Here is a 72,089-nt window from a genome sequence, read left to right on the forward strand (position 1 = left end):
AAATTCACGCTAGTGTGGAGCTGGCCTATGGAATTGACACTTGAAACCCAAACCCAGGTTAATCCGGTCAAGTGTAACCGGAGTATTTTCTTAAAAAACAAAAACCTTTTTTGCGGATTTAATGTGGTGTTTGCCATTATCTTTTGACTCCATCACCACAACAAATTTTTTTTCCATTAGTTGACAACACCGAATACAAAACACGATTTCTCTCTTTTTAATCTACAGCAGTCATCTCTTTTTCTCTTATGGTAACAAGTGTGTGGAAAAGGCAATCAAAGAAGAAAATGTCAGTTTCAGTTTATATTCGGATTTAAGCGGATTCAGTTGTGGTGTTCGTGAGTTAAAAAGTGGAGAATTGGAAAAAATTCTTGTGGCCAAATAAAAATTAAAGAAGAATCCGACACACATATATCATCGTACATATACAGTGAACCTAATGTAATGTAGAGGAAAAGAAAGAAGAAAATCAGATTTTTTCCAAACGGCAAAAATGTTTTATGTTTTCTAAACAACAGCCAGCAACGACAAAAGCAATAATTGTTGGTTTTTGTAAAAAGTCTTAAATAGTAAACATAGTTTTAAGTGTGAGCACAAGAAAAAGTGAGTGGATGTGTGTGTAAATGAAGAAAATTGAATTAAATTTAAACGCAATTCAACATTTTTTCTACACTAACGAAGAAGAAAAAAAGAGGAGTGTGTGTACCGTGAAGAAGACTGCAGAGTCGTCCGTCATTTCGTGAAAATTGATGAAGTCAAAAACCTTGTGAATGGTAAAAGTCCAGCGCAGAGGCGGAAGAAGAAATAAAAATGTAAGGAAAAGTTTCACCATGATTGAAAAATCATGAAGTAATCACAAAAGATGCAAAGTAGTTAGTGGTGTGTTACAAAATAATTTGGCAAAAAAGAAAAACAAAATTGCCAAGGAAACAAAGTAAAAAAGGTGTAAATCAAGCTAAAACAAATAGGGTGTTGCATAATTTTCTAGGATTTTCATCAAAGTTTATACAGTGTTTACAAACATAATTTGAATTGAGGCAAAATATCTTCCCATTTTGTAAAATTATTAAGAATCAATTAATTGCAGAAAATTTTCACTTTGATTTTTTTCTTCTCAATAAACGGGATATGAAAATATACCTAAACCAAAAAATTGTCTCAATTTTTTCTTATCCTCTTTGTTATTTCTAGTCGTACTCTTCTATCGCGTTGAAACTATGCTTAAAATTTCAACTCTCCACAGTTTCTGTGCTACTCGAAAGAAAATGTCGCACATTATTTGTACTCTTCTGGCTAATGTTAAAAATAATATTTTGGTTATACCTCTCTCTCAAATCAATGGAAAGGAGAGCGCCTGCCAATGTAACATATGGTTATCTCCCTATTGAAAAAATATACAAAAAAGAAGAAAAAAAATACCGTATGTTTTTTGTTGGTATAAAAAAAATAACAAACCAAAACAATCGGGGTTTCTTGCCTCCTTTTCAGCAACTCCTTCGTCCGTTTTGTGTTTTGTGAGTGGTGATAAACACATGTTTTTGTGTGCTATGTTTTAATTCGTATTTCATGTTTATATCTATATTCGTCGTATATCTACTTTACTTTGTGTGATAAGTGTTGTAGTGTTGTTCCGGTCGGTACAAAAAGAAAACATATTGTTGTTTTGGGAAATTAATTCAGAGTTGTTGTGTTGTTTGCTTTGATTGATTCTCAAAGAAAACAAAATTCTTGACGAATCGGAGAGTATTGGATAGGCAAAATCTCAACCATATGTAATTCTCTGAACATCTTTTTGTGCTGCTATTTTTGTTTGTTTGCTATCACCGCCCGCATCCCCCCACCTGTGGCTGGCGTATGATAGATAACTTAGCGCGTGTTTTTATTGTTTTTGGTAGAGAATTTATGTGCATTTGTGTGAGTGGTGTATGTGCGCTTTTGGGGGACTGTTTTTGCCTCTTCACCGTTGCCGTCATCGTTCACAATTGTAAACTTTTTCCCGCGCAATATTTTTTTATTATTAAAAGATTGAGACAACAAATTGTTTTGCGCCAAAATTACCATCTTTTTTTTGTTGAGATTGCTCCATCAATAGAAAGAGGAATGTGATGATGAGTTAATGACAAATCTTTGCCCACGTAAGTCCAATGTTTTGACGAAAAAATTTAAAGAAAAGTTAATGACGTCGTTATTTTTGGTGAAACCTTTGAGTAGGTCAAAGATCACATTCAACAACAAATTGTTGTTGTTGTTGTAACAGTGTTTTTTTATTATGTTTGTATGTTCGTTCCTCTGTTCAATCTGGCTCTGCGTCTATATCCAGTTCCAGAAAAATGGCTTCTTCGATGGGATGTAGCCACAGATCCACTGGAGTTAGTAGATTGGTAGGTTTGGCGGGGCAGTAGAGAAGGTGTTCTGTGTCGTGCGGGCCCATGCCGCATACTGGGCAGATGTCTTTCACCGCGCGATTTTTTTCCGCCTAATAAGAGTTTAGGCGACTGCAATATCCTGAGCGTAGTAGAGCCAAAACTACTCTCGTTTGACGTGGCAGCTGACGCTCCTCGGCTGCGGTAGATGGGGGATGTATTTCGAGGACTTTATTCACACTATATTTGCTTATGGCCTTGGCAACTGCGTCCGTGTGAATGCTATTCAAACCTGTTTGATATGCTTGTTGATCTAGGGGTTCTCTCCTGCATCGTTAGACCTCTCCCTCTAAAGCATGGATATCTTTCCTGATCTGCCTGAATGTGTCAGGCCTACCCACAAGATGGAGATTGGGATGGCTCACACGGTAACATCCAAACAGGTACTGCAACGAAAGCATCTCATTGTGTTGCTTTACTGGAAGAATCTTTGCCTCCTGGTAGATGGTCCACTGAAGATTTGAGGAGGCACCCTGTTGCTGTTGCTCAGGGCGGCATTCTGGCAAGTTTGAATCTTTTTCCAATTCGTATCACATAATCTCGAAGACCAGATCGGGGCCGCATAGCTTACCACAGACCGACCTATGGCGTTATATGTGGTCAACAAAGTTTCTTTATCTGAACCCCAAGTGCTACCGGCTAGGGACTTGAGGACCTTGTTCCTACTTTTCAGTTTGTCGCAGATAGCTGTAGCGTGCGTACACGACTTGAAAGTAATGTCGAATGTGACCCCTAATTCTGCTACCATCGACCACGACATTCAATTCTCTCCCAAACTGCGCTGTCTATGTGGTGAACAGAGTGGCTGTGGATTTTGTGGCGGAAATCTATGCAGATTCCTCGAATGGAAAAAGGTGGTAAGATCGGTTAAATAGTTGTTCAGTCTCTCACAGATGTCATCAGGGTAGGTACCTGACGCCAGGATCGTACAATCATCCGCATACGTTACGATCTCAATGCCGTCTGGAGGGTGCGGAATACAGGAAAGGTAGAGGTTAAACAGTTCCGGATATATCACCTCACCTTGGGGGACTCCCTGTTTCATTCTACGGGGTTCGGACTTCTTGTTGCTGAATTCCACGTTCGTCCACCCATACAATTGATTATCCAACGTGTCAGACTTGGCCGGAGGATTGTCTGCTTAATGTCCTCAAACAGCGAGGAGTGCCTGACATCAAAGGCTTTTTATAAGTCAAGCGTCACCATCTATCACACGGCTTATCCTGGTTGAGTTGACATCAATGCTGATGATCGGCAACTGGATAACAATTTCTGAAGCTGGTGAGGACTAAGGCCTCAAGGGTCTTTGCTACGGGCGACAAACGCGAAATCGGCCTGTACGATTCACTTTTACTGGCATCCTTGCTTGGCTTCCGTAGCGGGACCACCCTGCCCATTTTCCAGACTTCGGGAACAACGAGGGTGGCTAGTGACAAGTTGAGAACTTTAGTGAGATACTCCAATCCCGGCGCATCCAGCTGCTTCAGCATTACTATGGAGATTCCATCAGGGCCCAACGCTTTGGATGATTTAGCGTTTCTGATGGCATTGGCAACATCATCCATTGTAAATTGTGGTGCTTCATCCTCGGCAGGAAGAGATGTGATGCGACGTAATACTCTTCTCTTCGCCCTGTCACTCTCGGGGTGCTCGACAAACTGTCGGTTGAAATAACTTGCGCACCTCTTCGGGTCAGTCAACGTAACGTCGCCAAACGTGACTGAGGTCTTATCTTCCTTTCTTCCAGGGTTCGAGAGTGAGTAACCCTTGCCCACAATTGGGGTTGGCACGACGAAGCTCATCACGCTCAAATGGTAATCCCGTCGCCTCTGCTGGAAAGTTTGGTCTTACTTCGGGTATTCGACCAGCAGGGATATGGCGAGCGGCTGCAGCAGTGATGATGTCTCGGAATGTCTTTTCCGCTACCCGAACTTCAGAAGGATTGGGCAGTTCTCTGAAGCGGTGATTGGTGAACTCTCTTAAACCCGGCCAATCAGCCTTCTTATGATTGACGAATGTGCGGCGTTCAGGATAATGAAATCGGGTGGTCTGCTAATGGAGACAATTGTGGGGAGATGGTCTGATCCAAGGGAAATGACGGGTTGCCAGGTAACGTCATTTGTCAGACCAGGTTACACGATGGTTATGTCTGGCGAACTGTGACACTCTCCTCTAATTCTGGTAGGGGCGTCCTCATTGACCGTGCAAAACGTAGAGCTATCAATCTGCTCAGTCAGCGCTGTACCTCTCTGGTCGTTTCTGAGGGCAGAATGCCACATCTCATGATGCACATCAAAGCCCCCCAGGACCAGACAATTATGACCTTCCAAGAGCGGGCTGATGTCAGGTCTATAATCTGAGATACAGCTATTTCTCGGCGGTATGTATACGTTCAGCAACTCTATCTCGGCAGTTCCACATCTGACTGCTACCCCCATACATTCCATGTACGGGTCATTAGAGACAGGCTCAAGCGAGATCGGTCTGTATTGGACAGACTGATGCAATAGGAAAGCTAATACCCCACCTCCACTTCTGGTGCGATCTTTCCTTAGCACATTGTAAACATCACAATGCTCTAAGCTGTGGTTGTTGTTGTTGTTGTTGTAGCAGCATATAATGCTGGGTTGTAAGCTGTGGTTGTCGTTCAGCTTGGTTTCTTGCACAACCGCGACCTTGATGTTCTTCCGACTCATGAAATCTACTATTTCCTCGATTTTACCTCGGAGTCCAATGCAATTAAATTGCAAAAAGGATACATTCTCTGGGATTGGGACAACAACGGCTAGTTTTAAAGGCTGCATGTGCGGTTGTTGTCGTGGGGACTGCGGGGGAGTTTCGTTGTCAGACGACGAGGCAGTTTTGTAATCCGACGACGACTCACTGGGGACTGTGTTCACGCAGCATGCAGCAACATAGTCCCTGTCGTAGTCCCTCAGGTGGACAAGTCCAGAGCAACCCCTTAGATGCACCCACTCCTGACATCTATTGCTTCTCACCGGCACGGACCAAAAGAATTCGGAGCAGGCATTCCGGGATATGCCGCTCCCAACACAGGAAAACGAAACAAATGCCAACAAATGTACACTGAGGTGGCAGCCGCTGGCCGGAACGATGGTTTTTTGTTGTTCCGGGTCAATCCGGTACGAAAGAACCCGCTGCCGTGGGATTGCCACAACAAAGTGTCGACTTGCAGTTTTTAGATATTATCAAGATGGTAATATGTATGTTAGATCTGAAGATGTGTTACAACTCGGTAAAAAGTTTATTAATGTTGCTGTAGAAGTATCACTGTTGTTACTGAATGGGCTGAGTTTTGGTAGTTGTTTTGCAGTTTTCCCCAGGATTGTTCCATATTCAACTTCCAACCGGCTTTCCTTAAAAATGTAAGCCATTTCACACGCATCCCAATAAGACATTTGAAATTCGATGAACTTTTACAATGCTGAGCATATACTAATGGCTGATCACATGCTTGATTTTCTATGGAGGTCGATTGTTCCATAAATACGACGCATATCTAACAAAAGGTGTTAGGGGCAAAATTCAATAGCCATTCCATTATAATGCATCCCCCCATATCAGATATCATCGACAAAGAATAATATAATTGGAGAGACTTCTCTCATATCTATGAGTGCACCCCGATTCATATTAGCTCAATGATATGGGACCTACTGTTTATCGCCGAGTACGAATGGCGTGTCTTAAGACACCACTTGTAGAGAAGTTTTACATGACTGAAATACCAGGAAATGTCGCCAACATTACTGAGGGGTATTTTGCAAATTTGAAGTTGCCTGGTCGGGGAATCATACCCATGACCTTCAGCGTGCAAAGCGGGTGTGCATTCCATTGCACCACGGTGGACAAGAATAGAGTAGAAAATATTCTCTTATATCCCTAGACACTTCCAGTAGCAGATCTTAAGTCCATTGCGTTCATTATGGTTATTAGATGGAAAATGGGTTTATACCCCAGTCGTAGATATCCATAGAATTCAGCAAATTTGGGAAAATGGATATGAAATGGGTGTGGGTATAAGTTTTATGAACTGTTGCTCCTATAAAGACGACAAACGGGTTTATACCCTACACCACCCTGTGGTAAGGGTATTATGTGTTAGTGCATTTGTTTGTAACATATCTAATATCCTTCTAGGGATATGCATAGAATCTCTTTCTGAGTCGATTTATGCATGTCCGTCCGTCCGTTCGCAACGTACAGGTCCCATTTATTGTTCGATTTGGCTGAAAATTGGGGAAGATCATTTTTTAAGCCGCCGGAGAAACGCTATTGCTTTTGGTGAAAATCGGTTCAGATTTGGATATAGCTCCCATATATATTTTCGGCCGATTTGAGGTATTTGATGCACCAAACAGGCTGTATCTGCCTAATTTTGATGAAATTTGGTAGCCTGTCCTTTAAATTGTGACAGGGATGCTCACTGCGATAACATCCAAGCAAGCATATACAACATTCTGTTGTGTTGATGCACCAGTAAAACATTCGCCTCCTCACGAAGATGATCCACTGGTGTCACGAGGAGGCACACTTTTGCAGTCCTCAGACCGGCATTCTGCCGGGTTTGAATATTCCACCAGTGTGTAGCGCTAACATTTGCATACCAGACTGGCACGGCCTAGTTTACCACAGATCGGCCTATTGCTTTGTAACTAGTCAAAAAGGTTTTTTTGTCAGCATGGGCCAGCGACTTGCGGGTCTTGTTCGTACTTCTGACCATATCGCCGCAAATAGCTGTGCCTTGCGCGGACGAATTAAACATGCATTCGAACGTTACTCCAAAAATTTAGGGGTAGTTCATGGTCGGAATCAGTGCACCATCGTACACTATGTTCAGTGGAAGCCTCATTTCAGCCATCCAAGTGGTGAACAGTCTGGCAGTTAACCTAGTGGCGGATATTTTCATATTCCTCAGATGGAAGCACTGTACTAGGTCAATCCATCACATATGTCATCGACGATAAGACCCATAGGGTGTGGGTGTATGCCATCTGGAGGTGCGGAATCTCAGAAAGGTAGAGGTTAAACCGTTCCGGAGATAGGTATCACCCCGCCTTATATATGTACCACCTATTTCCATTCGAGGAATATGCAGATTTCCGCCACAAAATCTACAGCCACTCTGTTCACCACATGGACAGCGCAGTTTGGACGTGAGTTGAATGTCGTGGTCGACGGTAGCAGAATTCCGAACACAAACTTCCCTAAAATTTTAGGGGTCACATTCGACACTACATTTACGTCGTGCGCACACGCCTCAGCTATCTGCGACAAGCTAAAAAGTAGGAACAAGGTTCTCAAGTCCCTAGCCGGCAGCACTTGGGGTGCAGATAAAGAAACCTTGTTGACCACACATAACACGATAGGTCGGTCTGTGGTAAGCTATGCGGCTCCAGTCTGGTCCCCGAGATTATGTGATACGAATTGGAAAAAGATTCAAACTTGCCAGAATGCCGCCCTGAGAACAGCAACAGGGTGCCTACTCAAATCTTAAGTGGACCATCTACATGAGGAGGCAAAGATTCTTCCAGTAAATCAACACAATTGGATGTTACCGTGTGAGCCATCCCAATCACCATTATGTGGGTAGGCCCGACACATTCAGGCAGATCAGAAAGGATATCCATGCTCTAGAGAGAGAGGTCCAACGATACAGGAGAGAACCCCTAGATCAACAAGCATATCAAGCAGGTTTGAATAGCATTCACACGGACGCAGTTGCCAAGGCCTTAAGCAATTATAGTGTGAATAAAGAACTCGGAGTACATCCCCCATCTATCACAACTGAGGAGCGTCAGCTGCCACGACAAACCAGAGTAGTTTTGGCTCAACTACGCTCGGGATATTGCAGTCGCCTAAATTCTTATTGGGCGGAAATCGATCTCACCGTGCAAGACATCTGTCCAGTATGCGGCATGGGCCCGCACGACACAGAACACCTTTTCAACTGCCCCGCCAAACATACCCATCTAACTCCAGTGGATCTGGGGCTACATCCCATCGAAGCAGCCATTTTCTGGAACTGGAGATAGACCCAGAGCCAGATTGAACAGAGGAACGAACATACATACAAACATAATAAAAACACTGTTACAACAACTTCGATTTCGTATATCTGAATTCCACAAACGACTGGATATGGCATGTAATGCTGTGTATTCTCCGGAATCCATGCTGTGTTTTCAAATAGAAAACAGTTTCTCATACTACTGGCGGCAAGAGGGTAATCGGCCTGTACGATCCACCTCTGCTGGCATATATACCTGGCTTCAGGTGCGGGACTGACCACCCTCACAACACTCCAGGCTTATGGTACAATACGGGTGGCTAACGATATACATAGATGGACCAATACGTCGACATCTTTCTTGTGCTAAATCTACCCGCGTTTGTCTTTGCACCTGGCATTGTTATGCTGCGATAGAGGAGTCCTGATCTAAGATTATGATTATAATATATCATTGTATTGCCTGGTCACCTGCATCACTGTTTTAGTTGCAAAGTATGCTTCGGTTAGGCATCTGTAGGTTATATTTTGTTTTTGTCAATGGATTATTCCATGTTTTATTTGAGATATCGATTCCATATTCGAACTCCTCAGGTTAGGTTGTGGCTGATTTGTTACTTTTTAAGTTGTCTATCAAGTTGGGCATGAAATTCACGATTTTCTCAGTGTTTCGTCTGTCACCTTATCACTTATCAATGCTGGCTCCTTGTGCTTGCGACTGATTTGTCCCCTTTGAAGTCTTCTATTCTGTAGCGGAAATTCTTTCGTTCGTCGGAAATTGGTCATAGTTCATCTCCAACGTTTTGCTAACGCATCCAAGACAGTAGCAAACTGGCATGCATTTGGGTCTCCCTTTAAATACATCTAGATGAGGTTGCTAAAATTGCTAATAAATGTTGGCCATAACTAGACAGCGGAATCCTATGCAAATGCATATATGGTTAGGATAGTCGTAGAGAAAATCTGATTAGACAGATACTCGTTTTATTACAAAATAAAACGAATTAGACCCAGAAATTTGTGCATATCGTGCATATTTTTACATATCTGCATAAAATGAGCATATGCAAAAATATCTTCAAGGATTTGTGGTCTAAATATCCCACCGAAATGGCTGAAATTTGGTATTAAGTCTTCGTTAGGGGTATGCAACTTTACAACTGAAAGCTATCCGCATAGGTTCAAGTTTTCATATAGACCCCATAGAACGGTACCTACCGATATTCGGTATTTTGAAAGTTGTAGCCTCAATATCCCACCGAAATGACTGAAAATTGGTATTTAGTCTTCGTTGGGGGTATAAAAAATTCCACCTGCAATTTGTCGGCATAGGTCCACGACTTCATGTAGTCCCCATAGAATGGTACCTACCGATTTTCGGTATTTTGAAGATTGCGGCCTCAATATCTCACCGAAATGACTGAAATTTGGCATTTTGTCTTCGTTGTGGGTATAAAACTTTCCACCTGAAATTTGTCGGTATAGGTCCACGTCTTCATATAGCCCCCATAGAACGGTACCTTCCGATTTTCGGTATTTTCAAGGTTGTGGCCTCAATATACCACCGAAATGATTCAAATTTGGCATTTTGTCTTCGTTGTGGGTATAAAACATTCCACCGGTATAGGTCCACGTCTTCATATAGCCCCCATAGATCGGTACCTCCGGATTTCTGGTATTTTAAAAATTGTGCCCTCAATATACATCCACAATGGCTGAAATTTGGTATTAAGTCTTCGTTGGGGCATAAAACTTTCCACCTGAAATTTATTGGTATAGGTCCACGTCTTCATGTAGCCCCCATAGAATGGTACCTCCTGATTTTCGGTATTTTGAAGGTTGTGCCCTCAATATCCCTCCGAAATGGCTGAAATTTGGTGTTGTCTTCCTTGGGGGTAACAAATTTTCCACCTAACATTTGTTGGTTTAGGTTCAGGCCTTCATATAGCCCCCATAGAACGATACCTCCCGATTTTCGGTATTTTGAAGGTTGTGGTTATTGAAATATTTGTTGCATATGCAAAAATTTATGCATTTTGCATAATTTTGCATATGTCATATGCTTCGATTGCAATGTAATCAGAAGCCAAAAATATGCTCAGTCCCAAAATTTGACATAAATCGGACCAAAAGTAGGGGTTGCATAAAATTCCGCTGCCTACATATCATTATAATGGAACGGCTATTGAATTTTGCTCCTAACACCTTCTGGTAGATATGCGTCGTATTTGTAGAACCATCGACCTCCATAGATTTCGACTCTCACATTGCTTTGCTGTTGTAGTTCCACATCTCATTATTTGTTGTTGCTCGTCTGTGCTGAGTTACCGAAACCTCCTGCATATCGGGTGAATCCGCTACATACAACCAGCTGTCAGGATAGCCTTTTCAAATTCGTTATATGGCTAGTTTTAATGATTTTAGCTGATATGGTTTTGAGTACCAATGCGTTCACATGTCATGCACTCTTCGAGTAAAAGCTTAAGACTGTACAAAAAGCGAAACCACTAGATGCCAGGTTGTCAACTAAACTATGAGTCAGTTACGAGCGAAAGTCGAGTTTATGGAGATATCTTTGTTATATTCCCCTTTTTTGAGTAGCCGGTTTTAAGTCGTGATTTAAGATTTAAAACTTTATTCGGAATGAAAACCTAGGCCAGACTCGAAAATAGTTCTTTCAAAAAGATCCCCAACAATGATCTTATCTATAAAAAATAAAAAAAACTCTCGAATCAACTGAGGCATTCATCACCTTGATGATTTATTTCATTGGTCATCATTTGATATATTTTTCAGATAAATACTTGTCAAAACAGAAAAAACTCAATATTAAAAAAGCAAACATATGATTTCATACAAAATACCAAAGAAGAATTTTTTGAAAATTGTAAAACTAAACTCAAGGAATTGAAAAAAGATACGATCAAATACAAGCAACACAACAGTAGTAAGAGGCCTTTTTATTCGAACATAGAACACAGTTACAGGACGGCGCAACTCACCTCAGAAACTGCTGAAAGTGAACATAAATGGTTTCTACTTTCATAGGACTTTTGGGTAAGGAAGAGATGATGAATACAATTTTATATATGAACAACCTAATTTATTAATCAATATTCACACTTTTTGCAGATATACAATCATGGTGGGAGATACCGTGCATTTCACATTTTTGTTCATTGTTTAGTTCAGCCTTTGATTTGCCAGACATTGATATTGAGGTGGGCTTTGTTGTTGTTTGTTTTTCTTATTAAGAACATACAAAAAAACTAAGAATTTGTTTTTCTTTTTTAGGATTTAGAATCCGCCTTATTATCCGATGGTACTACCACAGATGATGAACATCATATTGCTTTAGTGCCTGAATTAATTGTACGCCTATTAAAGGGTTGCGATGCCTTACGTTCGGTAGCAAAAGAAATAACCCACAGTAATTATCAAATGTTCTTGAGGCGTTTCCTGCGCCAACAGTGTCGTCTTCATAATACCGAAAATCATTTTGATACCGATATTGATTTTCAATCGTTACCCGTACGCAAACGTCTCTTGATTTTATACGATTTATGCCATTTTCGTTTGGACAGCGTCGATGTACAAGTAATTTTAAATAATCTCGAATCGGATAGTCTTCGTGTTGAACCATTGGGTTATGATTCAAAGAATTCGGGTTATTGGTATTTTTATGGTACCCGTTTATATCGCGAAGATAAACCGGCTGGTGCAAGTAGTTTAAAATCGACAAATTCGGTGTGGCAGGTCATATGTTTCACCGAAGAGGATTGGCAAAATCTTGCTGCGAAATTTAAAGCCTCCACAAATGCTAAGGAAAAGGAGCTATATCAAATATTAGATGAGAATTTTTTGCCAAAATTACCGCAATTGTTTAAGGAGCGTGAACGTTTAAGGCGTAGAAAGTAAGTATAAACTTGAATTTAATTTTTTTCTGAAATTTAAAGCATTTTCAATTTTTGATTTTGTAGTCCACCGACTTTTTTCGGTTCTGCAATGCACGAGCAACTTAAGTATATTTTAGTAATATTTTTTCAAATGAGAACTAGATAATGTGGCCACAATATTACCAGAAACGGTCAAATTGCCTTCTGTCACTTGATAAGGAAGCGTTTGTCGACCTTGGTGTCAGTCTCGACTGGCCACTGCGTGATTGACGTTAACGCCAAAAGAATGAGCATACCATTTAATGATTTCAGCGGAGACTTAGATATGAAGAGGATATTGAAAGCGTAGATCATCTGCTCATTTCCTGCTCCGCATATAGTGGTAGGAGTTTGCAAGAAGTATTGGGATCAGATTTCTTCGGAAAGCTGACAAAGTTAGGCAATGCCGACATTCACCGTTTTCATGATTTTAATCAAGCTATTTGGTTTCAATGAGGGACAACTGGGTCTGTGGTAACACTAGGAACTCCAGTGTGCCTTTTCCAAGTGACCTTTAAAGTCAGTGTTATCAGCACGAGTGTGTCATTTTTCTTACTACAATTTTCCTATAACCTTCTCATCAGGTTGTTGGTATTCTAGTCTGTTACAGAACTTATGTGAGCTTTTTTAATACACAAACCCTTTAGGCTATGATATGATCAAAAATGTGCTTATCAACAAAAGGTTTTGAACACCAAGTACGAAATTCGCTTCAAAAAATTTGGAGACGATCTAAACCTTTCCGTCAGTCTGCCTGTCTGGCTTGGCTGGTGCATACTCACGAGCGGATCAACCTTTTCGGTCCAAACTTTGCACCTCAATATACTTTTTCGAAAACCTCCCCCGAAGGGTGTATCCGATTTCGTCGTAATTTGGTTGGAATATCGACTATATCGGTCAATATTTCAAAAAATTTTGCACAAATGCAGATGAAGGATATGTCGTAAAGTTTCTTCCAGACATAAATTAAGCTCAGAGTAGGTAGGTCTATATCGAACAACACAAAAATCGGTGAACAACTAAAATGGCTGGTTGTTGTTGTTGTAACAGAGTTTTTTTTATTATGTTTGCATGTTCGTTCCTCTGTTCAATCTGGCACTGGGTCTATCTCCAGTTCCAGAAAAATGGCTTCGATGGGATGTAGCCACAGATCCACTGTAGTTAGATGGGTAGGCTTGGCGGGGCAGTTGAAAAGGTGTTCTGTGTCGTGCGGCCCATTTCGCATACTGGGTAGATGTCTTGCACGGCGCGTTCGATTTCCGCCCAATAAGAATTTAGGTGACTGCAATATCCCGAGCGTAGTTGAGCCAAAACTACTCTGGTTTGTCGTGGCAGCTGACGCTCCTCAGCTGCGATAGATGGGGGATGTACTCTGAGTACTTTATTCACACTATAATTGCATAAGGCCTTGGCAACTGCGTCCGTGTGAATGCTATTCAAACCTGCTTGATATGCTTGTTGATCTAGGGGTTCTCTCCTGAATCGTTGGACCTCTCCCTCTAGAGCATGGATATCCTTCCTGATCTGCCTGAATGTGTCGGGCCTACCCACAAGATAGTGATTGGGATGGCTCACACGGCAACATCCAATCAGGTACTGCAACGAAAGCATCTCATTGTGTTGCTTTACTGGAAGAATCTTTGCCTCCTCATGGAGATGGTCCACTGAAGATTTGAGGAGGCACCCTTTTGCTGTTCTCAGGGCGGCATTCTGGCAAGTTTGAATCTTTTTCCAATTCGTATCACATAACCTCGGGGACCAGACTGGTGCCGCATAGCTTACCACAGACCGACCTAACCCGTTATATGTGGTCAACAAGGTTTCTTTATCTGCAACCCAAGTGCTGCCGGCTAGGGACTTGAGGACCTTGTTTCTGCTTTTAAGCTTGTCGCAGATAGATGTGGCGTGTGCGCACGACGTGAATGTAGTGTCGAATGTGACCCCTAAAATTTTAGGGCAGTTTGTGGTCGGAATTCTGCTACCGTCGACCACGACATTCAACTCACGTCCAAACTGCGCTGTCCATGTGGTGAACAGAGTGGCTGTAATCTGTGGCGGAAATCTGCATATTCCTCGAATGGAAGAAGGTTAATCGGTTAAATAGTTGTTCAGACTCTCACAGATGTCATCATGATAGGTAACCGACGCCAGGATCGTGCAATCATCCGCATACGCTACGATATGTGTGGTAATGGCGTGCAGAGCAGTTGTCGTGCTGTTCTACTTACGGAATCCATGCTGATGATCGGCAGCTTGATAGCTATTTCTGATACTGGGGAGGACTAAGTCCTCAAGGGTCTTTGCTACGGGCGACAAAAGCGAAATAGGCCTGTACGATTTACTTTTGCTGGCATCCTTGCCGGGCTTCCGTAGTGGGACCACCCTGCCCATTTTCCAGACTTCGGGAACAATGATAGTGGCTAGCGACAAGTTGAGAACTTAAGTGAGATACTCCACTCCCGGCCCATCCAGCTGCTTCTGCATTACCATGGAGATTCCATAAGGGCCCAACGCTTTGGATGATTTAGCGTTTCTGATGGCATTGGCAACATCATCCATTGTAAATTGTGGTGGTTCATCCTCGGCAGGAGTGGCCCTATGTTCCACCTAGGAACCTGGATATTAATAATAATAATCCTCGGCAGGAAGTGATCTGATGCGACGTAATACTCTTCTCTTCGCCCTGTCACTCTCGGGGTGCTCGACAAACTGTCGATTGAAATAACTTGCGCACCTCTTCGGGTCAGTCAACGTAACTTCGCCAAACGTGACTGAGGTCCTATCTTCCCTTCTTCCAGGGTTCGAGATTGACTTTTGTTTTGTAGCTTTTGGAACCGCTCTTGGCTCTATGGGCTAGGTTCCCATTTATGAAAATAAATTGAATTGAAAAAAAATTGAACTTATTCGTTGCCCGCAATTCACCTATACCGGCTCCAATGTTGCAACTCTTCAGATGATTTAACCACTTGTTCCGCTTATGCTCGCCGACCAGCCTGTTAACTTCCAGTGTCAGCTCCCTGACTCTGGGGTCATTGGGTTTGGTTCGGCGAAGCTCATCACGCTCATTTGCTAATCCCGTCGCCTCTGCTGGGAAGTTTGGTCTTACTTCGGGTATTCGACAAGCAAGGATATGGCGAGCGGCTGCAGCGCTGATGATGTCTCGGAGCGTCCTTTCCGCTACCCGAACATCAGAAGGATTGGGTAGTTCTCTGAAGCGGTGATTGGTTAACTCTCTGAAACCCTCCCAATTAGCTTTCTTATGATTGAGGAATGTGCGGCGTTCAGAGGTAATGAAATCGGGTGGTCTGCTAATGGAGACAGTTATGGGGAGATGGCCTGATCCAAGGGAAATGACGGGTTGCCAGGTGGACTATGTCGGTTCATACCTTCGGGTATCTCTTCCACAAAAGACCAGCTTAAGGACACTTATTTTTGCCAAGGGAAGAAAATACTTCCTGAGAAATGTGCTCCTACATTTCCCAATATTTATTTATTTATTTTTATTTAAATTTATTCATTTCAAAGCCAAGCCAAATGGCCATACAGTCTGTCGCAAAAGTTAGTATACACCGTTGAAACCAAAATGTATTAGGGATAAATATCACTATAACTTATTGAAAACAACAAACAATTAGTTTTATTTGATAGACAAGAAGGTTGTCTTCCGTAATAACAATTAAAAGTGCGCAATATTTGCATACATTAGCAAATGTACGGTTCGAATCCCAAAAAGACCAAAATTTATGTCGCAAAAATTAGTATACAACGGAGAATCCTTGTGGAACTGTGTAAAAAATTCTTGATATTTTTGAACAAAATGAAACTAAATCTGTACTTAAGATCATGAGTATATTAATTGGCTTTAATGGCAGTTATAGTACTTATAGTGACAAGTCCAACGTACTCTGGATCGTAAAATCCACAAAAAATGGTCATCTACAAATACAACAACTGTAGCGACAAAATTCCGGATGTTATGTCCTGTTTATGAATTCTAAAGCCATGACATGCTCAGAGAAGCTCTATAGTTTCAATATGGGGTGATCTTGAACGAGTTTCGACTTGTCCTGTTTGAAGAACCGGGAATTTCTTGAAGGAAACCCATACTTTTGAGGCCATTGTCCTTTTGAAACATGTAATAATCCTTAATCCTTACACATAAAGACTTTCATTTTGAGTTAAATTTCTCACAAATTAAGTCTCTTTTCACATTCCCACCAAAAATAAATAGTAGGAGAACCTCAAATTCTAGTGTAACCCCGCAGAGATACTCCACCACCACAGAAGTATATGATAGCTAATTTAAAATTTTAATACAGAGCTTTCTCTGCTGTTATAACGCATGGATTGTGCAAAAACGTTCTGAAAAGCTGTGTTCGCTTCACTTAGGACCAAAATACAACTAAATGGATCAGTTAGAAGTAGTTCATTAGACATTAGTAGGACATTAGACACTTGGGACACGAGAAGCATGTCCGATACTGCTATAAGGCCGGTAGGACAGTATAACTGTAGCGCTTACAACGGACCTTGAGGTTCTCCTACTATTTACTTTTGGTGGGAATATGAAAGGGGGCAGCATTTGTGAGAAAATTAACTCAAAAGGAAAGTCCTTATGTGTAAGGATTAAGGATTGTTACATGTTTCAAAAGGACAATGGCCTCAAAAGTATGGGTTTACTTCAAGAAATTCCCGTTTTTTCAAACAGGACAAGTCGAAACTCGATCAAGATCACCACATATTGAAACTCTATAGCTTTTCTGAGCATTTCATGGGTTTAGAATTCATAAACAGGACATAACATCCGGAATTTTGTCGCTACAGTTGTTGTATTTGTAGATGACCAATTTCTGTGGATTTTACGATCCAGAGTACGTTGGACTTGTCACTATAAGTACTATAACTGCCATTAAAGCCAATTAAAAAACTCCTTATGATCTTAAATACAGATTTAGTTTCATTTTGTTCAAAAATATCAAGAATTTTTTACACAGTTCCACGAGGATTCTCCGCTGTATACTAACTTTTGCGACATAAATTTTGGTCTTTTTGGGATTCGAACCGTACATTTGCTAATGTATGCAAATATTGCGCACTTTTAATTGTTATTACGGAAGACAACCTTCTTGTCTATCAAATGAAACTAATTGTTTGTTGTTTTCAATAAGTTATAGTTATATTTATCCCTAATACATTTTGGTTTTAACGGTGTATACTAACTTTTGCGACAGACTGTATGTGGCTAGTATACTACAATCAATTTATTTACAATAATTTATTTAGCACCACTCATTCATACGAATCTGGGAATAAGTTGTTAATAGTCTTTTGTTCTCCATGCTTCTCCCTATAATGGCCTCTATAAGATAGGGTCTTCCAGTGGAGTAATTAGGAGCACTACACTACTACACCTACCCTACAAAACCCTAAAAATTCTAGTTCTTTGTGCAATCATGGGCTGAGGGTATTTAGATGTCGGCAAAACCAACTGTTACTTTATATTATTCGAGTAGCTCGTATTGGCCTTGGCCCGTAGGTCGAAGTCATAAATTTGGTTCAGAATGTCGGTAGTTGAACGGCATGGTAGAAATATTCTTTGCAAATTATCTTCAAAATAGTCCTAAGATTACGATACTTCTCGATGTAAGATATTTTCAAAATTTCATTCCTTTTTGATTTATTCCGATACTCTTTTCAGTTTAGAATAACATAGCCATGGAATTTTATCTAATAACATTTCCTTTTTTCTCTACATCTTTTCAGATTACTGCTAGTGCGCAATTCAAGTCGTATACGCAGTTTGGCTGAACGTCAAGAAAAGGAACGTCTAGAAAAAGAACGACTTGAAAAAGAACGCAAACAAAGACAGCGTCAATGTTTACAATTTGAACAGCCGCCGCGAAAAAACGTTCCAACAGGCTCACAACTTAGAGCTCGCAGATGGTTAGCACGTCAAAATAGTCTCCTAGAAAAAGAATAAAACCAAATCTGAAAAAATAAAAGCCAAACTCAAAAAAGCAACAACACAAGAACTCTGTATATGAAAAGAAATACTTACAAAATGTGTTAAGCATATTAAACCACCACCACCACCCACCAAACACCTGCATCATCATCAACTCCAAAAACCAACAACAACAACATCCACAATAATCATAACATAATTCCAACATACTAAAGCACCACCAATTCTTCCAACGTCCACACCCAACAACCAACCACACAACATATAATACAGTCCAACATTACATCCTTCATTGCCTTTAATTTGTTTCTGGATCATTTGTTGGCTTTTCTTTTTTTTATTACTTATTATCAGTTATTCATATTTTTCTGTTAACCAAATTTTTTATTTTGATCGCATCAAACAAATCATTGCGCCAAGCGTTTTACAAAGCAAACCACAAAACAAAGAATACATGCCGCCTGCCACTTTCGAATCGAAATTTACTGTTTGATCATAAATTTCATACAAAAGACAGACAACAAATAACAAGTTCTGTTTATTTTTTGGTTTTACATTTTTTGGCTAAAAAAGAAGAGGAGGAACATATTTTGGAGTTTTCTGCTTTGTCCCGAAACACTGTGGCTGGGCGTTTTATTCTTCTGACCGAACGATTCCAGAGATTTGTTTGAGACATCATCATTTAATTTTTATGCCAAAAACAAAAAACTATGAAACAAAAATTTTAATACAAACAAAAAATAATAATAACCAACCATCATCCTCTTCTGTTTCGGCTTCTGATTGGATCATGTTGATTGATTGAATGATTGTTTCAGCCACAACAGGCCCACAAAAACAATTCGTTTCTTTTAACAAATTATGTAAGCATGCTTTATTTATTGATTTATTATTATTATTGTTAATTTTTTGATATTATTTGTTGTATTTCATTTTAACAATTTCGTTTAGGTTTAGTTTTCTCATTTTTATTTTAAGCTTTTTTATATCATCCATACTTTAGGCTAAATAGGAGGGTATATACACTTTGATATCGTAAAAAGGTGCTTTGTAGCAATAATGGTTTTAGAACACTAAATGTTTGTACTCACAAAAGTACAACATTTTTCGCTAAAATGCTGCGCACGATAACTCTCGAAGGAGTATCCAATTTGGTAATATTTCTACCAGACATAGAAAATGCTCGAATATGGACCATATCAGTCTTTTCACCTCGTAAATTTTTTCCAAACGTACATTAGCTTCCAAGAAGGTCTAAATTAGAGAACATTTTCGAGTGCCACTAAATTTTGGCTCAAGTGCAGTTTAAGAACTGTTCGAGGATCATTTGGAAATTTTTCCCGAATGTAGTCATTGTGGTCCTGATTACAACGATATTATTTTTATCATGGGGGTACGCCCATACTTCCTAAACATCGCAATATTTCTCTCTAATTTAAAACAAGTTCGAAGATGACCTATATCGGCAGTGGTACCTCCCCCAAAAAGTTAAAATTTTTTAATTAAGTTCAGTTTAGGGGCTACTTGAGCATCTTTCTGAAATTTTTTACCGAAGGACCAGATTACAATGATATAATTTTCTTCACGGAAGGCTCTAAAAATCCTACTGTCCAATCCAACTAAAATAGCTGGTCGAATGAAATGACTGACATTGGACCAAAGTTTGCACATCGTAGTAGTTTTCCCCAAGATCCAAAATAGAGGAACAAGATTCCCTTACTCTAGGTAACGCCTTTTGTGGTTTATGCGTACGCTTGTGGTTGTTTCGTCTGCGTCTGCCCTTTGGGGGGATGGTTTCAGGCAGTGACTGTAGTCTAGTTGCCCGTTAGGTTAGGGGATGTGCAGGCACTAATTGTGACTGCGTCACTCGGAGACCTTCCGGTCCATTGTGATCATCCAGTAGAAAAAAACTGCAGGAAAAGAGGAGGTGGAAAAAGGGAGGATAGGGGAAAAAAATAAAAAGAAAAAGTTGTTAGCGCAGTGAAAGAACGAATAGATTACAAGAATGCTTAAGCGTGGAGTGATAGTTTTAGAGTAGGAGAAAAAATTTATTTTTAATGGTAGGCAGAATAGTTGAATTTATTTACGCGTTCAGGTTGCGCTGTCCCACCCAGCCACTTCAGATTTTTGATGATGTTGTAGATCACAGCAGGCTCCACAGTTGAGTAGAAAGCTAGATACGGTGGGAAGTGAGCACCTACTAACCTACGCCGTCTACCAGCTGGACAACGACACAAGATGTGCTCGATCGTCTCTAACTCCTCCTCGTCCTCACACAGTCTGCAGTAGTCAGTAACATCCTCATCCCATTTTTTGGTATGGGCCCTGATGTAGCAGTGTCCAGTAATGACTTCCGTCGTTACTCTAACTTCAGCTTTACTCAGGTTCAGCAGAGAGTTCGTTCTTTTGACTGACAGAGACGGCCATATGGATCTTGCCACAATGCACCTAGGTTCATTATGCCACAATTCACTGGCTCTTTCGTCAGAGAACGTTTTAATATTTTGAAAGAAATGACAAATGGGTGGTTTGATAGAGTCAGCGATAGCTAGGTCTGTGGACTGCTATCCTCGCCTAGCTAATTCGTCTGCTCTTTCATTACCCAGATAGTCGCGGTGTCCTGGTACCCAGCATAGCCGGAAGCCGTTAGTTAGCGTTCCCAAGACTGATCTACACTTAAGGACGACATCGGATTTGATGTTGCAGGATTTGATGGCTTTAAGAGCCGCTTGGCTATCCACAAAGATAGTCACCGGTTCAAAGATTTCTGCATCCAAACTTTTTATCAATTCCGCTGCCTTCCAAATCGCGAAGATTTCAGCCTGGAAGACACTACAAGAGATAGCCTTTCACTGTAGACGCCAGCCCCGGTACCTTCCTCCGTCCAGAGGGGGGTTACTGCGGTTCCAGTCATCTCTACTAGGTATAACGACGTCTATATCGTCAAATCTCAGGACTGGTGATATATAGTCGCTCAGTTTTCCGCGTTGGTTCACATTTATGCCTGATTCATTCAGGATACAACCATGCCCATAGGCATAACTGCGCCAGAGATCCTGTTCATGCAGCCGTAGGGCACTGCGAGTTGCTTGAGACTTAATGCTGAGACTCAGCGGTTTTATGTTCAGCATTGCGTTCAGAGCAGCCTGTGGTGTGCTCCTTGTGGCTCCAGTTATGAGGATCGAGGCTGGTCTTTGTACCTTGTGGAGCCTACCTGATGTCGATTTGTCGATGGGTCTAACCACGGTGTTATACAACCAGTGTATAATCGATGGGCTTAGGCCCCAACTTTTCCCAATGGAATTCTTACATGAATAAAGTGCAGTCAATCCTTTCTTCGCCCTTTCCTCAGCATTCCTGTTCCATCGCAATTGACAGTCCAGGATAGTGCCGAGGTACTTTGCCTCGGGCGAGAGCTGAAGCTGCACTCCATCCAGTGTTGGTGGTACAAATACGCCGAGCTTACGCTTTCTCGTGATCATTACCAGTTCTGTCTTGGTTGGGTTTACTCCAAGGCCATTGGCCTTAGCCCAGCGTCTAAGTCGGTGCAGATGTTGGGAAGTGCTCCATCTCCTTCTCTACAACCTCTTCCACCTAAGTGATCGTCATCCCTGGTAGAAGAAGATATCTAAAAATCCAAATTAATATATTTTTATAGGTTTCAAAAAATTATTTTCAAAAATCCACGTTTATTTATTACTCACTCGTTGAGGCCCCCAGGTATCGACGATGCTTTGGTTTAATACAGTCGGCACACTATTGCACGTTTGTTACTCGTTGAGGCTCCCAGGTATCAACGATGCTTTGGTTTAATGCAGCCGGCACACTAATGTAAACCTAAAACACCGATAGGCACGTGCTCGCTTACCCCCGGAGATAGCGGATCTCTAATGGGTAGGAGATCACACCTGCATAACCTTTGGTTCAGACACATTCTCTAAATGAAACAAAAAGGTCCAATTGCTACCCTAGGACCTCAGATCTTTGAGAGAAAAAAATTCTTTAGAAATCTACGCCTTCATATTTTTAAAGGTCATAAAAAATAATCTTTAAAAATCCACGTTTACAGATTTTGAAAGTTCCAAAAACCAGAGCTCCGATTTACTCCGGAGTGAAAATTTGGGGGGAGAGTGAAAGTTTTTTTGGGTGCATTTTTTTGTGGGGGTGGGACAAGTTTACTTGTGGGTGGCGTAAGTTTTTGTTGGGAAAGGGGGCAATTTGCTCAACTGGCTCGAATTCAAGAAGAGTTTCACTCGCGAGTGGAATTCGAGCGAATTAGAGCGAATATTCGGAGCTCTGCCCAAAACTAGTCTAGGTGCCAAAAATTATCATTAAAAATCCACCTTTGGAAATTTTGAAAGGACCCAAAAATAATCTTCAAAAATCCATGTATGCAAATTTTGAAAGGACCCACAATAAAATCCTTAAAAATCCATGTCTGCAAATTTTGAAAGATTCCAAAAATAATCATTAAAAATTCACGTTTGTGGATTTTTTTGAAAGTTCACAGAAATAATATTTAAAAATCCACGTTTGTAGATTTTCAAAGGTCCCAGAAATAATCTTTAAAAATCCACGTTTGTAGATTTTGAAAGGTCCCCAAAAACAATCATTAAAAACCCACATTGGGAGATTTTTAAAGTTCCTCAAAAATAATCCTTAAAAATCTAAGTTTGAAGATTTTGAAAGGTCCTCAAAAATAATTTTAATAAATCCACGTTTGCAGATTTTAAGTCTTCAAAAATAATTTTAAGAAATCCACGTTTGAGGATTTTGAAAGGTCCTCAAGAATAATTTTAAGAAATCCACGTTTGAAAATTTTGAAAGGTCCTCAAAAATAATTTTAAGAAATCCACGTTTGAGGATTTTGAAAGGTCCTGAAAAATAATTTTAAGTAATCCACGTTTGAAAATTTTGAAAGGTCCTCAAAAATAGTCTTAAAAAATCCAATTTTGTAGATTTGGAAAGCTCTCAAAAAATAATCTTTAGAAATCTACCTTTAAGTATTTTAAAACGTTTCAAAAATAATTTTTAAAAATTCACGTTTTTGTATTTTGAAACGTTTATAGTCCTTGAACACTACAGGAAATCGATAGCCAAAAAGTTTTAATTTCTGTTAACAAATTTTAAATTTCTTAATTTTTAATTAGCTTTTTGTTATTGTTTCTTGTTATTTTATTTTTAACCACCACTTTTACTACACATATTGCATGATCTCCATAATATTCTTTTTGTCTTTGCAATTTTCAAAAATATTTAAAACTAACGTATATTTTTTTTCTTTTTAATTATTTTCAATTTTGCAGCTCGCAATCAACATCGACAGCCAGCGGTATCTCAACTTATGCCAGTTCTTTGCGTCGTACCATAACCACAAATTCGAGTGATTTTTTAGGACATCGAGAAACGTTTTGTCTAACACCCGAAGACGAGGACGACGACGAGGAGGAAGGTGAAACTGATCGATATTATGATGAAGATGATGATGCCGAAGACCATTACAACAGAAATCAGCAACAACAACAACAATCTTTCTTAGATTATCAACATCAAGCAGCAACAACAACGCCAGAGGGAGATTACATTAATCAACAACAAAATAGCCACAAAGTTATCGATTATACAACAACACTGACAGATGAACATTTAAATCTATTAAAGAATATTAAATTAGAACCAAACGAGGAACAAGAAGAGCAGGAAGTTTTGCCAGCACCGGAGCAAGAAGCCGAAGAAGAAGCATTAACAAAGAGAGAAATAACATTATTGCAAGAGGAGTCGGAAGAACAGCAACCGGAACAAGAAGAAGAATATCACAGTGCAACAAATTACAATAAACATTTAACAACACATAACGATAATCAAAATACCAATGAACACATTGCCGAGGAACAGGAACAACAGCACAACCAACAAGACGAGGAAGAGAAACAATCAAAACTAAATAAAAAATCACATCATCATCACCACCACCATCATCATCATCACCACAAGAAGAAAAAATCTCAAAAGAAACAAAAAAAGAAATCCAAAGAACACCGTAAGAAACAAAAACACAGCAATAGAACAACATCAGTAGAAGCTACAACTGATCATCATCAGCAACACCATCATAATCTTTCTGAAGAGGAAGTGGTGATATCGGCGGATATTAAAAAGGATACGCTACATTCTCAACAAATATCTCCAACACAATTACATTTACTATCCGAAAAACTAGCCAAACACAATAACCATCACGCCTCAGTAGCGGCACAGGGCGGCTCATCTTTGGCACCATATCATCGAAATCACATCGATGAAGAAGAACCAGTATTAAGCCCTGAAGATAAGGAGAATTTTTGTCGTGCATTGGGTGTGGTGCCTACAGAAAGTCTACATTTATTTTTACCACAAAATCACGGCAGTCACAATCACAACAACAACAACTCTGCTATTGACAGTAATACAACAACGCCATCAGCTGGAACCCACAATAATCTGCACGGCGAATCATTGGCAAGTGTTGCTGCTGCTGTAACTTCTATTAAAAAAGAAAAAGACAAACAGTCCGCTTCACACAACATTGTAGCTGCTCTACAGCAGGATATGGCTCCAGCTACAAATATGAAATTACCAGGTCGTCAAACAAATAATTCTCTTTCCTCATTAACTGGCAATATATTTATACCACCTGCCTTGCAAGATTCCGGTACAACGTCATCCTCCAATTCCACAGCAACAACAACAGCAAACTCACATAAAACAAAAAATTCCACCACTATGGCCAATAAGAAACAAAAATCCACAGATAGCTCCAGTAGCAACACCACAGCAACAAAAGCTGGAGGCCGTAAATCAAAATCCAATACCAAAGCAAATAATACTGATGCTGCTGCTGCTGCCTCCTCAACGCAAGCTTCCAAGGGAGAACGTGAAGATACCAGTAACACCACCACCACCACAACAAATTCAAAGACCAACATTTCTTCACAGAGTTCAGAAAAAAGTGCCGATGAGTAAGTTGTAAATATGTCTCTTTTCTTATTTCTTATCTTTCTACAACAAATATTCTCTTCATAACATATCACTACAACTCTGTCTTCATCTTTATATACTACTTGTTCTCCTTCATTATTGGCTAAACTGCTTTTAGATTTAGATACAAATTATTTGTCTTTTGCTATTTTAACTGCTCCCTCATATTCATTGCAGCATGCTTATAATAATATTTTTGCTTTTTTTTTGTTCATAGTTTGAGATTATTATTTGAAATATTTGCATTTTGTAATACTTGGTTCGGAAAAAGAAAATAAAGAGGTTTGTTCATCGTTTTCGCTTCCCCAAAAAACATTGGCTGTTTATTGGTAATTATCTTATGGTAAAGTCACATTAGGCAAATATTTGCTTCAGCGACTGTCAGTGCACGTTTACTGAGAGAGGGTCAGCGAAATAATGGATTGAAATATATGCTCACTTGCTCTCAGTAGGGGCACACTGACTGTCATGGGATAAAATATTTGCCTAATGCGACCTTACCTTTAGTTTGTGAATGGAATAGATTTGGTAGTTTGTATGTCGATATTTACATTCGGCAATTTTCCTTGCGGCAATTGTCGGTTTGAAGGAGAGAGAGGTGAGGCATATGGTAACACTTTGCCTCTCAACACCGTCTCTCACCGACAAACTGGCAATTGCCGCAAGGAAAATTGCCTAATGTAAATATGGACTATGTTTTTTACCAATCCACAGAGGGGTAACAGCGGCTAAAATTACTTCAATGCATATATCAACATTAAACTTTGGTCACAGTGTTATATTGAGGTAACAACAACTATATAACAAAGTAGGCTTGGTACGTTCCTCCTCTAATTCGACATTTTTTGCGGTTTTTCGTTACATTTTTCGTGCGACAATCCTCTAATTTGATATTTTACGCTCTCCACACATCAGCAATTAAGGTACAAGGAGTACAAGTCTCATCGCTACAGTACAATGCGTGGGCCATTGTATTTCAACCTCTTATAACCCAAACATTGTACATCGTAATATTTGTCCCAAATTTAGATCATGTTCGGAGATGCAGTTTAAGGGCAAATCATTTTGGAATTTTTACCGAAGGTAGTCCATGTGGGCTATCATTAGGTTTGGTTAGGGGATGTGCAGCCACTAACTTGTGACTGCGTCACTCGGAGACCTTCCGGTCCATTCTGATCATCCAGTAGAAAAAAAGAGGAAAAAAGCGGCAAAGAAAAGAGGAGATGGAAAAGAGAGGATAGGGGGAAGAAATAAAAAGAGGAAGTTGTTAGAAAAGGAAAAAACGAATAAATTACCAGAAAGTTTAAGAGGGGAGAAATAGTTTTAGAGAAGGAAAAAAGATTATTAATGGTAGGCAGAATAGTTGAAACATAATTTACGCGTTCAGGTTGCGCTGTCCCAGCCATTTCAGATTTTTGATGATGTTGTAGGTTACAGCAGGTTCCACAGTTGAGTAGAAAAGTTAGACACGGTGGAAAGTGAACACCTACTAACCTATGCCGTCTACGAACCAGGGCTGGACAACGACACAGGATGTGCTCGATCGTCTCTAACTCCTCCTCATCCTCACAGAGTCTGCAGTAGTCAGTAGCATCCTCATCCCATTTGATGGTATGGGCCCTAATATAGCAGTGTCCAGTAATGACTCCCATCGTTACTCTAACATCAGCTTTACTCAGGTTCAACAGAGAGTTCGTTCTTTAGACTGACAGAGACGGCCGTATGGATCTTGCCACAATGCACCTAGGTTCATTATGCCACAATTCAGTGGCTCTTTCGTCAGAGAACGTTTCAATTTTTTGAAAGAAATGACAAATGGGTGGTTTAATAGAGTCAGCAATAGCTAGATCTGTAGACTGCGATCCTCGTCTAACTAATTCGTCTGCTCTTTCATTACCCAGATAGTCGCGGTGTCCTGGTAGCCAGCATAGCCGGAAGCCGTTAGTTAGCGTTCCCAAGGCTGATCTACACTTAAGGACGACATCGGATTTGATGCTGCAGGATTTGATGGCTTTAAGAGCCGCTTGACTATCCACAAAGATAGTCACCGGTTCAAAGATTTCTGTATCCAAACTTTTTATCAATTCCGCTGCCTTCCAAATCGCGAAGATTTCAGCCTGGAAGACACTACAGTTGCTGTCTAGCCTGTAGGTGCACTCAAGAGGCAGCCTTTCACAGTAGACGCCAGCCCCGGTACCTTCCTCCATCTTGGATCCATCTGTATACAAAGCCAGACCGTCCAGAGGGTGGTTACTGCGGTTCCAGTCGTCTCTACTAGGTATAACGACGTCTATATCGTCAAATCTCAGGACTGGTGATATATAGTCGCTCAGTTTTCCGCGTTGGTTTACATTTATGCCTGATTCGTTCAGGATACATCCATGCCCATAGGTACAACCGCGCCAGAGATCCTGTTCATGCATCCGTAGGGCACTGCGAGTTGCCTGAGACTCAGTGGTTTTAAGTTCAGCATTGCGTTCAGAGCAGCCTGTGGTGTAATGCTGGTGGCTCCAGTTATGAGAATCGAGGCAGCTCTTTGTACCTTGTCAAGCCTACCGGATGTCGATTTTTGGCGCAGTGAGTACCACCAAACAAGAGAACCCTAGGATATGATGGGTCTAACCACAATCAGTGTATAATCAGTGTATAATCGATGGGTTTAGACCCCAACTTTTCCCAATAGAATTCTTAATGAATAAAGTGCAATCAATCCTCTCTTCGCCCTTTCCTCGGCATTCCTGTTCCATCGCAATTGACAATCCAGGATTGTGCAAAGGTACTTTGCATCGGGCGAGAGCTGAAACTGCACTCCATCCAGTGTTGGTGGTACAAATACGCCGAGCTTACGCTTTCTCTTGAACATTACCAGTTCTGTCTTGGTTGGGTTTACTCCAAGGTCATTGGCCTTAGCCCAGCGCGACAGCGTCGATAATGCTTCTTGCATAAGCTCCGAAATGGTTGACGGAAATTTACCGGAAATCAGTAGTACATCGTCGTCCGCATAGGCAACAACTTTTATACCTTGATTGTCCAGATCAGTCAAAATATTGTTTATAACAAGTAGCCACAGTAACGGTGAGAGCACCCCTCCTTGGGGGCTATCATTAACTGCTAATAATGTCATATCAGAAGAATCTCTCGGGTACCTCCGTCATAAAAGTTCAACGTTTTTGCTTAAGGGCTGTTCAAGGTTCGTTTTGAAATTATCACAAAAGATCGTCATTGTTGACCTGATTATAATGATATCTTCTTGGGCAAGTTCTTGCGTGTTGACATAGTAACCGGAAAATTCTAAAATGTCCTAGGCGACCAACTAAAATGGCTGCGTGGACACGATAACTATTAAATGGGGTGCTACCGTCGATAATTTTGATGTTCTGGTCTGGGACTGAACCGCAGACGTTCTGAGTGCAAGGCGGATGGGCTTACCATTGCACCACATGGATGGTAGCAGAATTCCGACCACAAACTGCCCTAAAATTTCACAGCTATCTGCGACAAACTGAGAAGTAGGAACAAGGTCCTCAAGTCCCTAGCCGGCACCACTTGGGGTGCAAGCAACGAAACCTTGTTGACCACATATAACGCGATAGGCCGCTCAGCGGCTCCAGTTTTTGGTCCCAGAGATTATATCTTCAATGGACCATCTACATGAGGAGGCAAAGGTTCTTTTCCAGTACACCAACACAATGAGATGCTTTCGTTGCAGTACTTGCTCGGGTGTTACCGTGAGAGCCATCCCAATCACCATCTTGTTGTTGTTGTTGTAGCAGCTTCTACAAGTACATGTAAATCTTTACTTTATTGATTCGGGTCTGCCTCCAGCTCCAAGTTCAGAAAGGACGCCACCTGAATAGGATTCGTCCAAAGAGAGAGTGGAGTTAAGTTAGTCGGATGGGCTGGGCAGTTAAACAGGTGCTGCGTAGTATGCGGACTGGTGCCACATGCTTGGCAGATATTCCGCGTGCCATCAATTTTGGCCCAGTAACAATTGAGCCGGCTGCACCAACCAGATCTAAGTTGTGCCAACACGACTCTCGTTTGTCTTGGCAGCTGTTGTTCTTCTGCTGCCACGGGTGGTGGATGATCGGTCGAGGACGATATTCGCACTGTAGGCTGACAGAGCCTCTGCAACCGCATCAGAGTGAATGTCCCTTAAACATGCCTAGTATGCACGTTGATCTAGAGGTTCTCTTTTATATCTTTGCACCTCTCTCCAGATCTCGATAATCCTCCCTAACTTGCCGGGGGGTTCAGGCATATCCACCAGATAGTGATTTGGGTGGTCTTGCCTATAGCATCCAAGCAAGTACTGCATCGTCAACATACTGTTGTGTCGACGGAAGGATCTTGGTCTCCTCATGTAAATGGTCCACTGCAGACATGAGATGACACCGTATAGCTGTTCTCAGGGCAGCATTCTGGCAGATTTGTATTTTATCCCATTGGGTATCACTTACGTTAGCAAACCACGCTGGCGCCGCATAGCTTACCACAGACCGACCTATCGCGTTGTATTTGGTTAACAAGGTTTCTTTATCCGCACCCCAAGTGCTGCCGCCTAGGGACTTGAGGACCTTTTTCCTGTTTCTCAGCTTATCGCAGATAACTGTAGTATGCTGGGACGACTTATACATGCTATCGAATGTGACCCCTAGGACTTTGGGGTAGTTTGAGGTCGGAATAATTGCGCCGTCGACCTGCACATTCAGTGGGAGCTTCATTTGCGCCGTCCATGTGGTGAACAGTGTGGCTGATGACTTAGTGATGGATATTTTCATATTCCTCGCGTGGAAAAACTCTACAAGATCGATGAGATAGGCATTTAGCCTGTCACAAACGTTACCATCTTGTGGGTAGGCCCGACACACCCAGGCACATCAGGAAGGATATCCACGTTCTAGAGGAAGAGGTCCAACGATACAGGAGAGAACCCCTAGATCAACAGGCACATCAAGCAGATTTAAATATCATTCACACGGACACAGTTGCTAAGACCATAAGTAAATATAGTGTGAATAAAGTCCAAACCCCATCTATCGCAGCTGAGGAGCGTCAGCTGCCACGACAAACCGAGTAGTTTTGACTCAACTACGCTCGGAATTTTGGAGTCGCTTAAATTCATATAGGGCAAAGATCGATCGCATCGTGCAAAACATCCTCCCAGTATGCGGCATGGGTCCGCACGACACAGTGCACCTATTCAACTGCCCTGTCAAACCCACTCATCTAACTCTAGTGGATCTGTGGCTACATCCCATCGAGCCAACAACAACCACTGCACCACGGCGTCTTTGTAACTGTATCAGTATAAATACTATTCAAAGTCAGCGATTGTTAGATCTGTAGACTGCGATCCTCGTCTAGCAAATTCGTCTGCTTTTTCATTACCCATTAATCGCAGTGTCCTGGTACCCAGCATAGTCGATAGCTTCGGTTACGATGGGTGGAATTCTCGACTTCTGGCTCATTCAGTTGTTTCATCATTACCATTGAAAAGTCCGGCTCATGAAATACAAAATTTAGTCTCGGTATGTGACTATCCTTGGCCGAGCAAGTCTGCGTTCGGTTCACATCGTAGACTCGACTGTCGGGGGAAAAGTTAGTAACGATATTTGAGGCCTGTCTGTTAGCATTGTGGTCCCCTAAATAGTGTGATTTAGATTTGTCATCTTCCGCTCATAAATCCATTCTTTAATGTTGCGAAATGTGCCGTATTGACCAGAGACCATAGTGTTTCGGCCAACGGCTGAGTTACATCTGTGTGGGAATTGCTTTCTTTATGGACCTACTTAGTGAGCTGTGATCAAAATGTTGTAACTATTTGCAGCGCTTTATGGACCTACTTAGTGAGTTGTGATCAAAAAGTTGTAACTATTTGCAGCGCTCGTCCAATTGGTGCAGTCTTCCTCGTCTATGTGATGGAATATAGAAACTATAAATTTCATATTGTTGATATGATTTTAGTTTGGGTTGCTGTTGGAAAACCTGTAGATAGCCGTTATGTATGTCTTTACAAATGAACTGCTTTCGGTAACGCAGCTATACAAAATGTATACACAAGTAGTCAATACTAAACCGATTTTCTGTATTTTACCTCAGCACCGACTTTGTGGTGAAACATCTTGGAGGTCAGCCTATATTTTGAAAATTGCTTTATAGATTTAAAACTTTACCATTATGGCTTGATAAAAGAAAAAAATATTAATTTCGAAATAGTAGTTTTTCTTCACCATCCATCCCTAGAATAAATTAGTTTCATAATATGCTTTTTATACTATGGCATGCTTTATACATATGTTTTTATTTTCCTTTGTAAAATTTAGTACAAAATCTTGTTCCAAACATTCTTCCTATAATTTTTTTTGTTGTCTCTCCTTTCCGAGTACTCTTACAAATCAAAACAAATCAAAACAAACCAATTTCATTTGTAAATAAATAATCATCTAAACAAGTACCAATTTGTATTTTGTACCCTCTTCCTTCTTAATTTTTCTTTTGTGTGTGTGTAACAACAACAAAACGTAATTAAATCATGCAATTGTGTAAATTGTTTGTCCAAACAAAAAAATGTAAAAATCACTATCAACCACACCAACCAACCCTTCATCATCCATTTTCTCAACACCAACCAACCAATCAAACATCACGATCACCAATTCCAACTTTCGAATCGATGCGAAACCATCACCAAATCCCTTCTCCAAAACAACCAAACACAAACGAACAAAAAAATCTATGTTGTATGTAGCAATAAAATTTGTAGCAAGAGCAACAATAACAAGGGCCACAAAAGCCAACAACATCATCAGTTTCAACAGCAGGACCACGACCACCAGTTAGCACCCTGTTCATCCATGATCAGTAACGACAATAGTCAACATCACAATATTAGCAGTAGAACATCCAGCAGGTCGAGCACAGCAATGGCCACACCTGACATGGCCACAATACCACCAACTAAACGATATTTAAAACACCAAACACATAACATTCACAATACTTCCTCTACTACTACCACCACTACTACCTCTTCCACTTCTTGTTTGTCCTCCTCCTCTACTTCTATTGTCAACAACAACAACCGCACTAACGATACACATTCTCATTTAACAACTTCCACTAGTAATAATGTTACTAATACAACTATTGCACAATTTCCCAATAATCATCAACAACAACATCATCATCAACCACACCATAACAACAATAATTCCCTAATCCAACATGATTCCCCATATGTACATAAAAAATCATCAACATCCTATCACAAATATCAATCACAAAAACACCAACACCATCATCATGCATCAACCAAATCTCTATACTATTCCAACACTTCAACAACCTCCACCACCAACATCAACAACTACAACAATTATTGTACGAACAAAAATTCCATCACAACAAATGTTCTTAGCTTTACCGAAATGGAGGAGGTCCTACAAATTGGCATGCACAAAGTTCTGGTCTATGTGAAAAATCATCGTGATGCGTGGCCCTTTATGGATCCCGTGGAGGAGGATATTGCACCCAGATACTATTCCATAATACGAAGGTAAGTGAAACGATTTGTTCTTTTAATTTTTATTATTTTTTTATTCAATTTAATTTATTTGTTAGGAAGGAAGATTATACTTTGGGAGTTGGATTACTTTCGATAAAGGTCTCAAAAAGTCTCTCATTCATGGGTGGGCGGCATTTTGCCAGGCTTGGGTATATTTCCAATGCATTGCACAAACAATCGCATACCACACTGATGCTGCATAGGTTTCCAAGGTTTCTTTGTTAGCTCCGCAAGTGCCAGCGACTTAAAGACTTTCTTATTTTTGCAAATATCTGTGTTTTGCGAGGACGATTTTATTAGTAGTGGAATTCTGTAACTCATTTTTCGAGTTACCGACAAATATCGGTATTTACCGAAAATTTTCGTTAACTTAACAAGCAAAATAAAGTTGTCGTTGAGTCCTATCGATAGCAACAGTGATGCCAATTTTTATTAATATTTTTCAATTATAATTTTACGTTTCAATTTTACCGATTTTTGTCTGTAACTCAAAACATGTGTTACAGAATTCCACTGCAGAATCGCTGTAGTGGTCATTCTGGTCATTAGATCTAAGACAAGTAAGTAGGAGGACAAAAACAGTGAGTATTGCAGGTTATGTCTGTGAGAGGATGTGTAAGAGACTGATACAATCGATCACCTTCTCTTCCGGTATCCTAGGCTGCCTGCCTTTGAAAAGACAGGCCGTTTGGTGGGCGTGAGATACCATCACCCCTCCTCCATAGACCCCTCAGTCATGCTAACTCATTGCAGGAGCCTTGAGTGGATATGGGCGGGTCATCCTAGACTCAGTAAGTTCAGTTAATCCACTTTCTCTTCCCTACCTCTGTGTTATATCTATTCTCCTCCTACCTCTTTCTTGGCCTTATCCTTTCCATTCCACAATGGGCCGCTGATCTCCCAGTGAAGTGGCTGTCAACAATCTACGGCAGCTTACATGGTTTTAGAGGTCTACAAAATTTCTTTGTCTCTAATGTGGCATGGTTGACGGTATTACAGGCTTTTATGAACCATGGGCCATCAACACTGTTCTGTGGCACTGCCTTTCTTGTTTAAGTTCTCGGCCAATTTCTGTGGATATGGTGTGCAGTGTGCTGTGGGCTTTGTGTGAATCCATGGTGATCATTGACAGTCGGATACCTATTTCTGGAAATATCTGGGGAGTGAGGTCTTTGTCAAAATTGAAATCGGTCTGCACGATTCATCTCTGCCTGTCTTCAGTAGCGGGTCCAGATTGTCAATTTTTTAGACTTCGGTTACGATGGGTCGAATTCTCGACATCTGGCTCATTCAGTTGTCAACAAGTCTGGGTTCGGTTCATATCGTAGACTCGACTGTCATGGGGAAGAGTTAGTAACTATATTTGAGGCCTGTCTGTTAGCATTGTGGTCCCTCAATATTGTGATCTATATTTGTCACCTGCCGCTCATACATCCATTCTTTAAAGTTGCGATATGTGTTCTAGGGATAGGCCTGATACTGGTCAAAGACAATCCCACGGCAGCGGGTCCTTTCGTGCCGGATTGACCCGAGACTATAGTGTTTCGGCCAACGGCTGTCAAACCTATGATTCTACGTTGGTTTCATGCGGCTACAAAAACAACAACTGGTCTAAGAAGGAAGTTCCTTAACCAGATAACTCAAAACTGTTTCTCGGCAGCTTGGCAACCTATGATATAACTTAACCTCCGCTTTATGCAGCGCAACTGCCATATCCGGTTACCGCTGCTTCCCTTGGAGACCTTAGCCTGAAAATTAAATCAGAAAACAGGTAGGAAAGACATATAGCTGAAGAGGGGTGGGGTGTAGGGTAGAACTTTGAAGAAAAAGGAGGGATTATCGTCCAATTAGAATCACGAAGTTAAGTGAAAACTGGCCTGGCATAGCTGCCTAAAAAACCGCTGTCAAGTACGGCTAAGCATAGGAAAGCGACATAACACGTGTTCAATGGTTTCCATCTCCGGATCCATCCAGCTTGCAAGTTCGTCATAACTCATGCTGCAGTTATCTCTTACTTGCCAAGGGAGATGTCATTCTCCTTCTGGATGTTTGTTTCCAGGTGGCGGATGGGAAGTGGTTTTTTGTGATATGTTTTATCACAAATGGCGGAGTGTAGCCTCTGACCGAGCTGATTCCACGTGTCTCTTTAACCTTAGGGATCTCTTGGACCCCCGATATGCTGGGGTTAGATAAGTGACATATAATAGAGAGAAATCTTTTTAGGATGCCCGATCTTCTTTCCTCTGTATACGGCGGATACTTTAGATACCTACCCAGTGGAAAACGAGCCTAACCCTGAAAGGAATGAAGAAGGCTAAAGGAACCTACCCCTAAACCAAACTACATCCGTAAAAAAGATAAATTAAAGAATGGGTCTGTGTCTAAGCCCGACTCAAACCGGAAGGGCAAGGGTAAAGCAGAGTGACAATCGGTTCTCGGAACTTCCACAAGCTGTAAGAAGCAGATGGTTGGTTCTGAGAAGACGAACAAATCTCCGCAGCAAAAAACTGTGAAGCGGCTTCGCTCTTCCGAAGGCCCGCTCTAAGGCAGTCAACCAACCCATCGATGTCTGATGCAGCTGTCCTTGACCAGAAAGCTAAGGAGAAAAAGCCCAACATTGAAGAGGTAGTTACGACCAATCTCTAAATGGATCCTTTAGATCCCCCTTGGAAAACGAACCCAACCCAATTGATTGACTGAATTGAACCCAATTGGCGATTGGGTATGTTTTTAAGCCCGACTCAACCCTGAAAGGCAAGAGTAAAGCGGAGGGAGAATCGCTTCGAAGAACTTCGACAGGCTGTAGGGAAGTAAAGGTGGTTGGGCCGACTAAGAAACCATCATCTTCTCCGCATCAAAAACTGTAAAGCAGGGTTCGCTATTCCGAAGGCCCTCAGCCTTGGCACAAGAATACGTTGTTTCTAGGTAAATGCGGCAACCTCCAAGGCGCATAGACAAGGACCCAAAAACCCGTATCCCATATAAGATTCATAATTATTGAAATCTTAGCGTTTGTATGACGAAGCTCATCAATCTGACCCTACTAGCGGCCGCTATTACGGGGACAAGTCAAAATTTCCAGAGGTATTGGCCTAAAGGGACAAGGGAGACTTCTCTCATATCAATGAGTGCACGCCGATTCATATTGGCTCAAAGATATGGGACCTACTTTTTATTGCCGAGTCCGAACGGCGTGTCTTACGACACCACTTGTAGAGAAGTTTTTCATGGCTTAAATACTCAGGAAATGTCGCCAGCATTACTGAGGGGGAATTTTGCCACCGTTGAAAATTTGATGTTGCTTGGCCTGGGATTCGAACCGCAGACCTTCTGAGTGCAAGGCGGACGTGCTAACCATTGCACTACGGTGGCCCCGGTCTCCCTTGTCCCATATGGGATGTTTGTGGAACAATTATTATTGGCCTAAAGGCCATGAATACTTACAAATAGAATATCCGATATGGCCGAAACTTTGAACATCGTAAAATATCTTCCAAACGTACATCAAGTTCCAAGGAGGTTATATCGGATAACACCTTCGGGTACTTCCCTCATAAAAGTTATTATATAAATTGAGGGAAATTCTTCAATAAAATTGTTAAAAAATGAAATTTTCCTGAATTCTTAATAATTTTCAATATCATCTTTTTCAGACCCATGGATCTCTTGAAAATGGAAGACAAACTGGACAATGGAGAATATCAGAAATTCAGCGATTTTCGCAATGACTTCAAATTAATTGTAAATAATTGTCGGCTATATAATGGCAATGATAATGGTGAGTGTGTTTCCCCATAATGTTCTTGCAAATTTCTATCACTAACATTTACCCCCTCTCTTTTTCCCTTCCCTTTACAGAATATACCGAAATGGTGAATAAACTACAAGAGGCCTTCGACAAAGCCACCAAAAAATATTTCGATCATCTATCCGATGACGATGAAGATGATCCAAATTTAAGTTATCCGGCGGCTGATTCCAAAATGAATGTTTTCCGTGAAAAGTATTTCAATAAAAAGGCCAAAGATAAGGAAAACCAAGACACAACAACAACAACGACGAGCAGTGGTAGTAATAAAAAGTCGGGACATAAATCTCAGGAACGTAAAAGTAAACATGGCAAAAAATCAACAGTTGATGACAATGACACCGCCTGTGATGGACCAAGGGATGATGATCAAGTTCTAAATGATGAAGACGAGCGAGAAGATGAACTGGAGAATGAAAATGGAGAACACAAAACATCAAAACGTAAAAAGAAAGATAAAGACAAAAAACGTAAACGAAAATCAAAATCAAATAAAAAAGGTGATAAATCAATACAAAGCGGCGACGAAGAAGATGAAGATATGGAGTTGGATGAAGAGGATGCTGGTGACGACCTCGAAGAAAGTCGTAATTCTTCAAAGAAGTCCAAAAGTTCCAAAGATTCTTCGAAAAAAGAGAAAAAATCTAAAAAATCCAAATTGGGTAAATCCAGGAAATCTTCGAAAAAGAAGTCGGGGGCCACCAGACAAAAAGAAGATGAATATGATTTTTCGGAGGAGGAAAATATGCTGGAAATGGAATCGGAAGAAGAACCCGACAATGAGGAGGAAGATGAAAGTTTTGAAATCAAGTCTTCAACAAAACGTGGCAAAAATAAAGCAAAAGAATCAAAGTCAGCGGCAGGCAGTAAATCAAATCAAAAGAAAAAGAATTCAGGAAAAAAGAAAGATAAAAAACCGAAAACCAAAACGAAAGGTCGTTCGAAAAATTCCTCCAAAATGTCTGAATCTGAAGAGGAAGACGAAGAGTCATCTACAGATGATGAGGATAGATTACAGGAAGAACCTGAAGAAGAGCCTCCGCCGCCACCACCAACACCCAAAGCTGTTAATAAACGTAAATCCTCATTGCCGTCTAGCAAAGATCTCCCTCCACCTGCCGTGGCAGCTTTAGAAGCATCCGCCTCAGAATTGGAAGAGGAAATACATGACGATGATGATTCGCGCAGCATGTCACCTTTTAAGGTTGATCTACACAAAAAATACTCAAAAAGTGCCCTTAACGATGATCTCTCGGAATTGTTGACCACGGTAAAGAAAGTGCAAAGCACCTCAACAAATGTGCCAATAGCAGCAGATTCCGACAGAGAAGATTTAAAATCCATAACTAGTCATAGCTCGGAAGAAGAGGTAGAGTCACGAGAACCTTCTCCAGAACCACCTAAGAGAAGAGGAGGTGGAGCAGCATCAGGTCGCAGAGGAGGAGCAGGTACTCGTAATAACAAGACCAAGGAAAATAAACGTAAACGTTCCGTTTCCTCCTCCTCAACCAACTCCAGTGATAATAAAAAGAAAAAGGACCCAGAAAAGGATGCGGCAGCAGCAGCTGCAGCTGCGGAACAAGCGGAGTTGGAAATGTTATTGCCCTTCTTAGATAAATATGAGCTAATTAAATATCGCCGAAGTAGAGCTTTATTAAATCAACAAAATGCAGCTGCGGAAACAAAACCGGCCGCTACCACCAAATCTGGCAGTTCCCGTAAAAAAGACACTGCAGCAGCCAAGAAAGCAGAGGCAGATAAAACTCCCGACAAACCAGCCGAGACAACTACAAGAGGTCGAAAATCTCGCGACAACTCAAAGAGGGCCAAAAAGAATTTGGAGAAATCTTTGAGTAATGAAGAAAAACCACAAGATGTTCCACCATCTGCTGTGGAGGATTCCAGTAAGACATTAGCGGAGGTAAACACTAAAAAAGAAGTGGTGAATGAGCAACCTAAAAAGACACAAGAGCCTTTAGTTAAAAACCCAGAAGAGGAGGAGGAGCTTATACAAAAACCGACCGTAGAAGAAGTTCCAATTCAGAAAGAGGACGATGTATCAACGATATTAGCTGAGGAAAATGAAAAACAGGTAACCGAGGAAATAACAAAACCTTTGGAAGTGCCAATAGCAGAAAATACGGACAAAAAGTTATTAACAGTGGATAAGTTGCCTCCCAAAAAGAAGGACAAACTGAAGGCATTTGTTAGGGAGCCAACACCTCCTCCTCTGGCATTAGAAATTGCCAACGAGGTTCCATTACAAGTTCCCTTACCCGAGGTGGTTATAGAACCACCCAAGGTTGAGGAACTAAAGATCATCGAGGAAAAACCACAACCACCACCTCCACCCAAAAAGGCCTTGCAAAAGAAAGCCTCCAATACCAATCAAGGCACCGCCGGCAAAAGGGGTTCTGGCAATAAAAACGCAGCAAATAAAAACAATTCGTCGCATACAACATCCACATCTTCGGCTAACATGGAAGCATTGGATGTAGAAACGGAACAAACTCTCAAGGATATTAATCGCTGGCTGGAGCATACACCACGATTTTCGGAATTCTCTTCAGCTTCAAATTCGCCATCACGCTATATGATGGATGACTTTGATGCAACAATATCCGCCAAACTAGAAGAACCGGCCGGGGCAAAAGATGATCTTATGCCTGTCAAACTGCAAGAAGCCTTTGATGAACTGGTGGCCGACAACAATTCCTCATCTGATTCCAACTTACCAAAGAAAGATATACTCAATGAGCTGTTGCCCACATCAGCCACATTGCCCAGAGTTACATCACCGCCACATTCAACCACATCTGGCCACTCGGTGGGTAGTACATCAGTGAATGCCTCATCCAATTCTTCGTCAATAAATGCCCCCTCAATTGCCTCGTTAAATTCAATTGCTGTCGCCAATACCCCACTGTTGATACCACCACCCACAACAATACCGCCTTCACTGACCACAGTCACAATGCCCAAGCCAAAGGAGCCTTCTACGACACAACTTCTATTGCATCCTCCACCACCGCCGCATATCAAAAAACAAATGGCCAAAGAAGATAAACGGAAGTCCTTGAAAGAGAAATTACAGGCCACTTCGAATACTCGGAGGAAGGACAATTTGCTAAGGACCATAGATCGTTTACAACCAGGCAAAGCCAAGGGTAACCTCATACAAAATGTCAACAAACCAGATGAACTGTTTGCCTTGGGTCCCAATGCTGGTGGTCCCATCAAGACAAAAGAAATAAAGAATGCCTTGATTGTGGAAACTGCGGACAATGTGCCTAAACTGAGCTTGGGATCCGTTATAAAAACCGATGATTTTTCAATAGGTTCCACACCATCTTTCATTGATGAGCTGGCAAGTAAAACGGTGAATAAGGCAGCGTTAAGTCCCGCCCTGGCTTTGGGTGATAAGGAAAAGGATGAAAAAGACGACCATCATAGTGGTAGTGGCCTTAAGACAAAAGACAATGTCTTGGAAGGTTTATTGCCTTTCCCCAAAGTTACATCATCATTGGCTTCTACTTTAGCTAGTGGTGCTGGTGGGGGAGATAAAGAAAAACTGGGTGAGGAATTAAAATTGCCGGATAAACCACGACCTTTTGAGGCTTTATTGGTTGCCACCCAAGCAAAAAGTTTGACTGCATCAACTGCACAGAAAAATGCCTCGGATGGTAATGCTAGCTCAGGCACTGAGGCAAAAACAGGCGGAAAGGAGAAACCAAATTTGAGTGCTTGGTTTAAGGCTTTTGGAGCTCCTAAGAAAAGCAAGAAGTCCGAAGAAGAAGAAAAACTGAACCAAACACCAGACAATGAGAGTAATAATGAGAAGGCTTCGGATAAGGCAGGAGCACATCTAGGCATGTCTACAAACCCAGCAAATAAAAGTCCAACAGGAGCGGCAACGGCCAGTGCTGCCCTAATTGGTGACACCTTCTCCTTGCCTTCTGCACCACGGCAACGCAAAGGCAGCACTGGTAGCACCATTTCTGAGAGATCCAGTTTTAGTCAAGATCCTGATTCGCCAAGGATCACCATAGAAGATCGTTATGGTGGCTATAATGCGGGTAGTTATACATCACCCATTGGTGCCTCGCCCATAGGAGCCTCACCCATCATGGTATCACCCAAACCAGATGAGATAACCAAACCCGCCTCACCCTACCCCCTTAATGGTACCATAAAGGTTAACTTTTATCAAGATACCACCACCAAAAGTAGTCCTGACAAAAGTTGCAGTCCCCGTGAAATGCCTTCACCATATCCCCAGTATTCGCAACATATTTACTCCTCCGCATCCTCACCCAATGTATCGACACCGGAACTAAGTGGTACCTCACCTTATGGTGGAGCCAATAGCTATAATCCTTCAGGATCGGAGGCCTCCAAGACACCGGTGTATTCTTCAACATCACCCTTACCCAATTTATATGACCAATATAAACAACCTCGCAGTCAAGAATCGGACTATAACAGTTCAATGAGTCCCAGTACACCAAATCCACATTCACCCTACCAGCAGACACAAAATTCTCCTTATGCCACACCGCATACAACACCACAGCCACATCAAAGTCCTTATCATCCACCTAATTCACCATATCAAGCGGCGGCGGCGGGTCCACAGCAATCGCCCTATGCTGCAACACATACTACCAGCAATACGACGGGGGCAACGGTAGGGGCAGGCAACTTGGGTCACAGTCCGGCCCATACCCCACCGGTTGGCGGTGGTTCTGCTGTAAATTCACCATTAAATCAACAACAACATAGCCCATTGCCAAACATAGATTCGCCGGCCTCTTCGGCTGCCACCCAGCCTCCAACACCCTTGGCCAATTCGCCAGCTGAACAATCGCAACAAAATTCACCCTATCAACAGCCGGTTATGTCACCGTATCAACAACAACCTCCCAGTGTGGGTAGCCAACCAACACCACAACAACAAACAGTGGGCCAAACACCTCCCCAACCACCAAGCTACAGTCAGTCTACGTCTGGCTTGGGTGGAAATCACAATTATCATGGTTATGGTAATAATGATTTGACGACAGCAACAACAACAAGTACAAATAAAGATCAGCAACAACAACAACAAAACTCAAATATGTATGCTGCAAAAATGGATACTGCAACAACAGGTGCAGCAGTTTCATCTTCCGGTGGCATGGGAGCAGCACAAACTTCTTTGGGCCTTAATTCAAATGCCTATGTGCCACCACCATCACAACAGCAACAACAATTACAGCAACACCAAAACCAACAACTGCAAGGTCATAAAGAAGATCCATCCTCCACTGCATCGCAGAATACGGCAGCTGATAGCTTGCAGAATCTCTTTAATACAACCATGTTAAGGGGGAATAATGGCAGTGAGGGGGTTAATACTCTGTCGGATGTTAATAAGTCAACGGCGGGCAGTAATGATTGGCGGGATACAACAACCACAAGTGGCGGCAGCAATAATAATAACAGCAATGCTGGCCAGCAACAACAGCAACAGCAGTTGGTTAACAATCAAAATTCACAGCAATCGGCAAGTCAGCAACACGTCAACCTTTTGTCGCAATTGAATGCCACACAACAACAACAGCAGCAACAAAATTCTCTAATTACCAACAAACCCAGTTATCCCACATATGCCCAATATCAAGCTGAGGCGGCCAGTAAAATGTTAACATCCTCCACCACCAACAACAACACCACAACAGATGACCAAACCCTAAAAGATACACAAAAGACAAATTCGTCTTCATTAACAGCTGCTAATCAATATGGCTTGAATACGAATGCTGGCAACAGCAGCAACAACAACAGTACCAATAACAACAGCACAAATAATGCTGCTGGCGATATGGCAGCATTTATGCAACATATGCATCAGCAGGTTCAGGCTCATAAAAGTTCATTGAATAATAGCCCGGCGACAGGAAATACACAACCACAACAACAGCAACAACATGGACAACAACAAACACAACAACAAACACACCAACAACAACATCAACAGCTTAGTGGACAGCCGCAGCAGCATCAAACCCAGCAATTGCAGCAACATAATCCTCTCAAGCGCAATGCTGATGATTTAATGGAAATTGACTTTGGTGGTGCAACAACAGCACGGAAGCAACAAAAACTTGAGGAGCCAAGCAACAATGCTGCAGCAAGGCTTCAGCAAACCAACACCAATACTCAGGCAACAAATGTTCAACAACAACAAACGCAGCAACCACAAAGTCAACAGAGTACTTTGTCGGCATTGTTGTCGCAAACAAATCCATTGCAACAAGTGCAGCAGCAACAACAACAGCAAACTTCTCAGCAACAACCACAACATCAACAACAGGATCAACAGCAGCAGCAACAACAACATCAGTTGTCTAAATATTCCCAAATGTTTGATTCATTTTTGGGCTCCATGGCATTTGGTAAGCATTTTGGAAATATAGCTCCAGAAAAGGCCTTTGCCATGTATAATCAGGCTGCTTCCTTGGGTTTCCCCAAGGACTATACCAAAGACAATCAACAGAATACTAGTTGTCAACAACAACAGCAACAACAAAAATCACAAATGCCTGGAGAAACCAACAAACAGCACTTGAGTGGCGGCAATCATTTAATGCATCAAAGCCAACAACAACAGCAACAACAAAATGAGCAACAACAGGCCATGCAACAGCAACAATCCATGCAACAACAACAAAATAAAACAACCTTGGATATATTAAAAGCCACCTTGAATTATGGTGGTGGCTCAGTACAGCAGAGTGGCAATCAAGGTTCCAATACAAATTTGTTGCAACAGCTGGGTCAGCAACAACAACAGCAGCAGCAGAAGGCCAATGATAGTATGCAACAGCCTTTAAATATGTCTAATACAGATAATACATATATGGCCCACCAGCAACAACAACACCAACAGCAGCAGCAACATCATACCATGCAACATGGCCTTTATGGTGCGACCAACAACAAACTAACACAAAATACCCAACAACAGCAACATCAGCTTAACAGCTATAACCAACAACAACAACAGCAACATCAACAGCATTCTAGTAGTAGTAGCAGCGATAAAAATTCCACCAGCTCCAGTTCCTTGTCTTCAACTGGAGCCACAAATCATGATTCCAATTCTACTTCAAATTCTTCCACCTCCACTTTGTTATCCGCCATGACCTCTACATCCAGTCATCATCTTTCGCATACACATCATTTGTCGGCCTACAACAAGCCCACACCACCTCCACCACCCACGCAAACATATAATAATCCTGCCTCTTCGTTGCTACATCCCTTGGGTGATCCCACATCACTAATGGGTTTGACCAGTTCAGCGGCGGCTACAAACTACTATGACAAGACAATGCCGCCGGCGGCCCATACTTATAGCTCAGCGGCCACAGCCAGTAAGGGTTTGACAACAGCATCAGCAGCAGCCAGTGCGGTTTCCCAGCATTATTTGAATTCAATGCAACAAACGGCAGCTACAAACAGCGGTAGCAATGTTGGAGGTACAACATCGGGTAGTGGTGGCAGTATTTATGGTAATCCACATCAAATGCCATCGGCCACCAATTATTTGCATAACTTAACTGGTGGAAATACCAGTACGCAGCAACAACAGCAGCAACAAGTAGAGCAACAAAAGCCAGCACCAGCCAAAAGAGGAAGGAAAAAGAAAGCATCCACAATTGCAGCAGAACAGGCGGCAGCCCAAGCAAAACTGCAACAACAACAGCAGCAACAAGCCCAAGCCCAAGCTCAGCAGCAACAACAGGTCCACCAACAACAGCAGCAGCAGTTGCAACAGCAACAACATCATCAAACGCAGCAACAACAACAGCAGCAACATCATCAAAGTCAACAGCAGCAACAGCACCATCAAACTCAACAGCAAAATCTTTACAGTAATCCTGCCTCTCAAAATTCCAACTCGGCAGCTGCAGTGGCCGCTGTGGCAGCAGCCGCTGCCGCCGTACCCACAGCCCATCAGTTGCAAGCCCTACAAAGTTTTCAACTATATGCAGGTCTTAAATCAACCGGTCTTGGATCACCCCTCTCCACCTCCAACTCATCACAAGCCACAATTGGTTCATCGCAAAATTCTTCCTCAACTTTGGGTTCGGCAAATCAACACACCAACAATTCTTCAGTTTCAACTTCCTCAACATCAGCCCTGGATGCAGCAGCTGCTTTGTCACTAAAAACAGCTGCCGCCGGCATGGTGCCGGGTAGTGCCTTTAATTTTGGCCACACAGCAGCCAGCACATTGGGCCTATATGGTGATCAAACTGGTTCCAGCTACTTGGATCAATTTAGAGATGCTCCCAATCCCTATTATATGGCCCCGGCTCCTGCCCACCGCAGCAGTAATACCACAAATGATGCCACAAACTCTGTAAGTGCTGCCAGTGTTATGGATAAAACCCAATCTACCCTTAGTCCAGCAGCGGCGGCAGCAGCAGCCGCAAATCCTTATAGCTTTTTGGCCCATCCCTCAACCCGGGCCGCACCTTATCCCTTTATGAATGCTGCCTCTCAATTAGATGCCAATAGTCAATTGTATCAGCAATATTTAAGACGTGATGATTATCGCACCCACATGATGTCATTTCCTTCGCTCTTGTCAGGGCCAGCGGCAGCAGCTGCTGCAGCCGGTTATGGTCAACCACCACCCTCAGCCTATAGACCATCAACGTTGGGCATACCCAAACCATATGATGCAGCAAATCCACGTACATGGTTCTAGCAGTGCGCCCAAAATGGGCAAACAACAACGGGTCTAGACAACAATAATGCAACAACAACAACCATGACGGATAACAATCAAATGAATGTGGCGATGGGCAATGCACCGCCGATATCATCATCTTCCGGTGTAGCAACATCAACATCATCATCGGTTGTGGGTATGCTGCAAACACAACAACAGCACCAACAAGAACAACAACATTTGCAATCTGCAGATGGTAATCGTTTTGCTGGCGCATAAAGGAGAGAACCAAACACCCCATGGAGACAGAGTAGTTTATAAAAATAAGTTTTTGTTTTTGTAACGACACCAGACAGGGGGGTTCTTTTTGGTTATTCAACGCTGGTCGTGGGATTTAATGGATTCTTTTGGTTTTGCGATGTTCTTTTTCATTTATGGGTAATATTCCTAAAATTGTCTTTCTTTTTGTATTTTTCTTGGAAAACAAATATTTTATCTAGGGAGTTGGCTTGGCAGTCATCATCTTTTGCATACACATTATTTGAAGAGCTAGAATAAGCCCAGACCACCTCCATCAACCTCTTAAATATTTTATAATCCTGCCGCCGACCATAATTATAGTTCAGCGACCACAGTCAGTAAGGGTTTGACAACAGTTGGCAGAATTGTGAAAGGATTTGTAAGCCAACATTAAGCACCTTCAAAATGTTAGACGTTGTTACTATCAACGTATTCCAGGGAGCCATATGAGCCCTCCTGGAAAGTTAAAAGCGCAAATGTCAATATCTGAATGTTTGTGTTACATATTTAAAGATTCCAAGATTTTATGTGGTTCCCGATTATTGGTATTTTTAAGATTTTAGCCTTATAATTCAATTGAATGAACAGATCACTTAAACAGTGGGCCTATTTATTCTAAATCAGTTCCAATCAACACGATCTACATGAATCAAATCAATTATTCCCCACATGGGCGAGGATTTTGTATTATTGGGCTATTATCGGGAGAAGTATGGAAAATAAAATTATTTCTTTGTAATGGAGACCAAAAATAACAACCTGCAATACCAACTATGGCTGGCCTTTTGTGTGTCAAAACGTTCCGAAACGGGGACTTAAAATGCATTTAAGAGCAAAATTGTCAAACTTTTGGGGAGAAGGCACTGAAAGAATGAGCCTACCTACCTTGGAACTTGATATGAGTTTGTGAGTTACTCCTTCCGATAGTTATCATTTGCACCAGCCAACGTAAGCTTTTTTAAGCTTGCGAGTCATTATGTCGGGATGGATAAACATGCTCACGGAAAACTTTTACTATCATAATGTGGACCACAAAAACTACTTTCAGTGATAATTCCCCAAAACTATCTTTGAACAGTCCTTAAGGTGCACATAGAGATAATTTCGAGCTTTTGAGGGGGAGGTACTAGTTGTCCGATATTGTCCATCTTCGATTTTTTTTAGTTTGTCAAAAATATTACAATCTGCAAAGCTTGGATCAATGTCAGTAAGTCCATCCATTCCATAGTTTTGTGCCACCGTAGGTTTTTTAAAGCTTTTGGGTATTTAAGTCATGAATCATACATAGACTTGCTCAGGAGTAATCGACTCCATTTGGTAAAAAATCAAAAATACCCTCGAACAGGTCTTTAAATGCATTTGAACAAAGATTTCGAACTTTTTTGGTGGGGTACTCGAAGTAACGGTCCGAGGAAAAATATTATGTGCAAAGGCAGTCTTCACTCCTTTTGATAGTTTTAGGTGGCCATCAACCATTTTATTTTGTCACTGTACAATTGTTTGAGCTTTGGGGTCATTATGTCAAAAAGCATGGACATGGACAACGAAAATTTCAAAATGATTCTCAACCAGCCTTTAAACTGAATTTAAATCCAAATTTTGAATTTTTGAGAAGGAGGTACCTTAAGATTTGTCCGATATATAGCTTCTTGCAACTTGATGTACGTTTGGAGGAAATATTAATTCGGCTTGAAGTTGAACGAAGGTTATTCCTTTCTCACAGATAGATATAAGCCGTGTTAAAGTTAGGTTCGATTGACCCAGCTTGATAGATAGACGACTGCGGGTAGAATGCTTGCATAAGAGCAAAGAACGCCATGCGCTCCTTGAAATTAGGTTGGGTTATAGAGCATTGGGGTCATTATGTCAAAAAGCATGTACATGGACAACGAAAATTTTAAAATGATTCTCGATCAGCCCTTTAACTGAATTTAAACCCAAATTTTGAATTTTTGAGAGGGAGGTACCCTAAAGATTTGTCCGATATATAGCTTCTTGCAACTTGATGTACGTTTGGAGGAAATATTAATTCGTCTTGAAGTTGACCTAAGGTTATTCCTTTCTCACAGATAGATTTAAGCCGTGTTAAAGTTAGGTTCTATTGACCCAGCTTGATAAACGACTGTGGGTAGAATGCTTGCATAACTCAAGAGCGAAGAACGCCATGCGCTCCTTGAAATTAGGTTTGGTTATAGGATGCGGAGCTGCTGTTAATTGTTGACAGCCTCTTGACTCGGGGACCAGAGGTCCATTGCGCTCACACTGAAAAAGATCAAGAATAAAACCGTAGGAGGAGAATATGTATAGCATAGAGGAAGGGAAGAGAAATAGGGGATTAATTGAACTTCCTAAGTATAGGATAATATGACTCATACCCAGCAAACCAATCGTACCGACATCGCAACGAAATCGGAAAAATTCGGACGCTACATCCGATGTCGGATCCGAAATCGTTACGATATCTTAACGAAAGTCGTATGAAGTGGTTGACATAATTTCGGAACGAAATGTCGGGGCTACATCGGATCGATTTCGTAACGAAATCTAAAGAAAATCCTTGGGAAATTCGAAAAGGAAATTTCTTTCCAACATTCGCTCTGAAATCGGTACAAAATCTGAAGTATTTTCCCTCCGAAAAATCGTTTAACAATCGGAACGAAATCTGAACGATGATGCTTCGGAAATTGTTAAGACGTGTCGGACATCCGACATTTGCTATGCTGGGATAGCCACTTAAGGCTCCTGAAATAAGTTAACATGGCTGTGGGGCCTATGGAGGAGAAGTACGAGAGATACAATCTCATGAACACCAAACAGGCTGTGTCTTTTGTTGACCAGACTGGGACACCGAAAAGCATGGTGTTCGATTATGCCAGTCTCTTCCACATATTCAGTAGTACCAAATGATGTTGTCCTCCCACTTACTTGTCATAGATCAAATGCTGCAATGACCAGCGATTCTGATCTCTGATTTACGTAGTGAGAGAAGGGACCCTGAGATTGCCGGTCACATTAATTTCAATAACTTACAACCTCTACGTTTTTTTTTTGTGTGCGTAGAACTTTTCGAGTTTGCTAGAGGCCACTCAAAGCGGTGGCTTGACACAGTCCTCCACCAGAAGGTCCGAGGTAAGGGAGGCTTGTCTTGCCAGTTCATCAGCTATCTCATTTCTCTCCATACAACATGTTTTTAAGATGGATCTACCAGGGACGTAAGACCTGACTACGGTGGTCAGACCTAAAAATTCGAACAGTCTTAGGTTTAACAGTAAAGGATCCTTACGCTTTTAGAACAGCCTGGATACCCAGCAAACCAATCGTACCGACATCGTAACGAAATCGGAAAAAAAATTCGGACGCTACATCCGATGTCGGATCCGAAATCGTAACGATATTTTAACGAAAGTCGTATGAAGTGGTTGACATAATTTCGGAACGAAATGTCGGAGCGACATCGGATCGAGTTCGTAACGAAATCTGAAGAAAATCCTTGGGAAATTCGGAAAGGAAATTTCTTTCCAACATTCGCTCCGAAATCGGAACGAAATCGGTACAAAATCTGAAGTATTTCCCCACCGAAAAGTCGTTTAAAAATCGGAACGAAATCTGAACGATGTTGCTTCCGAAATTGTTTAGACGTGACGGACAACCGACATTTGGTCTGCTGGGATAGCCACTTAAGGCTCCTGAAATAAGTTAATATGGCTGTGGGGCCTATGGAGGAGAAGTAAGAGAGAGATACAATCTCATGAACACCAAAACAGTCTGTGTCTATTTTTGATCAGACTAGGACGCCGACAAGGAAGGTGTTCGAGATTATGCCAGTCTCTTCCACATATTCAGTATTACCAAATGATGTTGTCCTCCCACTTACTTGTCATAGATCTAATGCTGCAATTACCAGTTTTGACCCCTACAGCGATTCTGATCTCTGATTTACGTAGTGAGAGATTTCAATAACTTACAGCCTCTTTACGTTTTTTTTCTCTGCGTAGAAATTTTCGAGTTTGCTGATATGGGGCCACTCAAAGCGGCGGGTTGACACAGTCCTCCACCCGAAGGTCCGAGGTATGGGAGCCTTGTCTTGTCAGTTCATCAGCTATCTCATTTCTCACGTTTTGACCGTTTTGACCCCTACAGCGATTCTGATCTCTGATTTACGTAGTGAGAGAAGGGACCCTGAGATTGCCGGTTACATTAATTTCAACTTACAACCTCTTTACATTTTTTTCTCTGCGTAGAACTTTTCGAGTTTGCTGAGGGGGTCACTCAAAGCGGTGGCTTGACACAGTCCTCCACTCGAAGGTCCAAGGTGTGGGAGCCTTGTCTTGTCGGTTCATCAGCTGTCTCATTTCTCTCCATATAACAAGTTTTTTTTACAGTTGTCAGACCTAGAAATTTGAACACTCTTAGGTTTAACAGTAAAGGATCCTACCGCTTTTGGAACAGCCTGGTTATCTACGTATAACGTAATTTTCCGATCCGCAAAGACTTCTGCTTGAAAAACAAAGCTTGAGCGCTTGATGTTCGGTTCTTCACAATACATGCAACATATCGTACCTTCTTCCGTCTTCGACTCATCGGTGAATATGGATAGGCTATAAGGAAGAGCTCTGCCCTGCAACCACTCGCTCCTATCAGGGATTATTACCCCAGCTGTGTCAAAGTCCAGCATTGGTGAAATGTAGTCGGTTTCACCCAGCTATCACATGGCCAAATCTAGCTACCTATACGCTGTATAACGTTTGTATGCCCAGCTCCAGGTTGCAGCTCCTTCAGCCACGAGGCACATCGGGATGCTTGATACTGAACTACACCTTTTTCAGATGTAATTCGAATTATTTTGATTGTTATTCGAGAATTCTATTTGTTATTCGTAACATTTTATTTTTAAATCGAGAATTCCATTTGTAATTCGAATTTTTCCATTTGTAATTCGAATTATTCCATTTGTAATTCGAAATATTCCATTTGTAATTCGAATTATTCCATTTGAAATTTGAATTATTCCATTTTTAATTCGAATTATTCCATTTGTAATTCGAATTATTCCATTTGTAATTCGAATGACTTCATTTGTAATTCGAATTATTCCATTTGTAATTCAAATGATTTCATGTGTAATTTCAAGTAAAATAATTCGAATTACAAATGAAATAATTCGAATTACAAATGAAATAATTCGAATTACAAATGGAATAATTCGAATTTCAAATAGAATAATAATTCGAATTACAAATAGAATAATAATTCGAATTACGAATAGAATAATTCGAATTATAAATGGAATAATTTGAATTACAAATGGAATAATTCGAATTACAAATGGAATAATTCGAATTACAAATGAAATGTTACGAATTACACATTTAATTCTCGAATAATTACAAATGAAATGTTACGAGTTACAACTAAAACCGTTTTGGCCCTGTGGGCTAGGTACTGTGTTTTTAATAAATAAATTGAAATTAAAATGTTTCGAATTACATCTGAAAAAGGTGTAGAATATCCAGGAGTAGGATATTCTATATAGCATTCAATGCTGCCTGAGGTATGCTTTTTACTGCTCCAATAATGAGAAATGATGCAGCTCGTTGCACACTAGCTAACCTGGACAGGTTTGAAGTACTACTTAGGGCCTGAAAACAGACGAGGCAGCCATAGATCAAGATAGGACAGACCACTGCCCACGGACTCAAACATTTTCCAAGAAAAATACAAAAGGGAGTGTAAACATATTTTTAATACTCAAATCTAGTTCTGAAGTGCGCTGTTTTTTTTTCTCAATAATTTCAGGCATTTGTTCTTTGATGCCGAAGCTATAATTCAATGGAGTTTTCAATGTTAACAAAAAATCCTTAAAGGATTGTTATTGTAAATTCAAGTAATAGATACGAACGCCTGACTTTTACAAAGTGCAATTTTTGAAATGAAACAATTCTAATGAAATTTTTGGTAAAATATTTCAAACATATGAAAAATATATATTTTGAATAATTACCATCAAAATGACTTCCTGACACATAAACAATCTAAAAAACACACATATTTATGTTTTAATTAAAAAAACAAAAACAAATGAAAATTATATATAATTTTCAATTATATATGTATTTTAGCTAAGAAAAATAATTATATTAATTTCTGTTTATTATTATTAAATAAAAAATAAATCTTAATTTTTAAGTATTATCGATTAATATAAACTCTATAATAATTATAAATACTATTTAAGATTTAGTTTTTAGTTATGAAAAAAAACCAAAATCACTGGAAAAAACAAGATAAATACAAAAAATAACAAATTTAAGATAAATAAACAGAATTATTATTATTATTATTATTATTATTATTATTATTATTTAAGTGAGATTAAAAAAAATTAAAATTATTTTTTAGCTTAAGTTATTAAAAAAACACAACACAATAAAATTACTCACTACAAAATAATTTAAAAGAAAGAAGAAAAAAAAAAACAGAAATTGTTGAATAACTAGAACTCAGCTCTAAACTTTTTTTTATTATTATTTATTAAAACAAATATATATTTTTAAAATTGTTTTTGTTATAACTTGAACATGGAAAAATAAAATACAATAAATTTTTATAAAAACAACAATATTAAATATAAATATTCTCAGCTAAAACAACAGATAACAAATAGTTATTTAATTTTCATAAAATTTAATTTTACATATTTCTCCTTTTTTATTTTAAATTATTTTTTACACAAAAAATCATAATGATTTTTTTATATTAATTCATTTCATATAACAATGTACATTTTTTGTTTTCTTATTTTTAACAATATACTTCTTTTTTTATAATATACAATATGTTTATATTAAAGCGTTTTTTTCTCTTTTTTATAAGAACAATATAAATAAAATGTAAATATATATTTTTTATTACACACAATTTGTTGGTTTCACATTATTTTAAACTTATAAGAAAAATAAAACAAAAATATTAGTAAAAAAAAACAAAAGCTTTTTGAAAGATTTTAGTGAAGCAGGAATATTAATAATAACAAAGAATACATAACCATATTTATATATGAAAAAATAAGATATCACACCAAGAAAAAATTACAAAAAAAAACGTTTTCAATTAGAGAATAACAAAAATATACCCAATACCACAACAACAACAATAACATCAATACATTAAAATAAAAGTTAACATTCCTCACGTTACAAAATAAGAAGACAAAAATAAAAAAAGAAGAAGATGAAAGAAACTTATTACAGAAAAAAATAAATATGATTGTACACATTATTTGTTAACTTAAAAAAAACAATAAAAAATACATTATTTTGTAAATTAAATGTTTTTGTTATTGTCTTTTCGAAATTTTATAGTCTCACCATTATGGCTAAATAGGGGGGTGTATACTAGGCCGGGGCGACTTGAAACCCTAAATGGGCCCTTCGCGTTTCTGATGCCTGGGATTGAACTGAGCAAAAAAGTCCAGTAGACCATAGGTCTACGGTAAAAATCGAGCCTCCCGATTTTGACTAAGTTTTTTATCCACGTTTTTTGACATTTTGGCATATAACGGCCAAACCATTGAGATTTTCGATCCAAAACAAAGACAAAAATTGTAGCCAAGCCAGTAATTAAGAACTCTCTAATACATCGCAAAAGCATTGGAATGCTCCTTCAGGCGGTTTTGGCCTTGAGAAGGTGCAAACTTTTCGGAAAATGTCGATAAGTGGCACTGTGCTACATAAGTTGACCAGAAAAAATTCAAGGGTTCTGATGCTAAATTCTATCGTGTTGGGGTCCATGGAGAACGAAAATGCCTTTAGTTCGTTTGCCTTTAGTTTCCACCATATGGAGGGTATAATTAAATTTGTCATTCCGTTTGTAACACATCGAATTTAGAATTTTATGCCGATCAATAATATATATCGTCACCATAAATGCCCGAAGACGTAACCCACAAAACCAAAACTTTAAAGGAGAAGCAAAAAACGTTACAAAATTAAAAACTGTTTTACGGAATATTAATCTAATGAAGGCGAGTATATGGCATATTATCGATCATATACGAAGGGGAATAAGAAGTGAAACCAAAACCGCTGAATTGCTTAGTTTCGAGATCCTCCATTACAACAAAATCTGCAATATTATCCCATTTTCTGAAATGCCATTTCCTAATAGCAGCGTTGTTTTTGAACGTAGAAGCTTGAAATTTTGCCAGAGCATGTATTTTAGCTTTATGTATCAGATTATGTCAAAAAACAAATTTCAATTTTCATGTCGGTTACGTCTTCCGGCATTTATGGTGACGATATATATTATTGATCGGCATAAAATTCTATGTCGATTTGACCATGTCCGTCAGTCCGTCCGTCTGTCTGTTGAAATCAAGATACAGCTCGCAATTTTAAAGATAGAGAGTCAAAATTTGGTACAGAAGTTTTTATTACTTGCAGGATGGTTGGTATTGATAATGGGATATATCGGTCCACGTTTTGATATAGCCCCCATAGAACGGTACCTCCCGGTTTTCGGTATTTTTAAGGTTTTAGATTCGTTATCGTACCAAAATGGCTGAAATTTGGTACGTAGTCTTCTTTAGGGGTATACAACTTTCCCCCAGAATTTTGACGGTATCGGTCCACACCTTCATATAGCCCCCATAAAACGGTACCTCCCGATTTTCGGTATTTTGAAGTTTTTAGCTTCATTATCCTACCAAAATGGCTGAAATTTGGTACGTAATCTTCTTTAGGGGTATAAAATGTTCCCCCAGAATTTTGTCGGTATCGGTCCACACCTCCATAAAGCCCCCATCGGACGGTACCTCCCGATTTTCGGTATTTTGAAGGTTTTAGCTTCATTATCACACCGAAATGGCTGAAATTTGGTACTTAGTCTACGTTGGTGGTATAAAACTTCCCCCAGAACTTTGTCGGTATCGGTCCATGCCTTCATATAGCCCCCATAGAACGGTACCTCCCGATTTTCGGTATTTTGAACGTTGTGGCCTCAATATTCCACCGAAATGGCTGAAAGTTGGTATTTAGACTTTGTTGGGGGTACTCAAACTTCCCCCTTACATTTGTCGGTATAGGTCCACGCCTTCATATAGCCCCCATGGAAAGGTACCCCCGATTTTTCGTATTTTGAAGGTTGTGTCTTCAATATTCCATCAAAATGGCTGAAATTTGGTATTTACCCCCAGTTTTTGTAACTTATTTTTGTTCGTTCGTCTATATTCGTAATAATTTAGGCATTCATAGCTCAGCCCCCAGATGACATACACATCTAATTTTTCGTATACCCGTTCCATATATCATTAAGGATTCCTCATTTAAAAATCAGAGCTTTACATTTGCGCTAAAGGGAGTAAATCGATCTACAAAATTTGACAATTCGTGTGAGAAAAATAAAAATTTTTACAAAAACTGGGGGTTAGTCTTCAATGTGATATAAGAAATATGTCTGTACAGGTCCACGCTTTCATATTGCCCCATTTCTGACTAAAATTCGTCGGTATAGGTCCACGTTTCGATATAGCCCCCTCCCGATTTTCGTAATACTGCAGATTGTGACGTCAATATCCAATCGAAATGGCTGAAATTCGTTATTTCGTCTTCCAAGAGTTATAAAATATTCCAGAAGAGTATTATCAGTATAGGTCCACGTCTTCCTATATCCCCATAGAAGCGTACTTCTTGATTTTCGGTATTTTTTTAAGTTTTAGCTACATTCTCTTACCGAAATATAGGAAATTTGGTATTTAGTCTTCTTTGAGCCTAAAAACTTTCCGTCAGAAATTTGTCGGTATACATCGACGTTTTAAAATAGCCCCCATAGAATGGTGCCTCACATTGTTTTACCGAAATTGCTGAAATTCTCATACACAAAAGGAAACTAATTATTCCATTTTACTTCAATACAACTTGTGGTGGAGGGTATAACATGTTCGGCGCGACCGAACTTAACGCCGTTCTTTCTTGTTTATAACTGTAAATGTAGTGAAAATCTGGGTTTCTTTTTATTTTATATTTTTATTTAAAGTTTTATATTTTTTATTTTATGTTTTATATTTTATATGTTATATGTTACATTTTGTATTTTATATTGTATATTTTATTTTTTATATTTTGAATTTTCTGTTTTATATATTATATGCTACATATTGTATTTTATATTGTATATTATATATTGTATATATTATAAATTATGTTAAATTTATAAGTTTTATATATTTTATATATTATAATTTATGTTTTATATTATATTTTTTATATTTTGTATTTTATATTTATATTGTATATATTATATTTTAAATTTTATTTTATATATTTTATATTACATTTTTTTATATATTACAATTTATGTTTTATGTTTTATATTTTATTTTTTATATTTTATATTTTAAAGTTTATATCTTATATTTTATGTTTAATATTTTATGTTTCATATTTTATATTTTATATTATATTTTCTATTTTACATTTTATATTTTACATTTTATATAGAATGCGCAGCTAAAGTTGATTGTTGACAGCCACTTCACTCGGAGACTAGCGATCCATTGTGCTCATCCTGAAATGAGAAAAAAAGGAAAGGAAGGGAAAATAACAGGGAAGGTTAAGGTAGGGAAGTGAAAGGTGGGATTAATGGAACTTTCTGAGTCTATGATGGCCCGCCCCGCAGCAGCTTAAGGTTCCTGCAATAAATTAACAAGACTGCTGGGTCTATGAAGGAAAAATAAGAGAGTGACACCGTATCGTGCACACAGAACAGCCTATGTCTGTTGATAACCAGTCTAGGACACCGGCAGATAAGGTGCTCAAATGTTTCAGTCTCAATGTTGTGGTCCTCCCACTTGCTTGTCATATATTTAATAGTGCAATGACCAGTAATGACCCCTACAGCGAATCAGATCTCCGATTTACGTAGTGAGAGAAGGGATGCAGTTCTACGATACCTTGTAACCAGGTGCGTCTTGCCAGATCCTTACGTGTTTCTCAGCTTACAGCTTACCGAGTTTGCTAAGGAAGAAGCAAAGCCGTGGCATGACACATCCGAAGGTCCGAGCCTCGTCTTGAAAGTTCATCAATTATAACACAGTGCGACAAAAAAAAAAATGACGAGGAAAATCGAGTAGATTATGAAAGTAGAGCTAAAAATATGATACACGTGTATCGGCGTTTTAAAAGTTTACGTCGGAAAGTAACCAAAATAGGCGGGACAAGTTCCGCCCATTTTTAATTTTTTCGAAATATTCGAGTTAAGATATCTTTGAATCCTTGCATTTTAGGTATATAATGTATTTGGCAACTTTACAGAGGAATATGTGAGCAATATTTTTGTTAAAAATTTTAACTGTCATGCGGTTCATCAAAGGGGTCTTTTTTGTCCTTTTTTTGAAAATCTTTCAAAAACCCCTTAAAATGTAATCGTATCAAATCCAAATATTCTACAAAATTGTTCGCCATAAAATTTTACTATAGGTCTCAGAATACACCAAATCTGTCACTCTTGTCTAATCGCCAGGAATCTTTAAAAATGAAAAACACGTTTTAGGGTTAAGGTCGGACTTCATCTGAGTTTATTCAAAATTGTCCCACAAAACATAATTTTAGAGAGATGATGTCAGAGACAAAAATATTCTTCGTCAAATTTCACTATGTGTCACCAAAGAAATGAAATGTCTATCTACATTTTATAGCATGAAAATATCAGTATCAATTTTGCTAAAAAAAACATGAAAATATTTCCCAATTTTATTGATGAAAAATTTGTCCTTCTTTTTTCGAGTTGGTACATGGAAGTAATATGAAACTTGGTTATAGGTGAAAAGTGTCAAAGGATGAAAAATTCTACACATAATTTCACTATGAGTTTCAAAATAAACTATATATCTATGTATACTATTTCCTTAAAAAATTAGATTACAAATTTATATATATTAGGATGAAATTATATGTTTTAATTTTGGACTGTTAATTTTACATAATTCCATACTGGATTAAAATCTAGCAAAATCCTTTACTTTTTGGGAATATTGTTAAAGAAAGAAATGTTCCAAATGAAATTTCATTATGGGTCTCTGAATAAAAGAAATCTGTAACCATAGCATATAACATTCTTAGCAGCACTTGTTTTTGATATATATGTTTTAGGGCCATATTTCCCAATTTTCATACAGATTGTCGCTGTGATTGGATACTGTAAATATCATATTGATGGTTTTTCGTTGTGAATTCATACAGAAGATGTTGTACGTTCCATTCATAATGTTCTTGAAATATTTGTGGTGCATATATATTTGGAATATAAAAAACCCACATTGGACCTGTTCAAATTGCGTATTTTTAGTACTTTCAACTTAAATTCCGTAGTTTGGATAAGCCATTGGTTGCTTATATTGTAACTGAAAATACATTAGAGGTCTACGGCTATGGTCAAGTGAAAATATAGGTGTCATATGGGCTCTCACATGCACAATTTTGTGTGGTCCAAAAAACTACAATGATGGGACTAACTCCTACTTTGGTGGCATTTACGGAATAAACCTTAGAAATTGACATAAATGACTATATCGTAACTGGGTTCATTATGGTCATTCATGATACAGCTATTTATGTCAAATGCTAGTGTTAATTCAGTAAATGCCACCAGTTATGCCACTCTTTGAGTAAATGAGCGATATTAGCTTCCGTGCCATCTTTCATCTTCGCCCCATCAGTGAAGTTGGTGGTCTGCCCCGTACCCAATCCTATCATGGTTTATTACCTCAGCTGTGTCAGAGTCCAGGGTTGGCTTTGTCACCTCTCTCACATAGACCAATCTAGCTACCAATCCGCTGCAGAACACTTGAATGTCCAAGCCGTGAACAACGTCACATATTAAGCTCCTTGAGCCTCAAGGCACATCGGTATGCTTGATACTGAACTAGAATATCCAGAGGTTGGATATTCAGTAGAGCATACAATGTTGTCTGTTGGGTGCTTTTAAATAAATAAATAAACTATGGGTGTTGGCAGGGATTTGAACAATTACGGGGCCAGGAAATATCCTCTCTAAAAATTACTATGCGATCTAAGAAGTGGTCTAGAATATAATATAATTGTTCCTCAAACATCCCAGACGGGACAAGGCAGACTTCTCTTATATCAATGAGTGCATCCCGATTCATATTAGCTCAATGATATGGGACCTATAGTTTATCGCCGAATCCGAACGCCGTGTTCTAAGACACCACTTGTAGAGAAGTTTTACATGGCTGAAATACTCAAGAAATGTCGCCAACATTACTGAGGGGATGTATAATATACCTGAAGTAATTGACATACATGAATTAATAGAGATGTTTCCACGTTGTTGCTTTTACAGTTCTACAATTTTATTCTTGGGAAGTTCATATACTTACTGTTACCATTGTTAAATTATACGTGGAATAATCTCTATATTGATCTTGAAGAATTCCAAAAACATCTTCAGACTATTTAAGGAGTAATTCCTTTTCTGCTTGATGTGGCGATATCTCAGAGAGAAAGAGATACTGGGCCAAACCCAATAAATTTCAAGAATTTTTAAAATAAGTTTATTAAATAAATAAATAAATAAATAAATAAATTTTGTTATAAGAAATATCGTCTAATGTTGTAGGTAGATTTTTTTACATTAAGGCCATCGGATTTTTGGGTAGGTATACCCTTGATTCATGATTTAGCAGTTTTATTAAATTTTCTAATAAAATTCTCTCTGTTATTTGCGTTAACAAAAAACACAATCAATATTTTTTAATATTTATTTATTAATAAGTTCATTTCATTATAAGAATATTTGTATATTTATTAAAATACATATTTACAATATTTTACAATTAATTTTTTTTGTTAATTTTTTATAAAAAAGTTTACTGTATATTGTTATCAATTATTTTTTACAAGAAAATAAAAAAAAAAAAACAATTTAAACAAAATATTAGAAAGACACCATAAAAATGTACCTTAGTGTAAATTTAATCATAAAAAAACATTATCACAACAATTACATACATACTTTATTATATGAAAATAACACCTTGCTTATATTATAAGTGCAGTTGTTTTAATCTGCAAAAATATGAATATTAAGAAATAATTAAAAAAAACATAAGGGAAACAAATAAATTATATATTGAAATATTAAAAATAAAAAATAATTGTTTTTCTTAAAAAATACAAACTAATATTATTTATTTTCTTCAACATAACATTTTGGTGAAGATTACAATGACTACAGGTTTGTTTCTTAAGTCTTTTGTTTATGGCTTTATTCAAGCCTAAAAGTATACTTTCTTTTATAAAAATTAAGCAATAGAAATATGTATACGGCAGAAAATTAAATGATAACAAAACATTTAGAATTCAAGTTGTTTTTAAAGGGTCTTCGGGTCTTTTATGACGAAACTTTTTGGTCTTCTAGGAGATGAGAAATCTTTTCGATTTTTAATAAGAAGCATTCTGGAGCCTTTTATGAGGAGAAATTGGGTTTTTATATCTTCCCCCAATCATTTATGTGGAGACATTCAGTTCTTGTATGAGAAGACCCCAGGGTTTCCTATTAGTGAGTCTTTTATGAAGACAGTTTCGGGTATTCTATGAAAATATCAAAAACGATCTGAGAATTTGCCATGAGAATAAGTTCAGTCTTCTATGAGACGATCTTGGAGTCTTATATGAGAGGACATTCCAGTGAAAATAAGAGAAGAATTTCTAGTATTTTATAAGAAGAAGGTCGGGTCTTTTAAGAGAAGAACTTCGGAGTTTCTTTGAAATTAACTTCGGGTCTTTTATGACGAAACTTTTTCGTCTTCTAGGAGATGAGAAATCTTTTCGATCCTGGTCTTCTTTATCAGCCATTGCGGAGCCTTCTATGAGGAGACCTTGGGTTTTTATGTCTTCTCCCAGTCATTTATGTGGAGACATTCAGATTTTGTATGAGAAGACCCGAGGGTTTCCTATTAGTGAGTCTTTTATGAACAGACTTTCGGGTCTTCTATGAAAATACCCACAACGACCTGCTCTTCTATAAGAATACCTTCAGCTCTTCTATGAGAAGACCTTCGGCACTTCTTTGAGAAGACCTTCAGACCTTCGATGAGAAGACCTTCAGCTCTTCTATGAAAAGGCCTTCAGCTTTTATGAGAAGACCATCAGCTCTTCTATGAGAAGACCTTCAGCTCTTCTATGAGAAGATCTTAGGCTCTTCTATGAGATGACCTTCGGTTCTTCTATGAGAAGACCTTCAGCTCTTCTATGAGAAGACCTTCAGCTCTTCTACGAGAAGACCTTCAGCTCTTCTACGAGAAGACCTTCAGCTCTTCGATGAGAAGACCTTCAGCTCTTCTATGAGAAGACCTTCAGCTCTTCTATGAGAAGACCTTCAGCTCTTCTATGAGAAGACCTTCAGCTCTTCTATGAGAAGACCTTCAGCTCTTCTATGAGAAGACCTTCAGCTCTTCGATGAGAAGACCTTCAGCTCTTCTATGAAAAGACCTTCAGCTCTTCTATGAGAAGATCTTAGGCTCTTCTATGAGATGACCTTCGGTTCTTCTATGAGAAGACCTTCAGCTCTTCTATGAGAAGACCTTCAGCTCTTCAACGAGAAGACCTTCAGCTCTTCGATGAGAAGACCTTCAGCTCTTCTATGAGAAGACCTTCAGCTCTTCTATGAGAAGACCTTCAGCTCTTCTATGAGAAGACCTTCAGCTCTTCTATGAGAAGACCTTCAGCTCTTCTATGAGAAGACCTTCAGCTCTTCTATGAGAAGACCTTCGGTTCTTTTATTAGACGACCTTCGGGTCTTCTTTGAAATGACGTTTGGGGCTTCAATGAGACTACCCTGTCTTTTTTAAGAGAACAGTTCGGGTTTCTATGCGAAGACCTTCAGCTCTTCTATGCGAAGACCTTCAGCTCTTCTATGAGAAGACCTTCAGCTCTTCTATGAGAAGACCTTCAGCTCTTCTATGAGAAGACCTTCAGCTCTTTTATGAGAAGACCTTCAGCTCTTCTATGAGAAGACCTTCAGCTCTTCTATGAGAAGACCTTCAGCTCTTCTATGAGAAGACCTTCAGCTCTTCTATGAGAAGACCTTCAGCTCTTCTATGAGAAGACCTTCAGCTCTTCTATGAGAAGACCTTCAGCTCTTCTATGAGAAGACCTTCAGCTCTTCTATGAGAAGACGTTCAACTCTTCTATGAGAAGACCTTCAGCTCTTCTATGAGAAGACCTTCAGCTCTTCTATGAGAAGACCTTCAGCTCTTCTATGAGAAGACCTTCAGCTCTTCTATGAGAAGACCTTCAGCTCTTCTATGAGAAGACCTTCAGCTCTTCTATGAGAAGACCTTCAGCTCTTCTATGAGAAGACCTTCAGCTCTTCTATGAGAAGACCTTCAGCTCTTCTATGAGAAGACCTTCAGCTCTTCTATGAGAAGACCTTCAGCTCTTCTATGAGAAGACCTTCAGCTCTTCTATGAGAAGACCTTCAGCTCTTCTATGAGAAGACCTTCAGCTCTTCTATGAGAAGACCTTCAGCTCTTCTATGAGAAGACCTTCAGCTCTTCTATGAGAAGACCTTCAGCTCTTCTATGAGAAGACCTTCAGCTCTTCTATGAGAAGACCTTCGACTCTTCTATGAGAAGACCTTAGGCTCTTCTATGAGATGACCTTCTGTTCTTCTACGAGAAGAGCTTCCGCTCTTCTACGGGAAGAGCTTCCGCTCTTCTATGAGAAGACCTTCAGCTCTTCTATGAGAAGACCCTCAGCTCTTCTATGAGAACACCTTCAGCTCTTCTATGAGAAGACCTTCAGCTCTTCTATGAGAAGACCTTCAGCTCTTCTATGAGAAGACCTTCAGCTCTTCTATGAGAAGACCTTCAGCTCTTCTATGAGAAGACCTTCAGCTCTTCTATGAGAAGACCTTCAGCTCTTCTACGAGAAGACCTTCAGCTCTTCTATGAGAAGACCTTCAGCTCTTCTATGAGAAGACCTTCAGCTCTTCTATGAGAAGACCTTCAGCTCTTCTATGAGAAGACCTTCAGCTCTTCTATGAGAAGACCTTCAGCTCTTCTATGAGAAGACCTTCAGCTCTTCTATGAGAAGACCTTCAGCTCTTCTATGAGAAGACCTTCAGCTCTTCTATGAGAAGACCTTCAGCTCATCTATGAGAAGACCTTCAGCTCTTCTATGAGAAGACCTTCAGCTCTTCTATGAGAAGACCTTCAACTCTTCTATGAGAATACCTTCAATTCTTCACCTATTCTATGAGAAGACCTTTAGCTCTTCTATGAGAAGACCTTCAGCTCTTCTATGAGAAGACCTTCAGCTCTTCTATGAGAAGACCTTCAGCTCTTCTATGAGAAGACCTTCAGCTCTTCTATGAGAAGACCTTCAGCTCTTCTATGAGAAGACCTTCAGCTCTTCTATGAGAAGACCTTCAGCTCTTCTATGAGAAGACCTTCAGCTCTTCTATGAGAAGACCTTCAGCTCTTCTATGAGAAGACCTTCAGCTCTTCTATGAGAAGACCTTCAGCTCTTCTATGAGAAGACCTTCAGCTCTTCTATGAGAAGACCTTCAGCTCTTCTATGAGAAGACCTTCAGCTCTTCTATGAAAAGACCTTCAGCTCTTCTATGAGAAGACCTTCGGCTCTTCTATGAGATGACCTTCGGTTCTTCTATGAGAAGACCTTTAGCTCTTCTATGAGAAGACCTTTAGCTCTTCTATGAGAAGACCTTTAGCTCTTCTATGAGAAGACCTTCAGCTCTTCTATGAGAAGACCTTCAGCTCTTCTATGAGAAGACCTTCGGTTCTTCTTTGAAATGACGTTTGGGTCTTCAATGAGACTACCCTGTCTTTTTTAAGAGAACAGTTCGGTCTTCTATGCGAAGACGTTATGGACTTCTAGGAGCAGATATTCGAGTCTTCTGTGAGAAGACCTTTAAGTCTTCTATGAGAAGACAACAAATATGTGTTTGAGGTCTTCTATGAGAAGACCTTCGGGTCGTCTAGGAGAGGACCTTCGGGTCGTCTATGAGAGGACCTTCGGTTGCTCTATGAAACGACCTTCGGATCTTTTATGAGAAGATCTTCCAAGTTTTTTAAAACATGAGTTTGAGGTCTTCTATCAGAAGATCATCCGGTCTTTTGTGGGAGGATCTTCGAGTGTTCAATGAGAGGACCTTCGGAACTCCTATGATGAGACATAGGATCGGTCTTTACGAGACGACCTCGGGCTATTCTATAAGAATACTTTCAGATGTTCTGTTAGAAGATATTAGAGAAAACCTTCGGTTCTTCTATAAGAAGACCTTCCGGTGTTCTATGAAAGGACCTACGGATCTTCTATGAGAAGAACTTTCGAGTCTTCTAAAACATGAATTTAAGGTCTTCTATCAGAAGACCATCGGGTCTTTCTTGAGAGGAACTTCGCGTGTTCTATGAGGAACGTTCGAAACTTCTATGATGAGACATTCGAACCTTTAAGACCGGTCTTTACGACACGACCTTGGGTTATTCTATGGAGAGACCTTCAGATGTTCCGTTCGAAGATCTTAGAGAAGACCTTCGATTCTTCTATTAGAGGTCTATGAGAAGACTTTCTGAGTCTCCTAAAATATGAAGACCCTATGATCTTCCGATAGAATACCTCAACTATCTGAAGATCATCGGGTGAGAGAATCTTCGAGTGTTCTATTAGAGGAACTTCGGAACTTCTGTGATGAGGCCTACGAGTCTTTATGATCTTTACGCGACGACCTTGGGGTATTCTATGGGGACACCTTCAGATTTTCTATGAGCAGATCTTAGATTCTTCTTTGAGAAGGCCTTCGGGTACGCCCAGGCAGGCCCTTGGGATATTCTATGACACTTCCTTCGGGTCCTTAATGAGAAGACTTAAGACTCTTCTATGTGAAGATATTGGCTTTTCTATGAGAAGCCAATCGAGCCTTTCACGAGAAGGCCTTCGGACATTCTGTAAGAAGACCTTCGGAATATTTCATAAGAAGACATTCGGGTCTTATATAAGATAATCCTCGAGTCTTCTGGGAGTAGACTTTCGGATTTTCTATCAGAAGATCATAGGTATTTCATACACCTTCGGGTCTTTCATAGGATGAACTTCGGGTCTTTTATGAGATGATCTTCGGATCTTCTATTCTCAAACAATCCGTTCTTCGATGGCAGGATCTCCGGGTATTTCATGATCTGATCTTATTGGACTTTCATGAGAAGTTATACGCCAGTTTTAGAAGACTTTCCTGTCTTTAATAAGAAGACTATTTGGACTTCCAAGAAAAGACGCACTTGTGCTCTATAAGAAGAATGCTTTTTTCAAGGACTATCAAGCCATAAGCTTGGATTTGTGGATTTTGAAAGAATATTTTTCAAGAGATTCTAAGCCAAAATCGTAGATTTTAAGGACATTCTAAGGATATTTTTAATGACTCTCAAAACCAGGAGTGTGGATTTTAAAAGAATATTTTGGAGGACATTCTAAGAATATTTTCCAAAGACACTCATAGCCATAAATAATATTTTTTTATGACATTCTATGGATATTTTCCAAGGACATTCTAAGGATATTTTTTAATGACATTTAAAACCAGAAGAGTGGATTTTAAAAGAATATTTTGGAGGACATTCTAAGAATATTTTTCGAGGACACTCAAAGCCATAAAGACAATTTTTCAATGACATTCTATGGATATTTTCCAAGGACACTCAAAGCCGTAAGCGAAGATTTTAAAATAATATTTTTCAATTACATTCTAAGTATATTTTTCAAGGACTCTCAAAGCCATAAGCTTAAAGTTTTGCAAATTTTCTTAACTCATACTCTTTTCATATGTTTCTTCCACTGTTCCATCATTGTTCTTAGTTTCAATAAAATTCATTGAACTGTAACAAAAAACAATTAAAACAAAAATATGATCCACTAATTAAGAAAAATCCGTTTTTATTCGGGATATCCGCAATTGCTTGATGATGTTATGACAGACTATCGCACTTATTGAAAGGTAATTATTTTTCATTTATTATTTTTTTTGTATGTTGATTTATTTTTTTAATTCTTTTAATACAACATTTGTTGCTATTGTTTTCTCTGCTTCTTCTTTTTCTTTGATTTGTAGAATGTCTAATTTGCTTGCAACAATTGTTAAGTCATTAATTTGATTTATGATCCATGATCAATTATTATTTTATAACTAATTTTTATGAGACCTGATGTCTGTTTGTTTGGTCTGGCTTTGCTGTGTGCGGATTGGGCTCTAGACGAAATTGTTTTTGTTGCTTTTATTTCACGACTTTTACAGATCTGCCTTTGCCAGACTGAGTAATTTTTGTTCAGATAGCCGTTACTCTGATCTAAAAATAATTTTATGAACATTATTGTGTAGTAAAAAAGTTGTTGCCTCTGGAGTAGCTCTAGAGAATATTTACATAAGAACAGGTGTGAAACGATATAATTTTTTATTATTATTTATAAATGTACATGTTGTTGTTTTATTTTTTTGCTAAATACAGTTGTTAATATTAATTAAAATGGTTGAATTTGAATTGCAAAGTAGAGGATGAAAGATATCATACAGAGGTTCTCATTGGCTTCAGCATGATGAAGCCCAGGTGTCCTCTTAGTCCCTTTTCGCACCTCATAAGGATTTCACCCGGCCCTTGAAAATATGTTTTTAAAAAATCCAAGATTATTGGTCCTAGAAATATATTCTCCAAGAATATAGAAATCAACGATTAGAAAATATTTGTAAAAAAATCACGATTAGAAAAATTTATTTAAAAAATCGAGAACTTGAATATCCACGATTATAAACATATTTTAAAAAGTCGACCATTAGAAAAATTATTTTTAAGAAACTCGCGATTAGAATTTTTGGAATTCTCGATTAGAAAATCTAAGATTATAATTTTTGTTTAATCCACGATTAGAAATATATTTTTAGAAAAATTAGAAAAAATATTTTTAAAAATCCACGATTAAAAAAAATATTTATAAAAATGCACGTTTAGAAAAAATATTTTTAAAAATCCACAATATTTTTCTAATTATATTTAAAAAATTACCCATTAGCAACAAATATTAAAAAAAATTGAGGATTAAAATTTTTTTTTTAAAAAATCGACGATTAGATTTTTTTTAGAAATTCGCGGTTAGGATTTTTAGCAGAAATATCAAAAATATTTTTCTAATATAATAATATTTTTTAATACATTATGTTTTAGATTTTTGTAAAAACATTTTTTCTAATCGAGGATTTCTTTAGAATATTTTTTTTAATTTTTCTAATCGTGGATTTTTTAAAAATATTTTTTCTAATCTGTTTTAAAAATATATTTCAAATGGTGGATTTTTAAAAACATTTTTTTTATAATTTTTCTAAAAATATATTTCTAATCGTGGTTTTTTATAAATACTTTTTTAATTTTTTTAAAAATATGTCCCTAATTATGGATTTTTAAAAATATATGTTTTTTAATTTTTCTAAAAATGTATTCCTAAACGCGAAATTTAAAAAAATATTTTTTCTAATTTTGCTAAAAGCAAATTTCTTATCGTGGATTTAACAAAAACATTTTAATCTTAGAATTTTTAATTTTTTTACTAATCATGGATTTTTTAAACATATGTTTTTCTAATCTTGGATTTTTTAAAAATGTTTTCCAATCGTCGATTTTTAAAATGATTGTTTTCCACAATTTTTTTTAATATTGTTTTCTAATTGTGTTTTTTTAAATAATTATTCCTAATCGTCGATTTTTTAAATATATTTTTTGTAATCGTGGATTTTTTTTAAAAATATTTTTCTATTCGTGGATTTTTTTCAAATATTTCTTGCAATAAAAAATATTTTCCTTAGGCCATATTAGCTCGATTAATCCAATTAATTAATTAAAAAATATTTTAATTTTAGAATTTTTTAAAAATATTTGTTTCTAATGGCGACTTTTTAAAAAAATATATTTGTCTCATCTTACTTTTCAAAATAGTCAGGCTTAATTCCTATATCGTTGTTTTAATATTTTATTAAAACAACTTTAATTTATTAGTGGAAAAAATTGGCAAAGTTTACCAAGGGGTAAGGCAGGAAAGGCTATAGTTTCGGATCTCGCCACAGATCCTCATCAGATCCCTGGTATCTTGTTTATCAACAAGAAACTTTTTATACCCAAGAGTCAAGAAATTTTTAAAAATATTTTTTCTAATCGTAGATTTTTTAAAAATAATTTTTTCTAATCGTGGATTTTTTAAAAATAATTTTTTCTAATCGGGGATTGTTTTTAAATATATTTTTTCTAATCGTGGAATTTTTTTAAATATATTTTTTTCTAATCTTGGATTTTTTAAAAATATTTTTTTAATCGTGGAATTTTTTTAAATATATTTTTTTCTAATCTTGGATTTTTATACCCTACACCACTATGTGGGGAGGGTATTATAAGTTGGTTTTGGCCAAAAAGTTTGTAACGCATCGAAATAATGGTCGTAGACCCATGCTTATATATACCAAAATGAATGTCTCGACGAGCTGAGTCGATCTGGCTATGTGTGTCCGTCCGTCAGTCCGTCCGTCTGTCCATCTAAACCTTGTAATCACGCTACAGGTCGCAATTTTGATCGGATCGTCACGAAATTTTGGATGTTGATGGGGGTCCCGGAGGGGAAGAAGCCTATTGATTTTGGTGATGGTCGGATAATATTTAGGGGTCGGAAAGGTCGTTTTTTTCCAAAGCGAATATCTCAGCTTCTACATGGGGTATACCAAAAGCAAAACCTGACAATAAAAGTAGAAAATATCACCTTTCTACTGATGTGAAGTAGGTGCTCGTAGGTGATCAAACAACGAAGATATCACAATAGTTGCAAATAAAACCCCAATTTTCATTTTTGCGATTTTAATTATATTGACGAATATCACAGCTTTGGTTGGAAACTTTCCAGAAGCATAGCCTGACTATGAAAGTAGAAGATCCCGTCTTTACAATGACGTAAACTAGGTCGGCGTAGGTAACCAAATAACGAAGATATCGCAATAGTCGTTAATACATCCCATTTATCCATTTTTTGGAAATCAAGCTACAGGTCCCAATTTTGATCGAATCGTCACGAAATTTTGAGGGTTAATGGGGGTCCCAAAGAGAAAGAAGCCTATTGATTTTGATGATGGTCGGATAATGTTCAGGGTTCGGAATGGGCAAACACTTATTTGGAGAATGGTCAACGTTTTATTTCAAAGTCAATATCTATGTTTATTTAAGAGGTGTATCCAGGGTTTCGGAGTCGAGCCATTTTTCCTTCGACTCCGACTCCGACTCCAGGCCAGTTTTTTTTCACGACTCCGACTCCGGAGTCGACTCCGAGGGTAATTTCCTATACCACTAACAATTAATAAAATTTGCTAAATTTTTCAACTTTTTCTATACTAGGACCCTATATGCTTATCTGTTCTTTTCTCTAAGACAATTTATAATGGAATGCGATGTAAAATTGATGTTCCGTATTGAATCTGCTGTATCTTATATCAAAAAGAACAACAACAACAGAAAGAATTTAGAATGTTTCAGTAGATTTTGCCGAAATATATGTAAGAGTATACCCTCAGATTATCAATTTAAAACAAAAACAAGTTGAACTGACGAGTTTGATTAATTTTTTTTGTACGGACATGTCTTTTTTGTTTTATTTTGTCGTAATATGAAGATGGGTATGCCAACAGCAATTTGTTACTTACAGATTTTACGAAAGCGAAAATTTTTTGCTGATTCATTTTAAAGTACATGTAGAATAGAATATGTCGAACGGATAAAAATTAGCTGAGATATGAGCGTTAGAAAGAGAAAATTCATTGTGATTTTTATGTAACATCGAAGTTCGAAACACGGTTTTCTCAAAATAGCATTTTGGGATTGTTATACGTATAAAAAGGTTGTACTTAAGCAAGAGACTTTTTAAAAAAATTTTTACGGATTTATGGCGAAAAAACTCTCAACTTTTTTAGGTAAAATCGAAATTTTGACTTCTACAGTTCACATTTTTGTAATGCATATTTTTTAATTAGTTTCGCTTATGTACACGATTATAATGTTCTTAATGATCCCACAAAAACATATGCTGATCGGTTTATTCGTTTTCGAGCTACAGTGGTCACCGCAAACTGCTTTAGTAAAAACAGTGTTTCGTAGGTGGGCATTTGTCAGAAAAATGTGCAATATTTTTCAACAAAAATAAAAAAAAAAAAAAAAAAAAACAAGTAAAAAAGCGTTAAGTTCGGCCGGGTCGAACTTTTCATACCCTCCACCATAAAATATTCTGAACTAAAATGGAATAATTAGTTTTCATTCCTGTCCCAAACTTTAAGTGGGGACGTTAAAATGTCAGATAATGTACATAAAATGTTTCATTCGGTAGGCCCTTTTTTATGGTACCATTATATGGGGGCTATACCAAAACGTGGACCTATGTCCACAACTTTTGTTATATAAGTTTATTGATACTTAGGAACCCTAAATGTCAAATTATAGCTAAATCGGTCTGAAAATGTAGCTAAAAACGTCAAAATACCGTTAATCGGGGGGTACCGTTATATGGGGGCTATACCAAAACGTGGACCTATATCCACAACTTTTGTTATATAAGTTTATTGACACTTAGGAACCCTAAATGTCAAATTATAGCTACATCAGTCTGAAAATGTAGCTAAAAACGGCAAAATACCGTAAATCGGGGGGTACCGTTATATGGGGGCTATACCAAAACGTAGACCGATATAGCCCATCATCGAACTCGACCTGCCTGCAAACAAAAGACGCATTTTCCAAAATTTCAGCGTCCTATCTCCATTTTTGTGGATGCTAGAGTGATTACCACAGACGGACGGACGGACGTGCACAGATCGACTTAAAAGTTTTACCCTGATCAAGAATATATATACTTTATAGGGTCGAAAATGAGTATTTCAATGCGTTACAAACGGAAAAACAAACTTAATATACCCTCCATACTATGGTGGAGGGTATAAAAATCTGAAAGTAGCTTAAGGTATTATAAATCAGGTGAAAACAATATCTTTTGGAAAAAATTGGTAGATAACTTGTAAAAATTCATGAAAAATTTATTTTTTGTGACCATAACCCCTTAATTGTGGACAAAATAAACTTATAATACTTATTCCACATTATATTGTGAAGTATAAATATGTGAGATCTAAAACTAGTATTCCAGAGTGTATATAAGTTTTGTCATAAATGTGATGGTATATTAAGAAATCGATTCATATTGAAAGATGCAATTATAATTCTATTGTCATGGAACTTTACTAAATATAATAAATCCTTTGCTTACAAGTTTACTCATAGATTTCCTATAAAATGAATAAACGATTTTTCAAAATTTTAATAAAGTTAATCTCTCTATCATAAAAAAATAAAAACTCTTTTGATAAATGTAAAAAAAAAAACATTTTGCCCGGAGTCGGAGTCGAGCTTTTTTTCACGACTCCAGACTCCGACTCCGACTCCAACAAAATTTGCTAGACTCCGACTCCAGACTCCGACTCCGACTCCGAAGCCCTGGGTGTATCAAAAGCAAAACCTGGCAAGGAAAGTAGAAAATATCACCTTTACAATGATGTAAAGTAGGTTGTCGTAGCTGCTCAAACAACAGAGATATCGCAATAGTCGTTAATGCATCCCATTTTCCGATTTTTTGTAACCACGCTACAGGTCGCAATTTTGATCGGATCGTCACGAAGTTTTTGGAATTTTATGCGGGTCCCACAGAGGAAGATGGATTATCTTCCCTAAAATAAATGTTTACCAGTGAAAAGCTTATGCACAGGGGTTGTGGTGTAGGGTATCACATGGTCGGCCCTGTCCCGACTATAGCCTTTGCTCACTTGTTTAAAAATATTTTTTCTAATCGTTGACTTTTAGTTTCCTTGTTTCTTGTTTATCAACCTGAAACTCTTTATACCCAAGTGTCAAGAATTTTTGCAAATTGTTAATATTTTTAAAAATATTTTCTTTCTAATCGTAAATTTAAAAAAAAAATTCTAATCGTGGATTTTTTAAAGATAATTTTTTCTAATCATGCATTTTTTACAAATGATTTTTTCTAATCGTGGATTTTTTAAAAATAATTTTTTCTAAACGTGCAGATTTTACAATTATTTTTTTCCTAATCGTGGATTTTTTAAAAATAATTTTTTCTAAACATGGAGATTTTACAAATAATTTTTTTCTAATCGTGGATTTTTTAAAAATATTTTTTTAATAGCGGCATTTTTAAACATTT

At 38.9% G+C, this 72,089-nt stretch overlaps 1 protein-coding gene across 1 annotated transcript; it reads left to right on the top strand.

Annotated features, from left to right (window-relative positions):
- Positions 1–229: 229 nt before the first annotated feature.
- Positions 230–47,041, top strand: dikar (CECR2 histone acetyl-lysine reader dikar). Its single transcript, XM_073980817.1, has 9 exons — positions 230–812; positions 11,251–11,511; positions 11,587–11,675; positions 11,749–12,368; positions 18,153–18,332; positions 23,661–25,352; positions 32,123–32,929; positions 36,592–36,716; positions 36,797–47,041. The coding sequence occupies exons 2-9, from the start codon at positions 11,484–11,486 to the stop codon at positions 45,505–45,507; spliced, it is 12,252 nt and encodes a 4,083-aa protein (XP_073836918.1). The 5' UTR covers positions 230–812; positions 11,251–11,483; the 3' UTR covers positions 45,508–47,041.
- The last annotated feature ends 25,048 nt before the right edge of the window (positions 47,042–72,089 follow it).

Source organism: Musca autumnalis, unplaced genomic scaffold (assembly GCF_047663935.1).
Source record: "Musca autumnalis isolate F117 unplaced genomic scaffold, ASM4766393v1 scaffold_4, whole genome shotgun sequence".
In the NCBI taxonomy this organism is placed as follows: domain Eukaryota; kingdom Metazoa; phylum Arthropoda; class Insecta; order Diptera; family Muscidae; genus Musca; species Musca autumnalis.

Bases quoted from the DNA above. Each gene is read 5' to 3' on its own strand.
- dikar (XM_073980817.1), top strand. From the start codon at position 11,484: ATGGTTTCTACTTTCATAGGACTTTTGG. The intron at 25,353-32,122 runs GTAAGTTGTAAA...TGTTGTATGTAG, and splicing joins TCAGAAAAAAGTGCCGATGA to CAATAAAATTTGTAGCAAGA. The intron at 32,930-36,591 runs GTAAGTGAAACG...CATCTTTTTCAG, and splicing joins TACTATTCCATAATACGAAG to ACCCATGGATCTCTTGAAAA.